At 34.4% G+C, this 59,980-nt stretch overlaps 3 protein-coding genes across 3 annotated transcripts; 1 reads left to right on the forward strand and 2 right to left on the reverse strand.

Moving 5' to 3' along the window:
- The first annotated feature begins 14,851 nt into the window (after positions 1-14,851).
- LOC120133545 lies at positions 14,852-18,620 on the forward strand. Its single transcript, XM_039150110.1, has 2 exons — positions 14,852-15,281; positions 16,681-18,620. Exons 1-2 carry the CDS (start codon positions 15,173-15,175, stop codon positions 18,267-18,269), a joined length of 1,698 nt encoding a protein of 565 aa, XP_039006041.1. The 5' UTR covers positions 14,852-15,172; the 3' UTR covers positions 18,270-18,620.
- Positions 18,621-19,799: 1,179 nt separating this feature from the next.
- On the reverse strand, positions 19,800-46,503 carry LOC120133544 (protein CHROMATIN REMODELING 20-like). The gene is made up of 19 exons (XM_039150109.1): positions 46,491-46,503; positions 36,581-36,664; positions 31,923-32,350; positions 31,349-31,423; positions 30,620-30,710; positions 30,332-30,541; positions 29,659-29,778; positions 29,283-29,449; positions 28,222-28,363; positions 27,164-27,313; positions 27,022-27,077; positions 26,633-26,933; positions 25,524-25,632; positions 21,949-22,010; positions 21,610-21,836; positions 21,108-21,311; positions 20,956-21,034; positions 20,629-20,876; positions 19,800-20,378 (listed from the first exon to the last, which is right to left on the reverse strand). The coding sequence occupies exons 3-19, from the start codon at positions 32,345-32,347 to the stop codon at positions 19,979-19,981; spliced, it is 3,066 nt and encodes a 1,021-aa protein (XP_039006040.1). The 5' UTR covers positions 32,348-32,350; positions 36,581-36,664; positions 46,491-46,503; the 3' UTR covers positions 19,800-19,978.
- A 538-nt stretch (positions 46,504-47,041) lies between these two features.
- On the reverse strand, positions 47,042-50,273 carry LOC120133663 (protein CHROMATIN REMODELING 20-like). The gene is made up of 7 exons (XM_039150207.1): positions 50,189-50,273; positions 49,186-49,368; positions 48,964-49,026; positions 48,791-48,886; positions 48,618-48,710; positions 47,896-48,086; positions 47,042-47,420 (listed from the first exon to the last, which is right to left on the reverse strand). The coding sequence occupies exons 2-7, from the start codon at positions 49,303-49,305 to the stop codon at positions 47,042-47,044; spliced, it is 942 nt and encodes a 313-aa protein (XP_039006138.1). The 5' UTR covers positions 49,306-49,368; positions 50,189-50,273.
- Positions 50,274-59,980: the final 9,707 nt, after the last annotated feature.

Consider the following 59,980-nt stretch of genomic DNA (forward strand, 5'->3'; position numbering starts at 1 on the left):
AAAATCCAATTTATGTTGATTAAACGGCCTCAAGAAGGGAAAACAAGCACACCCAAACACTCTCATTCCCGAGTAGTCAGGAGCTTTCTGATAAAGAACCTCAAACGGGGTCTTGCCTGAAATGATCTCAGATGGGAGCCTGTTTATGATGTACACTGCCATAGTAAAAGCATGACTCCAGAACTTTATCGGCAGTGATGCTTGAGCTAACATGGCTAGTCCCATCTCAACAATGTGGCGATGTTTTCGTTCAGCCTTCCCATTCTGTTCTGACGTGCTGGGACGGGAGATCCGATGTTGTACACCATTGGTAAAAAACCAACTCTTCAGTGCCTGATATTCACCTCCACCATCACTCTGCAATGCTTTGATTTTCTTCCCAAACTGAACCTCTGCTATTTTTACAAGATTAAGAAAACACTGGCTGACTTCGGATTTCTTTCTGATTAGATACACCCAGGTATGTCTGCTGAACACATCAATAAATGATACATAATATATGTAACCTTCAGTCGAAACTACAGGAGCAGGTCCCCACACATCTGACACAACCAGTTGAAAAATTTCTTTGTATTCAGTCAACGAATTACAAAGAGGTAGCTTGTGAGCCTTGCCTTGTAAACATGCAGAACAAACATTGTTCAATTTGTTTTCACTACTAGAAACATTACACATTTTCATAACATCATTGACAGTCTTCTCACAGGAGTGTCCTAAGCGCCTATGCCAAAGTTCCAAACTACTTGAGGCCTTGGACACATTATTCACCATGCAACATGATTTCTTCTCTTCATACGGCAGCAGCTGGTATAAACCTTCATGAGTGAGCTTCCCTCTCAGCAGAATGTTCCGAGTTTGTACATCCTTCACCAAGCACTCAAAAAGATGAAATTCAATAAACACATTGTTATCACGAGTGAATTGAGATACTGACAGCAATTTCTTCTTAATGTGTGGGGCATGTAGCATATTTTGCAATACTAGAGGTCTGAGGCTAGAGGACAGAGAGCCTTGACCAATATGATCAATTTTAATTCCTTGACCATTACCCATTAGAAGAGTGTTGTTACCTTTGTATGTCATACCTGAATTGAACGGTACAAGATCATTTGATACATGATGAGTGGCACCCGTGTCTGGATACCACAGAGCATTGGAGTGGTTTGGAGCATTGTGAACTGCTGCCATACTAGGCACAGTGGATACAAAGGCTGTAGGTGCAGTATGAACAAATGACTCTTGTCCTTCTGTTTTTGCAGGATGAGTTCCACAGTCCCCAGGGAAACGAGTCAAAGCATAGGGCATACCATGCATGGAGCTGGATGGATAGTGGTAGAAGACAGGAGATTGCAGCGTGTGACTATACGCATGTCCATTCACAGGAACTATCTGTTCAGCTGGTTTCTTCCACTTCTCAGCAGACTGATCTTCACTGCTAATTCCAGTGAAATCTCGATCAAAGCGACGATAACACCGCTGAACAATGTGCCCAAACTTTCCACACAACTGACATTGTGGTCTATTTGAGTTGTTAAATCTTCCTCTGCCTCTACCACGATAGCCTCCCTGTTGATTTCCCTGTTGTCCTTTCACCGAATAAGACTATTTTTCTGTTCCATCTGTTTCAGTGGCAGCCGGAGACCTTGTCCCATTCTCTTCTTTCGGCTGCACAGCCATATTTGCAGCAATACCGTCGCTTAAAAAAGCTTTCTGCCTAGCCTCACAATCCAAGAGCATTTCAGTGAGACTATCTAGTGACACTACATCACGAGATGCTATAGCAATAATGGACTCGAATTCCATTGACAATCCAGCAAGAATCACACTTACTTGTTCTTGTTCAGGTACAACACAACCTGCAGCATTCAACAAATCACAGATTGTCTTGATCTTGGCTAAATAATCACTCACAGTCAAGCCAGCTTTCCTCTGAGAGTGCAAACTGTGCCTGAGAGAAGAAATCTTGGCACTAGAACGAACTCCAAACAATCTTGAAACTGCATTCCAGATTGTGCGAGAGGACGTGAGCCCTGTAAGATGTGGCAAAACCTCCATGCTAACCGTTGTCAACAACCACGAAGCAAGCAACTTGTCTTGTTGCCTATGCACAAGATACACTGGATTTTCCTCAAGCTGCCCAGACTCATTTGTAACAAACTGAGATGGAGCAGAATTATCACCAGAGATGTAAGCCAACATTCCATAGCCATCAATTATAAGGGTCACCTGATGCTTCTAAAGAAGGTATGTTGCCTCGGTAAGCTTTATGACATCCTGTTTGGGTATATGTTGTACACTGGATCTGACAGAAGAACCATATGACGTTGAGGTAACTGTGGTATTCACCGGAGACTGAACATTAGCTTGTTGCAAGTCCACCATCTTCAAAGAAGGGCAAGAACCTCCAAGAACCTCCAAGAAAAGAGGCAAACAGAAACTGCAGGACCGTTTTGGCAACTGATACCATGTAAAGATTATAAATAATTGTCTAATCTATGTAAACAAGAAAGAAAACAAATGAGAGAAATGAATCTTCTGAAATTCATTATATCAAGCGTGAGTATTACAACTCTCAAGGGGAGTATTTATAGCTAGTACTATAGCTATAACTGATGTAACTAACTCCACAACAAACTAACTACTTGATCTGTTGCAGTGAACCAAAACTCAGCTGCACAACCATCATGCACTGCACGTGAACATATATGCCATGCATTTACATACACTAACATTCCCCTTGCAATCTTCAACTTCAAATCTTCTTCAAGCTCAAGAAGCACAAACATGATCAATGCTCATTCAAACCCAAAATGAAATGAAAGTTAATTTACACTAACAGGTGCATCATAATCCAGGATGTTTAGCCAAAGGCCATAAGAGACAGCGGTCGGAACAGCCTTGCGGAGGCTGAAGGGGTATCCATGGACAAAGTCCGCACCCTCCCGATACGGGTCGTAAAGGGTGTTGAAGAAGAAGGGAGTGGACGTGGATAACAGGTTCTTAATGTGCTGCTCGAGTGCATTGATCGCTTTGCCAGATGGGTCCTTAGCAACCTAACAACAATAAAAATAAGACCCAAATCTCAGATCTTGATTTGCAGATTGATGTTCATCATGCAACACGAATATATAACATCCAAGATTTTAAAATTCCATAGCTGTACATCACAATGCAAGCAGTCCCTTTAATAATTTGTAAGGTACATTTTCATGATTTAGGAACATGCAAAGCTGCCAAAAGTGCACTCCATGTGATGGGAACTTTGTAGACACCATAATGAAGGGCACAGAGAAGATTCAACAAATGACTTAATCCAAATCTCACATCAAAACAATAAAAGCATAGAACTTTTGTTTTGACCAAAATAACAGAAACCCACTACAAAAACACCACAAGAATTCAAATCAATGTAGAGATCCAAAAAAATCGACTAGAATAGAAGGGAACTTACAAAGCAGTCATCATCAATGGTGAAAATATACTTCTTCTTGGAGACCATGCAACCAAAGCAACGACATTCAGAATCCTCGAAGGAAATGCAGGAAGCCTTAGGACCGAGGATCCTATTGATGTCATTCCTGTTGTAAAGCTCGTAGTCAAATCCCTCGGGGACCTTGATGGTCTTGGAAGGATCACCATCTTGAACGATGATGAGATGGTAAGGCTGGAAGAAAGGCCTCCACATCTCAAGAAAGCCCAAGTTCCTTATGGTTGGTATAACGATGTCGAGCTCATCTTTCAGCAGAGCCACTGCTGGTGCTGCTGCTTGTGTTGCTGTTGCAGGCTCTGCCATTTTCACTGCAAAGAAGGAAAAACGAATAGAGAAACGGAGTTTTTATCCTTCTTGCAGTTTAATTGTTGGAGGATTACTGATCTGATTCGAGAGGAAAAGCTGCTATGCCAATATATCTCTTTCACCCTACTTGAATCCGACCCCATTTTTTGAGAAAATCCGAACCTAATCCAATCCGACCCAAAATAATATATTTACTAAAAATACTTTTATTAAATAAAAATAAGGATTTAATTGAAAGAAAATAATATATAGAGGGGTATTATTATAATTATCTCTAAATATATAAGGTAAAATTATAATTTTTTGATTCGGTCGGGTATTTTTCACCCTAAACATGACCCGACCCAGATTTTTTTAAATAAAATCCAACCCGATCGAATTAGTTTGAACCAGAGCCCGTCGCGAGTTCGAGTCTCATGCCTATCTCATCCTTAGATCAACCTGCCAAAATCTTTTTGGAAATTCAACCTTAAAATATAAAAAAAAATTAAATATTAGGGTAAAGTATAGTAATGGTCACTGAACTTTTCTAAAACTTTCATTTAGGTCTCCCAACTTTTAAAACTTGCAATACAGTCCTCCAACATTTAATTCGTTTGCAATATGGTCCCCGACATAACCGACCGTTTGACACCGTTACACTGTCGTTAGTACGTTTGCAATATGGTCACTGAACTTTTCAGACACTTGCATTTAGGTCCCCCAACTTTTAAAACTTGCAACACAATCCTCAATTTCCAAAACATGTAAAAAATTCATTTCGTTCACGATATATCAGCCCCATAATCAACATGAACTTATTAAAAATAATACAAGCTCACAAGATGCCGAAAACCATAGGTCGGATCAATACAATTCCCAATAAACTAGTACCAACAGTCTCTCGGATTGAGCATGGCGATTTCACTATATCGATACTCATAACCAATTCCCTGATTTAAAGAAGAACCAAACAAGAAAATAAAAAAAATTTAGACTAGGACTCTCTTTCACTTCTATTTTGATGGATTGAGTATCTTTTATAAGGAGTACTAAAAGTTTTTATTAAGAAGAGAGAAAGAAAATTAGATGGTTTTGGTTCAAAACTAACACCAAATATCCAGATCATTGACATAATACGAGCTGAAAATGGGAAAGTGCGAGAGAGGAAAAGCTTACTTCCGGATAGCCCAAATGAGAAAATAAATATCTTCTTGCAAGTGAGGGGAGAGGCTAAAAAATAAACGCAATCGGTGTTGCGTTCCATCAATTCTTCCTCCATTTTTCTTTGTAAATAAAAAGCTGAAAGACAGAGAACTGATTGGGTTTACAATTTTACATGGCGGATAATTGAAGAACAAAAACCAAACGAGAGTGCATGTGAGCGAAAGAGACCAAGAGGTGAATGTGTTGTATGGGATTTCATTATATTTGATCATCTGTTGGAAATTCTTTAACCACAATGATTAAACGAAGAAATTATTATATGCCATTTATACAAAATAATTCCAGTTTTGTTAGTGACTTTCAACAATGATATTTAGTTCATCTTAGTAGTATTTGTCAACTTTGCATTTCTAACCCCATTTTTTTCTCACAAGCATTTCATTGAACATATATGCTTCACCTCAGATGACATGTAACTAACATTACACCTTGAATCGTTGATGGTCCCGATAGTCCCTTGGTCGGGTTTTCTCTCAATGAACCCTTATTCAAGTCAACACCTCCACATAATTCAAAGTTAGATTAGAATTTTCCATACATCCCCGATTGAAAAGTTACGCTGAAAATGAGAAGAGAGAAGCAAAAAAAGAAATTCGAGATTGAAAAGGAGTTTGAGGTTTAGAATGAAATTGAGGACTGTGTTGTAAGTTTTAAAAGTTGGGGACCTAAATACAAGTGCTTGAAAAGTTCAGTGACTATATTGCAAATGTAATAATGGCAGTGTAACAGCGTCAAGCGGCCGGTTACGTCGGGGACTATATTGTAAACGAATTAAATGTTGGAGGACTGTATTACAAGTTTTAAAAGTTGGAGGACCTAAATGAAAGCTTTAAAAAAATCAAAGACCATTACTATACTTTACCCTAAATATTATTACATTCAAATAAACCAAAAAATCCTTAAAAATAAATAAATCTTTGTTTACCTCGACTAAAAATAATATTTATTATTGACATAATATATTTTATATTTTATATGTACAAAATATTAACATGGTATTGTCAAGTCTATAAAAGATTTTTTATTTTTATTTTTTAAATTAGTACTATTTATTTATTTTTATTACATTCATTTCATCACCATTTATGGAAAAGATGAGAAATTAGAAAATAAATAGTGGTGGAAAACTTGGGTCTTTAGTACAAAAATAATCATTACTTAATTATTAGATTAAGGTTCCATTTGACGTGAATTTTTAAATGCACTTTTAGTTAAAAAGTTTGTTTTGATCGTAAAATTAATGTAAAACAGGTAAAAATAGAGAGAGAAAATTGTTGTGAAAATGATGTTTTCAAGCTAACCTCAAAATCTAGGATCTGTAGCTTTTTAATTTTTAACTTTGTGTTTGGGTGCAAATTATAATTTTACCCTTATGTATTTACATTTTATTTTAATAATTTAATATTAACGTCTTTAAAAAATAATTTATTAATTAAAAATTTATTTTAATTATTTAAAAGTAAATAAAATTCATGATTTAAATATTGAAATATTGATAGTGAGTTATTATAAAATATATTTTTATTGTAATTATATATTTTTATTTATATTTTTATATTTTTATTATAAAAATATAAAAATATAAGATCAAATAATTCTAATTAAAAATAATAAATATAATACTCTTTAATTGCTTATCTTTAAAAATTGATACTATATTAAATTTGGATCACTTAAATAATTGCAGACAATCGTAGCAGAAGAGACTTAATTTTATTATGGAGCTGATAGTTTTTTTCACAATATGTATGTTGGAAATAAAAAAGACTTTATCCCATTTATATTGGTTTTGAAAAAATATAATCCTTTTACAACTACACTACAAATTTTTGACGACTCCTACTAGGGAAAGAAAAAATTAAAAATTACAGTTAGGGTCGGGGCCCTTTGGGCTCCAAGGACCCACCGTCTCTGAGCGTTGATGGTGTTTATCCTTCACTACTACAATGATATTTATTTATATTTATCATTTATTCAAATTATTAATTGGATTTTTAACTGTTATATTTATTTTGGTAAAGTATAGTAATGGTCATTGAACTTTTCTAAAGCTTTCATTTAGGTCCCCCAACTTTTAAAACTTGTAATGCAGTCCTCCAACATTTAGTTCGTTTGCAATATAGTCCCCGACGTAACCGGCCGTTTGACGTCGTTACACTGTCGTTAGTACGTTTGCAATATGGTCACTGGATTTTTTAGGCGTTTGCATTTAGGTCCCCCAACTTTTAAAACTTGCAACACAATCCCCAATTTCATTCTAAACCCCAAATTCCTTTTCTATCTCGAATTTCCTTTTTTGCTTATCTCTTCTCATTTCCAGCGTAACTTTTCAGTCAGGGATGTATGGGAAATTCTAATCTAACTTTGAATTATGTGGAGTTGTTGACTTGAATAAGGGTTCATTGAGAGGACTCGTCCAAGGGACTATCGGGACCATCAACTATTCAAGGTGTAATGTTAGATACATGTCATCTGAGGTGAAGCATAGATGTTCAATGAAATGCTTAGGAGAAAAAATGGGGTTAGAAATGCAGAGTTGACAAATACTACTAAGATGAACTAAATATCATTGCTGAAAGTCACCAACAAAACTGGAATTATTTTGTATAAATGGCAGATAATAATTTCTTCCTTTAATCCTTGTAGTTAAAGATTTTCCAACAGATGATCAAATATAATGAAATCACAAACAACGCATTCACCTCTTGGTCTCTTTCGCTCACATGCACTCTCGTTTGGTTTTTGTTCTTCAATTTTCCGCCATGTAAAATTGTAAACCCAAGCAGTTCTCTGTCTTTCAGCTTTTTATTTACAAAGAAAAATGGAGGAAGAATTGATGGAACGCAACACCGATTGCGTTTATTTTTTAGCCTCTCCCCTCACTTGCAAGAAGGTATTTATTTTCTCATTTGGGCTATCCGGAAGTAAGCTTTTCCTCTCTCGCACTTTCCCATTTTCAACTCGCATTGTGTGTTTTTGTTGAAATTTTTATGTTTCTGGAACAACATGTCAATGATCTGGATATTTGGTGTGAAATCAGGGAATTGGTTGTGAGTATCGACATAGTGAAATCACCATGCTCAATCCGAGAGACTGTTGGTACTAGTTTATTGGGAATTGTATTGATCCGACCTATGGTTTTCGGCATCTTGTGAGCTCGTATTATTTTTAATAAGTTCATGTTGATTATGGGGCTGATATATCGTGAACGAAATGGATTTTTTACATGTTTTAGAAATTGAGGACTGTGTTGCAAGTTTTAAAAGTTGGGGGACCTAAATGCAAGCGTCTGAAAAGTTTAGTGACCATATTGCAAACGTACTAACGATAGTGTAACGGTGTCAAACGGTCGGTTATGTAGGGGACCATATTGCAAACGGATTAAATGTTGGAGGACTGTATTGCAAGTTTTAAAAGTTGGGGGACCTAAATGAAAGTTTTAGAAAAATCCAGCGACCATTACTATACTTTGTCTTTTTTATTTTTAAGTGGTTTATTTTAACACTTTGATATCTTTAAGGAAAATGTTTGACTTAAATAATTAGTTTACGCTTGTTTATATAAAGCTTCTTAAGAGCATTTCACATTTATTTAATAAAACTAACGATTGATTCAAAAAAAAAAAACTTAATATTTAGTTTATATATATTGAATATGAATTTCAAGATAAAAGTCATAATTATTGTAAAATAATTAATATTTAATATAAATTTTTTTATTTAATTTATCGGTAGATTAATATAGATTCAAGTGGAAGTGAGTATGAAAAAGGTGATGGAATTCAAGAGATTGTCATGGTTAATCATACCTTTTATTTTAACTATTTTGAAGCTTTTCTTTATGTCCTTTTTGTAGTTTTTGTCATGGTTGTTTGCTACTTCCCTAACCTTAATGTTCATGTTGTGTGTGTTTATGTTTTTCTTTTTGTAATTTAAGGTATGATGTACTATTAGTGTGTATGGGTTTTGTCTGTTATTAATGAATAAACAATATTGGAATTTTATCATAAAATAAAATAAAAAATAGTGGATGACTTGTAATCACGAGGGAAAAAAAGATAAAAGTTAAATTTTATTATTTTTTAGGAGGTTGCATGCAATTTTTCACATTCTATTAGTTAAAACTTTTATAATTATTTTTAATTTTACTAAATCATAAAGTTATGTTTTATAAAATATGATTTTATACCTTTTTCCCCCTTAGAATGGCAATGAAGGCTAAGCCTTTACAGCTTAAAGAGTAGCAGTAGGAATACCCCTAATGTCACTTTGAAGAGCAAGGTAAAAGAAATCTGGTTGAGAATGAGTGGAAATAGAGGTTGAGACTAACTTATTGTTTAATTTTATTTGAATATTTCTTTTATTTTTTTATCGTTAATCTCAACCGTCTATTATCGTCGTATAATAATCATAACTTAGTGTAACATTTTTTTAATTTTACAATATATTAACTAGAGCCTATCTCTTCTCAAAATAAAAAATATATAATCACTCCCTTCCAAAACTGCATAATCCGTTCATACAAACTAATACAACTAGGGGTTGCATACATCGACTGTGAAGCCTATCGAAGTCTAAAGTTTAAAAGGAAAGGTAAGTAAAAAGCCTTTTCTAGACCCTAATGTACTTGGGCCCTTCAGAATTTGATCAGTCTACCAAAATCTTTTCTAGACCCTAATTAACTTGTGATTAAATAATTTCTCGTTAAAAGTATGTGTTGAACAGAAGCGAACGCATAATTTTATAATTAAGGGGTGAATTTATAAAATTTTAAGGAATTGAGAACAAAAACAGATCATCAATGAAAATATAAAGAAAAAAACTGAAATATAATAGAATTTGAAAATTTTAAAGAGGACCGTTCCCACCTGCTCCCCCTCGATCAATCTACATGCCTAATGTTTTTCTGTTACACTTTTAGATGCTTACTCTATGATAATCATTAATATTTAAATAAAATTATAAAAGTGACACGTATATAATTTAACCACTTTTACGATATAAACAACTAAAATAATAACGAGCCACCTATTTTGAGTCAAAAAAGTCTTTATACATTTAAAGTCAATCTCATATACAATTTAAACACTTAATTTTATATTAAACAAAAATAAATAACCGAAATAATTGGTTTTATTATTATAAATTCAATAATTATTTAAAAAAAGATGAAGGGTTTTTACACCGAGAGTTCAAATTCTAAATTGACGTCGACAAATTTAAATTTTTGACAAATCCTTTTATAACTCACGTTATTTTTTTTTATCATATTTAAGAAAAATTCAACTTAAATTTATTTTAAATTAGAATGTTCAAAATTTGACTCTTGAATAAAAAATCAAGGCAAAAAGACATATGAGGCTCATGAACTTCCAAACAAAATCAAAGTGGTCCCTATCGGGTTTTTTTTTATCAATTTAGCCCTTTAACTTGAAAAAAGAATTCAATATAGCCTTTTAACCAACGTTTTCCATTGTTGACCAACATCTCTGTTGCTTTATGCTGACATGACACATCAAGCAGCCCAACATCATATTTTTAGCGATCATTTTAGCCCTCCAACTCATAAAATAACTTAATGTGACCCTTTAACTCTGTTCAATGATGTTATAAATGGGAAAATTACACAATTCACCACTCAACTATTTTTTTCTCCCATTTTAATCACTAAGCTTTAAAAAATTTAATTTTATTCCCTCAAATTGCTCTTATTTTAATCATCATGACTTATTTTATTAATATTTGTGTATGATGTGACATTCATTATTCTTATTTTATTAATATATGATTAAAATATTGTTAATTAAATTAAAATTTCAAAATTGTGATTAAATTAATTACCATAAAAAATTTGAATCAAATGGGGTTTAAACTTTTCTATGAAAAGTTCATCTTATTCTTCATCATTTTTTGGAGAACCCAATTCCCGGTTAGACTCCGTCGCATCAACCGCCGCTCACCAACAACGGAGAAGAGAAAGTTAGTCTTTTCTGAGAGTTTATAATTTTGAAATTTTAATTTAATTATAATTTTGGGAATATTTATGATGATTTAAATATAATTTTAAAATTTTAATTTAATTAATTTTATTTTAATCATATATTAATAAAATACAAATAATGAATGCCACACCATACATAAATATTAATAAAATAAGTTGTGATGATTAAAATAGGAGAAATTTGAGGGATTAAAATTGAAAACTTTTAAAGTTAAGTGATTAAAATGGGAGAAAGAATATAGTTGAATGATGAATGGTGTAAGTTTCCCATTTAATAACAGCATTAAAACAGAGTCATAGTGTCACATTAAGTTATTTTGTGAGTTGGAGGGTCAAATTAATCGCTAAAAATATGATGTTGGGCTGTTTGACGTGCTACGTCAGCACAAAATAATGAAAACGTTGGTCAACGACGGAAAACGTTGGTCAAAGTATTACATTAAATTCTTTTTTTCAGTTGGAGGGCCACATTGATAAAAAAAAATAAGGGCCACGTTAATTTTTTTAAAAAAAGTTCAAAGGTCTCTGATGTTATTTTTCCAAAAATCAACTACTTGCCGTGTCGATATTATAAATATATATATATATATATATATATATTTGGTTACATGCGAGTGTTGTTTTGTTGATGCTTTGAAAATTCCTTTGCCAGCATTGTTAATATATATTAATAATATTCCTTTTCAGCCCATGGCAGGTATTTATTATGTGACGCTACGTATTGTCATGAGATTCATTCATTTGGAAAACATTTTATTTGAATAAAATAAAGGGTAAATTACACATTTAATATATAGTTTTGGTTATTTTAGTACTTAAACTTTTTTTTTCAAAATCATACATACAGTTTAGTTTTTATTTCATTTTAGTACCCAATTCAAAATTTAATGTTAAATTTTGAATTTTTTTAAAGTTTAAGTACTAAAACGGATCAAAATTGATAGGTTACGTACTAAATGCATTGAGTCTTTAATGATGAATACTAAAATAAAATAAAAATTAAACGTTGATATGATTTTAAACTTTTAATTGTTAGAACGGACTAAAACTGATAATTTATATATTTTTACTCTAAGGGACGTTTGGTTCGCGGAAAAGATCATTATCAAGGAAATAATCTTTTCTGGAATTGTATTCTCATGTTTGGTTTAAGGAAAAGATCATTATCATGTAATAACCTATTACCAATACTAGCACTTTTTGGTTAAAATGACGGGAATGTCATTACGTTCAAGTTCTTAGGTAACTAATAATTCCCACCACTTTGGACATAAATACCCTTAAAATAATAATATTTTCATAGAGGTCCTTCTTAATTCTTATTTTTCGTGTTTTACTCAAAATTATAATTTTAATAATAATAATAATAATAATATATACAAAGAGTTTATTTTAGTAAAATATTGAAAAACTTATGTAGTTAAAATTATTTTATATTTTTAATATTTAGTATATTAATTTTTTATAATTTTATGAGGTGAAAATATTATTATGGTAAAAGATATATAATTATTTAAAATAATATTTAATTTTGAGTTATTGAAAAATAGATCTTAAACATTAAAAAAAGTATTTATCCTCTAGATATCACAATATTATTTTTCATATTATATTATATTTTATATAAATAAATATGATACTTATAAATATTATTTAAAATTATAAGTTTAATATACTAATTATATTAATTATATGTTAAATGTATTTTTTTCTTTAAACTTAGATGGTGCAATAATTAAAATATTTTAATAATTTTTTGTTTAAATATTTATAATTTAATATTATATATTTACTTGTTAAAAAATATATATATCGCAAGCATAATTTGATAAAATATGTATCCAAGTAATATTATATTCCTCCAATCAAACATTGTAATCTTATATTCCTGGTAAGCAACCCAAATAAAATAACATAATATTCTCAGAATAATATTACATTCTAATAATCTTATTTCCAAAAATAACCTTAAATTATGTCAACCATAAGCATTCTAAATTTAATTAGCGGGGCAAGTTTTATGAAACATGTTGGTATTAGCAAGTTGCATTCGAGCTCAATTTGATTGGAAGGGCTTGACAATGATATTAGAAAAATATCTCCAACCATCTTTTATTAAATATTTTTTAAATTTGATTAATTAATTGGCTTCCCCCTTGATATTATCAAAATTTCAGCTCAAGCATATAACATTTTCCTTATCCAGTTTGGGGAAATTTGTATCACGCCCCCCTTAAATATTTTAAAAATATATATAATATAATATTTCATTAAATAATTATTTTGATTTTGATTTTTGACATTTAATGTTTTATTTTAAGATGATAATTCCTTAATATTTTATTTTAAGAAGAGAAAATTCCTAACATTTGACTAAATTGTCTTTGTATCTCTTAATCTTTTTTTGGAGTGTTTTGGCACCAATATTTTATTTTAGGATAAAATACCCCTATTTTATAACTTTAATCATTTATTGATTAACGATTTTTATCTATATATGAACTTTTTTGTCCCAAAATAAAATATTGAAGGACTAAAATACTTTAAAAAGAATAACAAAGACCAAAATGACTATTTAGTTAAACGTTAGGGGTAATTTGTAGTATTATGCCTTTTAAAATTTTGGGTAAATTATACATTTAATCATTATTTTATAATGTACGATGATTATTTATAATAATTCAATAAGTTTAATTATCATTTTATAAAATTTTAATTACCGAAAAATCATCTTAATAAAGTTTAATGATCATTTGTATATTTTACCTTTTATTTTTTTATAGGAATTTTACCTTTTATTTTCATTTATAAGAAAAGAGGGTCTAAGGCTAATTTGGGTAAATTATGGGTTTAGTATCTAAACCATTAGTTTTGATTCATTTTAGTACCTAAACTTTTAATTTTTTAAAATTATTCCTAAAATTTAGTTTTTATTTCATTTTAGTACCCATGTTCAAAATTTAACGTTAAATTTTGAAAAATAAATAAAAGTCTAGGTGCTAAAATAAACCAAAATTGAAATAAAATAAAATAAAAACTAAATGTTACGTATGATTATGGAAAACTTAAACTAAAATAAACTAAAACTGATAGTAGTATGCCCTACAAATTAAGGAATCATTGCAAAAAAGATCAATTATAGATAAAAAGTTTGAAATAAGAATGGAGAAAAAAGGAGAAAGATTCAATGAGAAGACGCAAGGAAAAAAAATCATTCACAAGGATTGAATAACAAGGAAAGAGAGAGAATCCAAAAAAGAAAGTGTGGGCCTCATGATGGATGAAACATCTAAAAGATAATAAATAGGGGAGAGACTGTGAAGAACGCTTTCCTTGAAAGAGTCGGAATATTTTTTATTTATAAATTATTAAAAAAAAGGATGAATTGTTCATCTACTCACCCACCTATTACTTTTTTCTATTTTGGTCATCATACTCAACATTATGTTTCACTTTTGTTTTCGATCACTTTATGTTAAAAAAATTAATGGTATTGATGATACATCATCATAAGGTAATATCACTTCAATATTAGAAACTAAAAAATATCATGTCAGTATCATCGTTCATTTTTAACAACGGATGACTAAAATAAAATCAAAACGTAACATTAAGTATGATTTAAAAAAAATAATAATTAAATGATCAAAATATAACTAAATAATAGGTGAGTGACCGAAGGATAATTTTTCCTAAAACATAATCAATACTTGAAGTTAACCCTCCCCCAGGGCCCCAACTAAACAAATTAGATAGATTATTAAAACATACATATGAAAGACATGATAATATAATGTAATGTAATATCATATGAATTTGTGATATATTAGAGTACAATTATTGAACAAAAACCCAGGCTTGAAATCATCACCTTCAACCAAACTTTTCCCTCAAAACCCAAACTCTCTCTCCTCTTTCCCAAGAACAAAAATTGACATTCTATTCAATCATTTGTCTTCCAAGAAAAAACCTTTCTTTTTTTGTTTGTTCCTTTGAGAGAGATAGAGAGAGGGAGAGGGGGGAATTGCTCAATACTTCTCCCTCCTTTTCTTCTCCATCATCTCTTCCTCTTGGGGTTTCTTTATCTACATATGGTTAAAAGAGGGCTTAGGTGATACTATTGAAGAAAAACTTGTGGGTTTTGAGTTTTATTTTTGAGGAGCTAATAAGATGCTTGGTTGTGAATGTCTTTGTTGGCATAAACATGCTGATTTTGAATTGCCTTTGCTTCAGCCTCAGCCTTTTTCTTTGCCTTCTCCTATTCCAGAATGGCCTGTAGGTATGTATGCCCTTTGCCTTTACTTTCTATTTACAATCCTTAAACTCAAATTCCTTTCTTTTCCCTCTTGGTGTTGCTTGCTTGATTTCTTCCTACTTTCCTGGAAAATTTGGTTGAAATTATGTGTCTTTTGCCCTTCAAAAATTGATTCTCACGATTACTTGAGATATGGGGTTTTTTTTTCGTTCTCTTTTCTTATTTCTTCTGTGAATTTTTTTAATGATTTGTTTTGGAGTATGGTGATTATGAAGACTTTTAGCTAATTGTTTGGATAATAATATATATTTCCATCTAATCCCAAGTAGGAAAAGAAAATAATTACTACAATATGATAATTTTTGTTTATAAAAATAAAACAAATTTAACTGCATAAAAAGAAAGCATTTATGGAGGTAGTGGTGCCCCCATTGTTTGCTTTGGATTTTGTAAATTAATGGATCATTGATGCATTGGACTTCGAACTTTGGAAAACTCATTTGCCTCTACACTCTCAGTCTTCTTTAATCTTTGTTTTCATTCATGCTTTTATTCTTCTTTCTTGAAGGAAATTTACCTCTTTTTCTCTAACAAAATAGCTTCTACCATATATATACATACACTTTTTTCTTCTTTCAACTATGAATATGATCCTAATTTCTATTCAAAAAAATTATGATCCTAAATATTAAATTTTAATTAATATTGATAAGTAAATTATTATGATCCTAAATACTATTTATATTGAATTAAAAAATAATTTTTTCCCATAAATATATACGCTTACCAACATTTTCCTTTATTAGTTGGGACTCCCACATTTAAAGAGAAAGCCCTTATGGACGTTGTGGTTTTTTTTCCTTTTTATTGATGATGATGATGATGATGGTGATGGTGGATAGACAATAGCTTAAGCAACTTGAACAAGAAGCTAGCCCATACATTTATTGTTAAACATATATAGGTTGCTTGAAAGTATTAAACTTGTACTGAATTTTGTTCTTCAAAACTTGGAAAGCAAGAAACTTTAATGCTTGACATGCATAGATTTTTCCTTTATAAAAAGTGATTAGCATCTAATTCTACTTACGTTTTAATTGAATTTGTAGGGTTTCTTTAATTTGTTTAGGGTTTCTTTTTTAGGTGTGGGGTATCCAATCCCCTTTACTTCAAAGAGAGTGACCATTCTATGGTAGTTGTGGTTTCAAACATCCATAGATGGACCTGGGTATTAGGGCGATCATATCTCTTGAAAATTTAAAATATTTATGTAGTTTAGATATGTTCTTTGTATTTTCTATTGATGATCTAATTTTGCACCCGCAAGAATTTTGTAATTTCGCATCTCTTTCCTAAGGGTACGCCCTGATCATGGCTAGATATGTCAACTCACTTTGATATGATTTGCTGCCATTTTTCTCAGGTCAAGGATTTGCTACTGGAAAAATTAACCTAGGAGAATTAGAAGTGGTTAAAACCACCGAGTTCGAGAGTGTATGGAGCTGCAGCTTATTGGATGGGAAAGGGAAAGGTGTCACATTTTATAGACCTGTGGGGATTCCAGATGGATTCTTCTGTCTTGGATATTATTGCCAGCCAAATGATCAGCCGTTGAGAGGGTATGTTCTTGCGGCTCGGGAGAGGGAACCTTTGAGTCCCGAAGTTTATTGTGATTACGAGTCCGATACGGACTTTCCTGCATTAAGGAAGCCTGTTAATTACTCCTTGATTTGGAGTACGGATTATGGTAATGATTGTGGTTTCTTCTGGCTGCCGAACCCACCTTTGGGATACAAAGCGATGGGAATTGTGGTTACCGACACCCCGGATGAACCTAATGTGGAGGAAGTTAGATGTGTCCGAGAAGATCTTACCAAGACTTGTGAGATTATGGACACCTTGCTTGCCACCGATGCCAACACATTTCAGGTTTGGACCACGAGACCTTGCAAAAGGGGTATGTTCTGCAAAGGTGTTTCCGTAGGTACATTCTTCTGCTGCACGTACTTCGTTTCCGAAGATCAAGAGTTGGAGATTGCATGCTTGAAGAATCTCGATCCTTCATTACATGCGATGCCGAATCTGGACCAAATCCACGCCCTCATCAAGCAATATGGTGCAACGGTTTTCTTTCATCCCACTGAAGATTGTATGCCGTCATCGGTGGAATGGTTTTTTAAAAACGGGGCACTTTTGTTCAAAGATGGAAAGCTTAAAGGTGAACCTATTGATTATTTGGGCTCTAACTTGCCTAGTGGAGGGACAAATGATGGTGCATTTTGGATAGATTTACCTAAGGATGATAATGCAAGACAAAATGTTAAAAATGGAAACTTGGAAAGTGCAGAGCTCTATGTTCATGTAAAACCAGCATTGGGCGGAACATTTACTGATATCGTCATGTGGGTATTTTGTCCCTTCAATGGACCAGCCAACCTTAAGATCGGGTTAATGAGTATACAGATGAACAAAATCGGGGAACATGTAGGCGACTGGGAGCACTTCACCCTTCGGATAAGTAACTTCACAGGAGAACTATGGAAAGTGTATTTTTCACAGCATAGTGGCGGTGAGTGGGTTGATGCTTTCAACTTGGAATACATTGAAGGTAATAAGCCAATTGTTTACTCGTCGAAACACGGGCATGCAAGTTTTCCGCATCCGGGTACTTACCTTCAAGGGGCGGCTAAACTCGGAATAGGAATTACGAATGATGCTGCTCGAAGCAAATATTTTGTGGATTCGAGCACTAGGTACCAGATTGTTGCAGCAGAGTACCTCGGAGATGGGGTAGTTACAGAACCGTGTTGGTTGCAGTACATGAGAGAATGGGGTCCAACCATAGTATACGATTCAAGATCCGAACTGGATAAGATCATTAGCCTCCTTCCATTGTTGGTTCGATTTTCGGTGGAGAACATCTTTGACCTGTTTCCAACGGCACTGTACGGCGAGGAGGGGCCAACCGGACCAAAGGAGAAGGATAATTGGCTAGGAGATGAAAGAAGTTAGCTTCTGAACTCGATACCTTGCATTCGAGTATACAAATCATACTGGTTAATCGTTGTGTTGTATTCTTAGACCTGCGAAAGACTTATTATTTCACTGTGTTAGATTGGTAGAACCGGTGACCGGATTCCTTCTTCCAGAACAAAGGATGCACTCATGCTACTGGCACAATTTGGTATGCATCTAAGCATGCATTTCTTGTGCTATAGTATACAAATTCTTTTGAGGTGAATAGAAAAGTAACTTCTGATGCAACCGGAGCTTGAGCTGCATGTTGATAAAGAATTGGAGTTGTATAAAATTCTTGTGTTTGGCATTCATTCTTAAATATAGTTATGATTAAAGCTTCTGTACTGTTTTGCTTATGCTTGTGTCTGATCTGCTAAATCCCACACCTGTTTCGCTTGTTCAATGATTTGAAAATGAAATACATAATCTTAACTGCTTATGAGGTCTGATAACCCCATAAAATATTGGTAAGTACCATTTAAGCCTCAAGGATGTACCCAAAATTGACATAACTGCCAAAATTAGCTCCAACCATTTATTTATCTTTGTTTTTTTTATCAATATTTGACCTTAACGTTTTATTTTAGGGTAAAATTATCCTTAATGTTTGATTGAATGATCACTTTCACTTTGTTCTTTTCTCCCTAAAATATTTTGATTCTCAACATTTCATTTTTAAGTACAAATGCCTATTTTGAAGTGTTAAGTGTTGTTAATTAAGAGTTCCTTCTAGAGGTTTTGTTTATCACAAAATAAAACGTTATGAGTCAAAATATTCCAAAAATAAATAAAGATCAAAGTGTTTATTTAACAAGTCTTTTTTAATATTATGCCTCCAAAATTTGAGATGAAAGAGTTAAATTTGGAGCATGGTACAAAATTGTGAAACTTTGAAGCACAAAAATATTCAATATTTATAAAGTATATATTTTAAGTTCAAACATGTTAAGAATTAAGACCCAATTATATTTTTAATTAAGTTAGACTCAATAAATTTTTTATACAATCTAAATTTAACCCAAATGAAAAATACATATATTAGATCCAAACTGATCAAATTAAAAAAACCTACATTCAATAAATTCAATGACAGAAGAACCAATCAAACTTTGTTCAGTTCAATTAATAAATTTCAAAAAAAAAAAAATTAATTTGGCTAAGGGCTAAAAAATCAATCAATTTAATTTAGTTAACTCATTTCGATCGGTAACCAAATTAACCATACAATCACCCTAATTAGGAGGACTAATAATAACCCCATAAGATCTTGATAAGAATATTTAAGCCTCAAGGATTGACCCGAAAACTAAAATGAAAGAGTTGCAATTTGGGGCACAGTAGAAAATCATGTAACTTTGCACTATTTTAGACTTGGACCACTTTTGCATAAATAAAAATGGTAAAAGATTTATATAAATAATATGGCAGAGATTGATTGCATATAAAAGTATGAAGTTACTCATTTCATTAAAAGAGAGCAAATTCCAGTCAGTTCTGCCTTCTACCTCATTGCCATCCATTCCCCAAAGGAACTAAATAAAAGCAACATATGACTGTAAATGGGCAACAATAAAGGGGATTGAACGTAGTGTGTTCAAAAGGGGATTGAACTGACATCATACAACTAATCATCTATAATCACAACAAATTACATTGGAAGAGTTCAATATTATGGAGAAAATTTTTGGTCATTCTCTCTTTTGCTACCTTGAGATTTTGCTGTCCCTGTTTAAGTTCTCCCAGCTTATCTCCTGGGCACACTCCCCGCATACGGTGCTGCAACCGGATTTAGTGCCCTGGCTTCTGAGAGTGAGCAGGTGGGCAAGATTAGTACATTTCCGTTGCACGATCCTACTCCTGAAAATGCCCTGGGGTTTTGTTAGGTGATCCATCACAGGCTCTGGTTTCGGAGGCGATGCTTCAGGAACAACAGGCCTGCGCTCTGCAGCTGCCACAGATTCATCGAGGGATACTCGCTGCACCTCCTCCCACTCTAAGGTTTTCCGGAAAACTTCCCAAGCCATATCTTGCTCTTCTTTCGAGAGTTTTTCGTCTTCGTTCTCTTGCAAAAGGGTCTCATGTTCATGGAAATTGGCAATCCACCTAAAAATACCAAAAATAGGGAAGTTACTCCAATTATAAAAGGGATTACTATCAATCGTATATGATCGATGCAAAGAAATTTCTTTATGTTGTATAACATAGCACTCAAACAGCAGAATCAGATAAATAAGTTTCTGATTTATTTATTTTTTTCAAAAGGAAAAAGAACATAACTGCAACTGAGAATGGAGAATACCTATTCGTGGTAAATAAAAGCGGAAACCGATAGACCAAAACAGATTGATAGTACCTTGGATGATGCTTGCCAAGTAAACTTTCCATTACTTTGTCAGAGGAACAGCTTCCATGAGAGAGAGGAATCTTCTGCTTCAGTGACTCTCCACCTTCATTAGTTGTACTCTGGTTTCCATTCTCTTCACCAAGTTCCATCAACTCTTCCTCACTAAATTCAAACAGATGTAACATCTCCTCCTTAGAGATAGTCCTATGTACTTGTTGTCTATCTACCACCCTTGCAGCTAGACCTTCTTTTGTCACCTATTTGCACCATCATTTTCGAGTTCAAAGGTTATTCAAGAAACAAATGCCAAATAAGGGGGAAAATAGTCTCCCTTACCTGACGCTTATAAATTTTTTCTTCCATAGTCCCATGTGCCATCAATCGATAAGCAAACACGGGCTTTTTCTGTCCATACCTATAGTAACAAACAGATGATGCAGCTAAAACGTGCGAGTGAAAATTAACAGAAACAATGGAACTAAACCCACCTCCAGGCCCGGAATATAGCTTGAAGATCATATGTAGGGTTCCAAGAACCATCGACAATGACAACACGATTAGCAGCATATAGATTAATCCCAAGAGATCCAGCTCTTGTAGAGATCAAAGTACACTTGACTCTTCGGTTCGTTGGTTCGTTAAACCTCTCAACCAACTTTTGCCTTTCAGAACTTTCCGTTTTTCCATCCAGTCTGTATAGCACATGGCAAACGAAAAAGAGCTTCACACATCTTTATGGAACTTAGATCACAAGGTGATGTTAGATATTAAAAATAAACCAGCTTCCCAGCAAAATCAGGTACATTTCTGTAGAAGCTTACAACATAATACAAAAATGTTAACACAGAAATAACCATTGGCTAAAAAAACACTGACATAATCAAACACACTTCACAAAACTAAGTGAATTAACAGAAAGATACGGAGTTAAAAGGCGATAATTAAATAATTTTAACGACTTCCTAACAATTTCCAGTGATATACACGCACCTATACCAGTCTTTCCCCTTTTTCCAGAACTTCCCTTTTTTTCCACGTCTAGGCAATCTTGAAAGATATAGTTCTATCAGATCTAAAGTTGGAATGCTCTGACTAAAAACCAGTGCCTTGTCACCCACATCTGAACACATGGTTATGATGTCAAACAGCAAAACCATTTTGCCACTGTAATCCAATTCCTTATAAATATTTTTGTGAAGAAGATCTCTCCACCAACCCTAGTAAAAAGAAACATTCAAGCATCAGCATGATAAGAAAAATCAATAAAAACATAAGCTATTGTATAACGAAGTTTCAAAAAAGGCACATAAATAAATATATTTCACATACCTTTTGAATAAATGCATAATCATTTTTCTTGTGCAGAGAATCATTCATGCTACCCGTTTTAACTGAAATAGAAGAAGCAAAGACCATTTTAACACAACTTAAATATATGAAACCATTTTTTTTTTTTGATAGAAGTTGGAGGTCTCATTAAAAACTCCCTTCGTATTCGTCCACATACTAAGAAGTATGTTAACGAACATAGGAAGGAAGAAAAGAGTACCTCATATTTCATTGAATAAAACGCCTCATTACATATGAAAACACGAAATACCCTCAAACGAGGATAAACACCATTACAAAAAGCATAATCACCTAAAGCTCTCACCTTCTCGACCACAAAAATCAAAAGGCAATCACCCTATACCTAAGATAAACCTCCGTCAATAGGAAAACAAACCAACATTTAATGACATAACATACATAAAAACAACACCTAAAACCATTAAACCAAAAACATCCGCCTTTGAAGGGAACTCCACAAAAATACCATGTATCAAAATCACCAAAAAAATCAGCTCGATAATTATCTTTAATGAACCAAAACCACACTTCCTTCCCTTCAATCAATGTTTCCTTGCCAATAAATTCAGAACTCTTTTCTTTGTCTTGCATTTCTTCGCCACACGATTAGTTCTTAATTTCGCAGGGATAGGGGGCACCACTGGGATATCTTCCTTTAATTGAAATGTGTCAGTAGATGAACCATGAGAAGTAATGAGACCCATCATAAGAGCATCTTCCGAGGCCCTGAGGCTAACACCATCAGAATGATCAACTGATTTATTAGCTAGATGCTCCACGATATTTAATTTTGAATGATCCACAGCCTCCATTGTGTGCAACCCCAATTTGTTACTCGGTTTCTCATCGCTTATGACACTCTTTATGAGTGAAACCTTTTCTAAGTGGGGACCTTCAATTGCAACATCTTCGACGGGGCAATTTAAACCTGGGGATGACACTGACGATCCTGACAGAGAATTCTCCAACGTTGCCCCGAGAAAACAATTCAGATCTGGAGAATCATCGACTTCCTCAGGGATCCAAGAGTTTGGTTTGAAAGAAGGCTCAACTTCATGCACCATGATTTCAAAAGAATTAGAACCGACCTTCAAACTCAAGGACTCATCAATCCTTACTTTAGTCTCTGTAAGGATTTGAAGTTTTGCACGATCAAAAGATGAAGGAAACTGAGAGCTTTCATCAATTGATACTAATTTGCCCCACCTAGCCACAATGTTCTTGAAAGTACCCCAATTCCACGCGTGAAAAGGAATCCCTTCGCAAACTACCCATACTCGACGGCATTCTACCACTAGATTCTCCGACCAAACTTCAACTCTAGAAAACCACCCTGCAAGAGTCTCTGATTGTTCATTCTTAACCCTTCTCAACGTATCAGAATCCTCGAATATCATGAGAACTACATTCCCAGCAGCTCTCATTAACGAGAAACCGTTGAGTCCTTTGTCTTGCATTTGGCTAGCAAGATCACAGATTTTGGTATAATTCTTGCACCACCCTATTAGGCAGTTATCCAAAACTTGAAGTTTAGCTTCGTCAACAACACCATTTACTGTATATAGATTATTTCTTGTAACATTTTCTCTCTCGGGCTTTAGGTGGACAACTGGCGAAGACTTTCTCCAAAAAGAATGTCTTGTGTTGTATTTAGAAAAAGAGACTCCAATTTTACTACCATCAATGCGAGCGCCATTCATCTTTGAGATCGCTCTCCGTGCTTCTCCAATTGTAGCAAAGCGAATGAAACCGAAACGTACCCCCTTTGAATTTCTTTTAGTTGGAATGAAGGCGTCAATAACCTGACCGTATGAGCAAAATAACGATCCAAACCGCTTCCAATGGATATTCTCTGGTAAATTATCAATGTATAACGTAAAGCAGCTAGTTCTAAACCCATTGTTGATTCTTGGATAATCTTTCTTCCTCCAGTAGTTAAAAACGTGAGAATCCTGAGGAAGGATTTCCGTCTCAGAAATCTGCGCAATGGCCCCTTCCACACTCCTTGCTTCAACCAACGAATCATTCCTATTCTTGTTTGTCACCAACACCATCCTCTCATATTCTTCCGCTGCCACTGTACTACTCAGCTTCTTCCTCGCCTCCTCTGATTTATGCACAGTCTTTGTCTGTTGCCCATCTCTCTGATTTTGATGCTCCGCTTCAGTCACCTTCGACAGTATAAAATCCACCCGTTTCGTCTTAACATCTGGTTTTTTCAAAGGATTTACGTTCTCCTTTTCCTCTATCTCGGACTGACGACTATTCTTAGTCTGACGAGCTGAGGTTTCAGCCCGTTTCTCTCTTGCTTCATCGCGATTCTTGAACGTCATTTTGAATGCAAAGGCTTCCAAACTATTTAATTTTGAACCAAAAAAACCAGAGATGAAAAGGTTTATGACATCATGCGTGAAAACCCAGAACCAGCAACAGCGTTCTGAATAGAGCTCCTGAACAGTGACGGTAAAATTCCGGTGAACGGCAGTGGGTGTTCACAGTTTAATACTTGGGTTTTTGTCACGAGCTTCCGGCGTGCACAGCTGGAACGAACTTTGAAGACTGCTGATGGAAAAATCGGCGAAGAAAGGCGTTTAGGTTTGCTCCGATTGAAGGGGAATCAATCGAAATAAACCAGGAAAAAGGAAACTCTATGGATAGACGATGATCCTTAAGAAATAAAAGGCGTCAAAAGGAGGTCGATGTGCGGCGGCGGACGGTGGTCGGAGTACGGAGGACGGCGGACGGCAAGCGACGGACGGTGGATGGCAAGCGACGGATGACGATGGAGAAGGCTGTTAAACATCACTCATATTCTCTCTCTCCCTCTGCCCCTGGAATTTTGAAATTTGAAATCTCCTAGGTTAGAGAGAAGCTGGAGCTTCTCTCACTTACTTTTTTCTGCCTTTTTAAATATATATATATATATATATATATATGAAACCATAATGATTGAACAGAGAACTACCAATGATTCTATAAACTATAAATGTGTCCCAATGACTTGAAATGGAAGAAACCGCAAAATTTCAATACTCATCGACTTGCAAATTACTCAAAATTTGTTGTCAACATCGTTTACCGACATAATAAGTAAAATCAATTGCCTGGATAGTGAAAGCAGTAAGTAGATCAGACCCAGAAACGAACCAGATTGCACACTACAGGTAACACTGATAAGCAATTTCAAGCCCTAAAAGGGCACAGACGATGTTTCGGATTCATCCCACCCCCAACATCTTATTTTTCATATGTGCTAATAATTTGAGATTTACTACAGATTTATCAAGCTAATAATGTGTGTATATATTATTATTACTAGGAGTTCCATACATATCTCATACCCTCCAAATTTCATAGATCAAGAGAACAAACGAGCATTCGCATCTAAACAAGCAGCATCAGTTCACTGCTTTCAGGGAAAAGGGAGAAAATATCAACTTTATCTAGTGGAACCAAAAATTTAAACTAAAATGTTTAGAATGTAAATTGACAGGTCCACAGTCCACATGTAAATAATGCTTGGTACCAGAAGTAAAAAGAGAAACAGTTAATACCTCCAACATCCACATTATAATCTATATTTTCATCACTTGAGCTCTCATCTGCAAGGAAGTTTTCAACAGCATCTTTGTTCAATTGCAGAATCCCAGGATGGTTCCATATCTACTAAGGGGGAAAAATACTTGTCAAAACAACATGCATTTAAAATAATTTCTTTTAAGGTGAAATAAAGTAGAAAGGTAAAACAATAGAAAAATTAGCATGAATCTTCCTACCCTTCAACCCAAAGATCATAGGAAAGCTCAAACATTTAATTGCAAGTAAAAAGAATGTTAAAAACATCATGGAACCTAGAACTTAGAAAAATACCTAGCTTTATTCATGATTCTCATCTCTCAAAATGCAAGTATTTGTTAGTTGACAATTTACTAAAACCAATCAATGAGCTTCTTTACATGCGTTCCTCGTATAATATCCCAAAAGTAATGAAGTAGATGACATTTTGTATCATTTCAAAAATAAGGCACTGAATAATTTTAAAAAGGTCAAAGATATAAGCATCTTGAAAACAAGATTGCCTATGAAATGGCCAAAAAAATGAGCATATTATTTTCTAAAGTGGAAGGGCACCTACTTTTAGCTTAAGAAAGATTTCTCCAGTCCTATAAGATATCATGGATCTACTTAGGTAACCCTATAGATCTCAAGTGCGCACATATTGAACTTACGTAATTTCATAAAAAATAATTAACAAATTTTATCTGAGTAATTCAATAAGAGCATTAGGCTTGAAGATCCTCTGAGGAAATGTACGGGCTGTGGCTTTTAATTGCATTCATCGACACTGAAGGATGGTACATGTGAAGCCTCGGACAACTATTGGTCAGACTAGTAGGATAGTGTGGAACCTCATTGGTTTGAACTCAAGTTTTAAGTTTTCCATGTATGTCTATATATTTTAATTGATTAGTTGAATCTACATATCCCTTTTTTATTCTTTGTGATTGGTTCATTAACAGACAAACATACGAATACAAAATTCAGGACATGCTGATTTCCATCATAATCTTAACACCAGCAGGAGTTGTTTGGCCATGCACGCATGAATCATGAGATAAAGCAGCTTTTATAAATTTAAAGACCAGGCTGTATAAGATTGTACCTGAGCCAAGGCCTGGTACCCAGCAAAAAAACTCTTCCTAATTTTTTCATTAGAAGGTCTATCATTTGCAAAACCATGTACATCAAGGAATCTCTTGTAAAGCTTCCTCTGTAGCGGAGAAAGCTTTACAGTAATAACAAAGACAGTTTTAGGAGGCAAGTCGTTTTTCACCACACTCATATCCATTCTCTGGACGAATCCTTTTAACTGTTCATAAAGGATGTGAGATCTTTGATTCATAATTTTTACATCTTCATGTGTCGAATTTGTGTGCTGACCGTTTTCTATTGGATTTTGGAAGCTGCATATGCAGAAAACCAAGATTACATCAAAATGACCAGAAAAAGAGACATGGACGAATGAGGATGATACAAGAGTTAGCAGCTTGCCGGTTCCTAAACTCGTGGCTGCTTCCAAGAAAACCTTCTCTTACAAAATCGACCATCTGCTCCAATGAAACCCAATAAGAACTGTGTTTACTGCATAACACGTAGGAAAAAAGGATTTCTAGCTAAAAAAATAATAGCTCACACAGTAGTACTCCATGAGATTGTTTTGAAGTGGTGATCCAGTTAAGGCAATCCTCCTCTGACACTTCACTTGTTTCAAGGCCTGAGTTGTATCAGCCCTGGTGTTCTTAATAGTATGGGCTTCATCACAAACTAGTATATCAGGTCCATCCTGGAATTAGAAACAAAGCTTGAGTCAAAGGAAGAAAAACCATAAAAACGGATAGAGAAGATCTGTCCATAAATGATGCAAAATAAGGTATACATATAAGTATGCAGCAAATCATTAATCACTGACCTATACTATAGTTAAATCACCTCAAAACATTTTTTTTTTCAATTTGAAACAAGGAAATGATTCAATAACCACACAAGTGTAGGATTGCAGCACAGAGCAAACAAGCCTAGTTTATATCTAAGAATGCTCATTGGCAAATGGTTTTGATAAAATGCAATCTAAATCTATTTTACCAAATGATTGATCAACAAAAATCATTGGCAAGTGGTTTTCTGAAGCAGTAGGGGGTGGTCCTCCTATTTTGGCTGAGCTGTTGGCTATCAAAAGAGGGATTTGTCTTATGGAGGAGTTGGATTTTGTCGCAAATCAAAGAGTTATCTTGGAATCAGACTCTTCTAACGCTCTGAAGTGGATTCAGAATCCGGGTTTAACCCCTCCTTTGCATCTATCCTTGGTGAAGGATATAATTTCACTTTTGATTGGAAAGGATATTATTTTTAGGCATACTTCAAGGGCGGCAAACTGGGAAGCTGATAAACTTGCTAAAGATGGGATAGGGTGATTTTGGTTATAGTTGTGTTGTTTAACAGGAATTGTTCCTCCCTGTTTTGTTGGATGTTTGTGTTAAGTTTTATGTTCTTCCGTTGGAAGTGTAGGAGTTTGTTCAAGCTTGTAATCTGGTTCTTGTGAATAAAAGTTTTCTTGGCTCTCTTTTCCTCCTTCGTTGTTCCATCATGTTACTCTCATAACATGGAGGGATTGAAGGAGGATTTTAATGGGGCCTTTCTATCAAAAAAAAAATAAAAATTTACTGGCATGCTGCTGAAGATAATAACAATCACCTGCAAAGCATAACAAATATCTCTAGCAACATTCCGATCCTTCACATGTTTTCCAAAAGACAAGTTCCGAAAAGCGGTATAGCCTATCAAAAAAATTCCACCTTTCCTTATCCATTTGGAAAGCAATTCTGCACGTCTCTCCCTGAAAAAAATAATGATTACAGCAAGCACATTAGATAGTTGATATTTTCCCTTAATCTTTCTTCACCTTTCAATATGTAGAAATTACCACAAAATAGAAGAGAGAACAGATAAGGGAGTGTAGATTGGAGTCGCGTAAATATCTACTGTTAATTATTGTATTTAGGAGTCAGTAGTTTAGATGTAGTCTAAGTCTTATCTCATTTAAAGTATATAGGCTTATCTGTAAAGTAGAGATAAGGATGTGTTTTAGTCCTAGTAAATCTCTATGTACTTAGCCTATGTACTCGGCCTATAAATAGGCTGCTTTCTATACGATTTATAATCAGAAAATTAAGAGAATAAAAACTCAATTCTCTTTACCTAAGTTCTACAGGGAGTATAAAAATTAATCAAAATCTTTCTAGGAAAGCCATTGTTATTTTCTTTCCTTTTTCACTTAAAAGGCTAGATTGCACAAGTTCACGATCATTTCTAAGATTATGCAAATTTATTACTCCCGCACTTATGCTTCCAATGATAAATTCTATCTTCCCCGAGTTTTATCTTAGTATTCATCCAGCAGAACTTCCACTTTATTCTACCCTGACACTGATACAGCTAATATTTTCCACATAGTTGCTTCCTCTAGGACACGTTATAAAACTTTACGTCTAGCACCGGAAAACAAATCCTATTTAATGTTAATAAGTTTAAATTTTCCAAGGGCAACTGCAAGGCAGGATTTTTCCACACTATACTGATGAAATGTGCTTTTGTCAAAGAAAAGAAATCTTTGTTTCACACTGACACCTGAAGGGGCAATTTGGGTACACCATGGTTTACGTGCATAATAATATTCTAATAAGGTTATAGCTACGGTAACTAATGGCAAAATAGGGTAAAGTTCTAGTTAAACACGCAAAAAACATCAACTGAACCTTGGCACATCCTCTAACATGAAGACACGGAGGGGTTTTAATTCTGAAGGTCTCCACTTCATGAACTCCTGCCGCCAGTTGTGCAGCACATTTACAGGAGTGACAATAAGTGCTGTTTTTAATCCCAAATCAACAATTCTCATTGCTGTGTATAAGAAAGCTATAACCTGCAATTAAAACTAGACATGTCAGGCAAGCTAACCACCAAAAAACTTGGACCACAAGGAACACTAAATAGATCTTTCGCAATGGGAGTAGCACAAGGTCAGCAATGGCACCAAAACATATACTAGCACAAGCATGCCAGCATAGTAATACCAAAAAAAAGGGGGCCGAAAAAGGGGAATAGAAAGAGAAGAAGAGGGGATAAATATACCTGAAACGTTTTACCAAGGCCCATTGTGTGAGCTAGAATGCAACCAAGACCTTTATCCCCGGACTTCACTTTTGTGATCGACTGTATAATGTTTTCCCACATAAATCGGATCCCAGCTATCTGCAGCAATAAATCAACCAGCATTCAGCAGTCAATGAGCAATGCGCTTACTAGCAGTAGCATCAATAAAGATCTTCAGCCAAATTCTATAATAATAGTCGGAAGAAAAAGGGGCAGGGAAAAAAAAGAACCATATTTATGCACCCTCCCCAACCCCACTTCCATATTTTCATATAAAGGTTTGTATTATCAGTCAGTGGGTGAAAATATTGCAATGAGAATGGTTTGATGTATCTAGATTCAATCATGAGCAATGAAATATTTCAATAAGAAATCACAAGAAATCCAAGTTTACTATGTCAGTAGTCAAACTTGAAAGCTACAGCAGTAAATAAAAAGGTAACCAGAACCAGATGACAGTTTTCAGTACAATAGTACATAAATTTTTTTTATAAGAAGTGGAGGCAGAGTACAGTTTTCAGTACAATAGTACATAATATAATCAAGAAAATTAAATTAAATGATAGCATGCTCTAAGCAAATGATGAATAGCCCAGGCACAACATCAACTGCAAGTTTATATCGACAACTTATACAATTATGCAAGAGAAACCTGATGGATTTTCAATTTTGCTGATATGCTTGAAGGAATCCTCACAGCATCTTCACCATTCTCCCTCCTAACATTCACTATATAACCAGTATTGGCATCACCAAGCACCTCTAAACTAGCTTCATCTAATAAGTTCCTACTGCAGCTTGAAGAATTCATCATGTTATACTTGGCTGAAAACTGCATTGACTTTAAGCGCTCTTGACGTTCCTACAAAATTGGGTGCAGTAGCACAATGCAAAAGTCAGTACCAGAAGCCAGGTCAATTGAAAAAGAAGGAACTCATACCTTTTCTATAGCAATTTTCCTCTTTGTCTCTTCTCCTAATTCAGCATCATCAAGGATCCTTCGAATTTTCTTTTTTGGCTCTCTCTTAGAACTGGTTCAGAAACACACAACTGGTTATTGACTAGGAGAAACACCCCTTACTGTATTTGGTAATGTTAATGCAAATTGTTAAAATTTGAAATCAACCATAATATACACCATGAAACCCCACCACATTCATATCAATAGCTAATAGGAGGAAATGGCTACAGAACAATGGTTTAGACCTACTGAATGAGTTAACCTCATAGTTAAATTGATTGTAAATGAAATGATGCAGAGTATCCATAAAAAGAAATGACATTAGACAGACTACCAAAAATCGCCAAATTGCCAAAAGAAAAGGGACATAAATAGCACAAACTACATCTATAAAAGCAAAACCTGAACAGTAATTTACAAAACAAGAGGCAATAACATTCATGTGTCATATCAATGCTGCATGCATGAGGGGCATGGTTTAGAAAAAGGAATACATTGAAGCATTAATTATAACGTCTTAGGCCTGCCTTGACCCCAGAGAAAATAACCATGAGAACCAAAAACAAACTTCTACTTTATAACAAAGAAAAATTATGTTAAATGCATCGTTAACATCCTACAACTAACACATGCTAAAGATTATTCTTGACCCCAATAAGATGTTGCACAGTAACATTAATACAAAACTCAGACAAGAAAAGCATGTACCTGACGGAAGTATTGATATCATCAGTATCGGAATTCTCTGAATCACTATCAGAGCTAGAAACGGTTGCATCTTGAAATGCTATGGCTCTCTCTAATTCTGATGTTAACTTTTGCAGAAGGGTTGGCAAGCAGCTACAACATTGCCAACCAGAGGCCTGGACCTCAAGCAAGCATTCTTCACCAATATTCTTCCTTATACACTTCATACAAAATAATGTTTTACATGACTTGCAACTTAATAAGTCCTTGCTTTGCCCGCACCATTCACAATAACATTCCGAGCAGTCCGGGCCCTGTCGCAACAGGGGAGAGTCATACCTTGCGTATGCACTAATAGTTAACAGAAAAACCTTATGAAACGAATTATGCAATGGTAAATTTCATGGGACTCTTTAATAGTATTACTAAAGCATTGTCGATAATGCAATTAGCCTGCAAAATTAGTACCTTCCTACGCATTTTCTCTTCCAGGAAGCATTTGCATTCCCCACAAATAATTACTTTAAGAAGTCGATGTTGCTGCACTTCAACAGCCAGTTTATGACAAGCAGTACAAATAAACTTCTCAGTAATAGATTCAACCCCCACAGAAGCACCACTTTTTTCAGGCATAGTAAACTGATCCTCCAATTTGGATGAAATCAATTCATCCTTCACTGTACCATCAACCTCATCGTCACTATCTATGATATCAGTCCGGGCCTTCTTATTATTTTCATTAGCCTCCATATCTTCATTTGAACGCTTGGACCCAACAAGTTCTCCAGAGCCAGACTTATCTGACTCAAAATGCTCAGAGGACATGCTGTTTGGACTAGACCATGTCCTGTCCGGCTTACATGATTCAAAACTTTCAAGCGTGTCATTCTTTAAAGTCTGACGAGCAAGCCCGTTCTCATTATTAGGCACAACACAGTCCCTTTCTTCTTGATGTTCCTTGTTTGAAACTGAGTTAGGATCATCTTCTAAAGGCTGGGACTGCTCTAACTTGCTGTCCATCACCTGATCAAAAGGGCAAAATTCTCTGAGGGACAAGTTTAATAACATAAAAAATTGAAGAATATTGAAGTTTTTGCATGCATAAATTTTTTTTTGATAGAAATGAGAGACCTCATTAAAAACCCCCTTCATACTCAACGAAATGTGAAAGTTTCGTCGAGCATTGGACGGAGGAAAAGAGTGTCTCATATTTTATTGCAACCTGGAACATTACAACTTAGGAATCATCAGAACATTACATCCACTATGAACAAAAAAAATACAAAACCCCCCAAATGTATGACATAAGTCTAATACATAACCCCACTCATCCAATGCCCTCTTTTGCCTACTTATCCGCCTCCCAATTAGCCGCTCTGGAGATATGTCTGATCACCACATCTCTATCCCTATAAATCTCTATGATTTCATTCAACAATGAACACAATTGATTCGGGCAACCCCCAAATTCTTAATCCAATTAATCACAACAAGACAATCACACTCAAGAATAAGTCTTCCGAGGCCCTAATGAATGTTAGATCCTTCGATGAGCTAAATTGTTTCCATTTCATCAACAGGCAGAGATAATTATACTAAGAAGATTTCTTTTCTGTAATTGGATTTTATTGTTAAGAAGTTCCTACAGTATTATGTGATGGGTACAGACCACAGAGTTGAATGTTTGTTACTCATTTTTCCCCTTGAGAAAGGAGGGGGCCTTAGGGTACTCTCCAGTGCAGGAGACGGTCTCTGAAGTACTAGTCCAAAAGTCTGCAAATACCATCATCACACTTTCAATATTCTAGTACATTGCTGACAATGGAACTGGTGGTTTTTCTACGCAAGTAACTATTGACAACACAACAGCTGCACCCCTAAACTAATTCCTTAGTCCCAATGCAATCAAAACCACTGCTTTTACCATTTTTTTTATAAGAATTGAAGGCCTCGTTAAAAACCTCCTTCTTGATTAATGGAGCTTGTAAGAAAGCTCCTTAATCAGAAGAAGGAGGAAAAGAGTGCCTTAGGATCTCATTAAATATCTGGAATTACATAAGATACATCCAGAGAAACACCCCCATCAAAAACAGAAAACCACAAAACACCCGTAAACAACCATATACAACAACACTAACTTAGGCTAAACCAACTAAGCTAAGGCAACAGTCTCTGATTGGGTGACCTGTTTACCAAACTAGCAACACCATTACAGACTTTTAGCCTATACATAGCCCGAAGAAAAACACAAAACATTAAGACAATAAGCTTACTACAATCAACCAATACCCTGCTTAGCTAACTTGTCGGCCTCCATAATACAACTCCTAGGAATCCATCTAAGAACAGTGGCCGTAGAAGTAATTAAAGCCCTAATTTCCTCCACCAGAGAACTGAAAAATGTAGGGGCAGAGAGCTGCTTAGAAAACCATTCCACTGCATTTTTACAATCACTCTCTATAATAAGTCTTCCCTTCGTAGCCCATTCAGAGGAATAGAAAAAATCAATTCCTTCCTTAATAGCTTTCAATTATGCCAAAGTAGGAAGACCAAGCCCAACTGTTGTAGAGAAAGTGGCTAAGGTATAGCTGTTTGAATCTCTTAAAATACCTCCAATTCCACCTTGCAACCCATCTCCTCTAACTGCCCCATCCACATTGAGTTTAAACACATCCGTTGGAGGAGGAGTCCAACCAATAACCTTCATAGAGATAGAAGAGTTATGAACCTTATCAGCCCGCGAGGGATCCCTTACTAGTAGACCTGTCTGAATACGAACACTAGGGTGTTTAGCTAAAAACCATTTAGCCAGCCTAAATCTAGTGATGAAGTATAGAGCAGAGCTGTCAAAATTCCCGTTTTCAAACACGAGCAAATTCCTAGCCTTCCAAATTGACCAAAAAACAACAGCCGGGATAAACCTCCAAATAGGAGAATTCTGCCTTAGATTCGACAAAGAACAAAGAAGGGAAATGGGGTCTTGAGGCAAAACAGTAGCAATATCCCAAAGCCTTAGAAATTTGTTCCAAATCTCCCTTGCAACATAACACGATAAGAACAGGTGTTCTATTGTTTCTTCATGGATATATCATAAAGGACAAAGCACATCATCCAAAGGAATCCCTCTTTTCTTCAACTCCACTCTAACGGCCAATTTACGATGACAAATCTACCACAGAAAAGTTTGAACTCTAGGAGGAGCCAATCCAGACCAAACCCACTTATTCCACTCAAAACTACCTTCAGAACTGCAAGATAACGTCAATCTACAGGACTTGACCGAGAACAATCCATCCCCCTTCCTCGACCAAGCAAGAAAATCATCCACTGAACCGGACAACACTATATTATCAATCAAGGACATTAAAGCAATCCACTGGTCCAATTCACAGTCACATAAATTTCTTCTTAGTTGAATATTCCAAACTCATACATTATTTTCAAAACCACCAAACTCAGATACTTTCCCCCATTTATTAGTCGGCAGAGCAAAAATTCTGGGGAATTAAGTTTTTAATGTCAAATTATTAACCCAAACATCAGTCCAGAAAGCTATCGACCTACCATTCCTCACTTGGAACTTTGAATTAGCTCTCAAACAGTCTCTAATCTGATCCTTTTTCACATAATTATTCAGAATACCTCTCCATACCCAAAAATCTAGTGGTGAAACAACCTTTGTTATTGAAAGAGACAAGTTCCTAATGTTATTTTTACAGCAGATCATCTTTTTCCACTGACTGTTTTTTTCATTTGCGAATTTTCAAACCCATTTTCCAAGCAAGACTCTATTCATCAAACTCAGGTCTAGGATTCCCAACCCTCCCTCTTCATAAGGTTGACAAACTGATTTCCAATTCACCCAGTGAATTCGTTTCTTAGCTTGGTCTTCTCCCCAAAGAAATTTATCCATCAAAGAATTCAACTTCTGAGTCACCTTGAAAGGAACTTTAAAAATACAGAGGTAAAAAATCTGCAAGGAGGACAACACAGATTTAACCAACCCAAGTCTTCCAGCCATCGACAAAGAATTAGCTTTCCATCCTGCTAATCTCTTGTTAAAATTATGGATTACTGGTTCCCACATACCCTCTGAATTCCTCCTTGAACCAATCGGTAAACCAAGATATGTCATTGGAAAAGACCCCGCTCCACAGGCCGCTTCCTTTGCCCAATCTTTTAGCTTGTCATCTTCCAAATTAACGCCATACAAAGTGCTCTTAGATAGATTTAAATGCAGCCCTGACATTACACTGAAAACCCTCAAAACTCTCCTAATAATTAAGATCTGCATTGGAGAATCTCTGCAGAATAGGATAAGATTATCTGCAAACTGTAAATGTGTCAAATGGAAGTGATTTTCAACCCTACCAATGATGAACCCTTGGAAAAGGCCTAGATCAGCAGCCTTGATCAACATTAAGTTTAAAAGTTCCCCAACTATATTAAACAGGAGAGGGTACATACTGCAACCTTGTCTCAACCCTTTACTAATGTGGAATTCCTCAGTTGGAGATCCATTTACCAACACCGAGATTGAGGCTAAAGAAATACAATATTCAATCCATGAAATCCATATTTCCCCAAAACCCATAACCTTCATTAATCTCAGTAAGATTGGCCATTCAACCGAATCATAAGCCCTACGGAAATCAACTTTGAATACAACTCCATACCTCCCTTGTTTCCTCCAATAGTCTATGCCTTCATTTGCCGAAAGAGAACAGTCAAGCAATTGTCTACCCGGAATAAAAGCAAACTGCGAAGGGCTTACTATGCCTTTAATAACTGAAACAAGCCTTTTCGAAAGCACTTTACAAACTGATCTGACAAGCAAAACTGAAAATCCATGTTTTCTTGACACCAGGAAAAGGCAACTTGGTAGTCTCATTCAAACCACTATCACTACTTCAAGAATAACAAGATCTAACCCCAATGGACTTCAGCTTTTTCAAGTATAACTGTAACAGCAACACCTGAAAATTTCTTGAGCCCGGCTCACTAGATTTGTCCTATGTATGGGTAAGTCAATTCACTAAACACTCTTATATGTTGCTACGACATTACGCTCGATTGCTTTTAAACTTATTAAAAGCTATTTCAAAGGGAACTTAAATTTCAGCCTTAATGCAGGAAAGTTACATTATGTTAAGTCAACAAGATGTCCTCATATACACAATATATATACAGTAATATTCTTCAATTAATCTAGGGTAACACAAAAAGAAAATAAAATGTAATTAACTGTAAAACCTGTTTTGATCTCCTTCGATGTCTCTTCTGTTTCAAATGCAGCTGAAACTTCCTGTCAATATTTACATCATCTTCCTCTTTGACCTGTCAATACATATTAGAAGTTAATGCAAGGATAGATGAGCTGTAGGAGTTAAAATATTGACAAGCAGAATATCGTACAAGATAGCAAATGGTTATATATTACACTATGGACCATATAAGATAACATATGGTCATATATTACACTATATTCGCCTGTCGGATTATGCTTAGAGTCCTATTGTTTACAGTTTACTGTTTTCAGGAAGTCTCTTAGGAATCCTAATTATCTTTAGATAAGGGATCTACAGTAAGTTTTCTTTTAAGAGTTAATAACTAAGTGTATAAAATAAAGGGTTATGAACCCTATTTCAATAGAGTAGAAAAAAGAGAATAGGTCCATCTTTTCTTTTGCTGAACTTTTTTCCAAGTTTTTCTCTGTTCTCTGACATGGTATCAGATTTGGTTCTTTCCTGATCAAACTCTGATTTTTTTTTTATTTCCCTTCATAATGACGGAAACACCCACCAGTTCCGCTGAAATTATGGTTACTCGAGGGGTCTCCACCAACACATTCAGCCGAGATTCTTCTGTTCTACACGTACTGCACGAAGCATTGTCACACCAGGGAGAAGTGCCGGAAACTTCATGGCAGGCCTACTGACAAATCCAATCCAAGTCTGCATGATTGCAGCCAGGCACTTAAGATGACCAGTACAGAAACGAATTCTGCTCCTGCATTTACCATCGAGGAGATTAAAAAACTGAAAACTTCGCTGGGAACATTTGAGAAGCCCACTTCGACAGGTAACTGTGCATTGATGTTTTCAGGTATTTCTTCTGATATCTCAGAAAGATTTCTCCATCCGTGAGGGTGATAGATTCCGGAGCTACTGACCATATGACTTGTTAATCCAAACATTTTCTCTCTTATTCTCCAAACCGGAGCCATAATATGATCACAATAACTGACAGATCCATCATCACAGTAGTTTGCCAAAGAGACATTTACATAAAAAAAAGATAACTGATGGGATGTTCTCCATGTTCCCGAATTACTGGCAAACCCAACTTCCGTTCACAAATTAACCACATATTCAAATTATAATTCAACCTATTTCCCTTCCACAATATGTTTTTCAGGCACTAGACACGAAGATGACGATTGGATGTACAAGTTAGAGAGATGATCTTTACTTCCTGGACCAAAAGAACAATCGAACAGGAGGTGAAATTCCCATATCTATATCATTGTTTTCCGAGTCAATCAATTCAAACGAAAAATAAAATTAAGCTTTATCATCATCGTTTAGGTCATCCATCCTTTAGAGTTCTCAAGTTGATATTTCCTTCCTTCTTTAAAGGCCTTTCCCTTGAATCTTTTCATTGTAATGATTGTGAACTCGCCAAACATAAACGTTCTTCCTTTCCAATAAGCAATAAGAAAATTTTGTTCCTTTTTACCGCATACATAGTGATATTTCGGGGCCCTCTACCATTTCCAATGTTTCTGTTCTTGGTGGATTGTTTCCTTTATAGATGATTGTACCCGGGTGACATGGATTTACCTCCTTAAAAATAAATCTGATTTTAGCATTATTTTTTCTATCTTTTTTTTTTTTTTGATAAATAGCGAGACCTCATTAAAAACCCTCTTCATAACCATTGATGTACAAAAGTACATCAACGGACATTGGAAGGAGGAAAAGAGTGCCTCAAATGTCATTCCAGAAAAGAGTACATTACACACAACAGTCGGCTATTACAACCACCACCCCCACACTCAAAACTCACCTCTGTAACTCCCCACTGTCCTGAAAAACTACCCTATCCCTGCCTTAGCCAAGCTGTCAGCCTCCCAATTCACGGACCTTTTGACAAACCTTAAGATGACACTATTCTTAATAACAACAATAACAATATCCTTTACTAGATGTGAACACTGAAGGACACAATAATGGGTTCTTAATCGAATTAACTGCATTCGCCGAATCGGACTCAACAATTAGCATGCCCTTGCCACGCCACTCTGAAGCCTCAAACAAAGCTAAACAAGCTTGGATGGCCTTCAATTCAGCTAAAACCAGGGGGCCAAAACCAACTGAAGCCGAGAAGGAGCCCAAAACTTTGCCCTCTACATCTCGTAGTAAACCCCCAATACCACTGCTTTCCTAATCTCTTTGAACTGCCCCATCCATATTAACTTTGAAGAAACCCATGGGAGGGGGACTCCACAAGGCTGGTGATGGATTAGTTTTCATGGACGGGTTAAAAGAATCAGCCAGCTTTGAGTCACCAACTAGGCAATCAAAGAGGATTGGACAATTAGGATATTTCGCCGAAAACCACTCTGCCACTTTGTATCTCGATAAAAAGAACAAATGATTAAATTCACATATTCCCCTCTCGAAAATCAACTTGTTCCTGCACTTCCAAACAGACCATAAAACGGCTCCCGGAATAAAATTCCAGATTATAGACTTTGAAGCAAGACTTTCCCAAGACGATAAAAAGACGTTGGGATGCTCTGAAAGGACCGAAGATAAATTCCACAATCTTAAGAAACACCCCCAATGACCCCATGCAATCGAGCAAGAAAAGAATAGATGAGATACCGTCTCTTGATGCACACCACATAATGGGCATATCGTTCTCTATCCCACTAACACCACGCTTTATAAGTTTCGATTTGACCGCCACTTTTTGATGCACGACCTGCCACATAAACGCCTCCACTCTTGGAGTAACAAAATTAGTCCAAACCAGTTTCGACCATATCGGATCTTCAGCAACCCCTTCTGTCAGTAACATAACACATGAATTAACCGAATAGATGCCTTCCCCATTTCCCGTCCAAACACATTGATCATCTGCATCAACCCGAATACTAGCATTACCTAGTACCGATGTTAGTTCCATCCACTGCTCTACCTACCAATCCAATAAATTTCTTCGAAATTGTATGTTCCAACACCAAACCCCGTTATTATAAAAACCAAACTCGGATATTTTCCCTTCCTTATTCACGGATTGAGAGAACAATCTCGGAAATTTCATTCTAAGCGAAACATTGCAAATCCACCTATCAGACCAAAATAACAAAGCATTCCCTTTTCCATCTCTTAAAAGAACATGATTCCTGAAACATTGGCCAAATGCATCATTTGTCCCACAATTATAAACCACTCCTCTCCAAATCCAAGATGACTTATAGGAGACCCCATTATCCATCAAATTAAATGTGTTATCCAAATTATATTTTCAACAAACCACTTTCTTCCACCAGGACTCTTTTTCCGTTGCAAATTTCCATGCCCATTTCCTCAAGAGAGCCCTATTCATAGAATTTAGATCAATAATACCCAGACCCCCTTGACCTTTGGATTTACACACAGTCTGCCAGTTCACCAAATGAATCCTGTTCTTTTGAGAAGAGCCACCCATAAAAAGTTTGCCATAATGGAATTTAGTTTCTTCAGGATCTTATTAGGCATTCTGAACGACGACATAAAATAAATTGCCAATGCGCTTACGACCGACTTTACCAACACAACCCTCCCTGCCAAAGAAAGAGCATTCACTTTCCAACCCATCAATTTCTTTTGACATCTCTGAATTATTGGTTCCCAAAACGAAACCGAGTTTTTCGGTGCACCTAGAGGAAGACCAAGGTACTCTGTTGGGAAGTTTCCAACCGAGCACCCAATCCAATCTGCCCACACTTTGATACAAGAATCCTCCACATTAATCCCAAAATTTATGCTCTTTGACAAATTTAGTTTAAGCCCCGGACACAATTCAAATATAGCCAAAACTCTCTTCACATTCTTCAATTGCCCTTCTGATGCACCACAAAAAATTAACAGATCATCGGCGAACTGCAAATGAGACAACGAAAAAGCCGTATCTGTGCTTCCTATCTGAACCCCACTGAAAAGACTCATCTTCACCCCCTTGGACAGCATCAAACTTAGCATTTCACCCACAAGGTTAAACAACAAAGGTGATAACGAACACCCTTGTCGTAACCCCCTTGACATCTTAAATTTTTCAGTCAAGGAGCCATTAATCAAGACGGACATTGAAGCTGAAGATAAACACTTATGGATCCAAGAACGCCACCGCTGCCCAAACCCCATATATTCCATAAACCGCATCAAGATCGACCAATCTGTTTAGTCATAAGCTCTCATAAAGTCCACTTTAAAGGCTACACCTCTCAAACCTTTTCTTCTCCAAAAATCGATCCCTTCATTTTGCTACAAATGAGCAGTCCAGAATCTGCCTCCCTGGTACAAATGGAAATTGAGCCGGGCCGATATCAGAGTCTATGCAAGACCTGAGTCTTCTCGAAAGGACCTTCGACAGAATTTTGTAGAGACCACCTACTAAACTAATGGGTTGATAGTCATCTAAACACTCTGGGTTCAATTTTTTGGGAATCAACGTTATAAAGGAATGATCGACCTTTTCTCCAATCTCTTCCCTGAATAAAAATCCGAGAAAAACTTTAGTATTTCATCCTTCAAAACCGGCCAGAACCTTTTAAAAAAACCCAAATTTAACCCATCTGGTCCCGGTGCCTTGTTGTTATCCGAGGAAGCAATTGCTTCCAAAATTTCCTCCTCCTAAAAGGACCTTTCCAACATCAAGCTATGCGCTTCCGATAATCTTGCAATCCACTATTTCCACTTCAACAGTAGGATTTCTGTTATATGCATCCTTTTTTTTATAAAGGGAGACCTCATTAAAAAACCCCTTCATGGCTATTTCGTATGGCATTGGAAGGAGGAAAAAAGTACCTCAAAATATTATTGAACAACTATACTAATACAACATAGGAAACAGAAAACACCTAACTACAACGAAACACAACATTACAAAACCTCTTGAAACTAACACAACTTGCCTACACACAGCCCCACTCAGCCAATTCCCTCTTTTGCCAACTTATTAGCCTCCCAATTAGCCCCTCTGGAAATATGCCTAATCTTCACATCCTTAGTAATCTCATTCAACAACGAACACTCAGAATTAATACAACCACCCAAGTTCTTTATTCACTTAACCACAACTAGGCAATCACACTCTACAATTAATCTCCCTTTACAACCCCATTGAGAATCAATAAAAAGGTTCAAGCCCCTTTTAATTGCCAACATTTCAGCAACTGTAAGGGGCCCCTGTCCAATTGCCTCTGAGAAAGAACCCAACAGAAAACCCCCTGAATCTTTAATAGTGCCTCCAATGCCCCCTTTCAAACAATCACCAGTGACAGCACCATCCACGTTCAATTTAAAGAAACCTGAAGGAGGCAGAACCCAAACAGTCCGAGATAACACCTTACTCCCCTGTCTGCCCCGCATATCCGCAATAGATGGATTCCCCATTAAACAATCGAAAAGCATTGAGAAACCTGTGTGTTTAGCAGAGAACCAGGCCACCAATCTGTATCTATTTTCGAAAAAAAGATTAATATGGTCCTTAGACCCCCTTAAACACTAACTTGTTCCTGTATTTCCAAATAGACCACATAACAGCACCAGGAATAAATTTCCAGATTTCTGATTTCGCAACCAACCCCCACCAAGCGTGCAGAAAAAAATCTGGAGCAAAATGCAAAGGGGAATGAACATTCCAAAGGCGCAAAAACCTGCACCACAACTCCCATGATACAGAACAGGTGAAGAACAAATGCTACGTTGATTCCTGAAAACCCTGTTCTTCCATAAGATAATTAAAAAAATCTAAACGGTTTCGGACCCCAATTTGCCACACCCTTTTCAAGTAGAATTGCATTATGATCCGATAATGATTTTGGGAGAATAGTCTGGACCACATCCGGATAAATACTCAAAAACCTATAATCCACTAGGAACCGATCAAGTCTGACAAAGGCGGGGGACTCCCTGTTACTGCACCACGTAAAGTTCCCACCAGAAGCTGGCAAATCTGTAAGCTTAGCTTGAAAAACAAAATTTTCCAACACTCTCATTGAATGAACATTCTGAGCTTTCCCAAGGTTCTCCTTCGGGGACAAATATGCATTGAAATCCCCCCACACATAATGGACAATCCATTTGATCTAAGAAAGTTGGCAGTTCCTCGAAAAAAATTATCCTTTTCTAATTCAACTATCGGGCCATATATGTTGACTAAACAACATACCTCACCATTATCCTTTATTTTACCCTTAATTGCTATGAACCAACTGAAAATAAAGTGATGTTCGATTTCGAACCAATTTTCATCACAAATGCTAATTAATCCCCTCGCTACCCTTTTCGAAGGGGATGAAACCAACCCTTTCAACTTCCTCCCACCAAGCTTCCTTAATAAAGCCTGATTTACTACCTCTAATTTTGTCTCCTGCAGGAACACAATAACTGGTTTCTTCCTTAAAATCAAGCTCCTTACCGCCCTCACCTTCTCTTTCCTTCCCAAACCACTAATATTCCAAGAAATGCATGAAAATTTAACATATAAAAAAGATTCGACTACCTCCTACAGCGATGTGGCTCAATTCACACCTCCCCCCACCTCGCTAATACCCGCCTCTTCAAATTTCCTTGCAAAGGCATTCTTCCCACCACGAAAAGTTATACCGAACATATTACTCACCTTCCATGTGGCATTTAATTCCTCATTCACTTTTTGACACCTCGCCCAAATGACTCCCGATTCTGACCTGCACCTGTTTTTTCCCCTCTGACCTGCTGTAAACTCTTTCAAAGACTCTCCTCTTACCCCTTTCGACCTCTTCATTTCTTGTCGAAGTTTTACAGGTTGCCGAAAAATTACACCTGTTATTTACTTTTAGGCCATCTACTTCTCCACTTCTAGGAGTAAATCAATCTCCTCAATTCTGCCAGGCCCATCCCCCACAACTGCCGCTGGGATTTGTTCCAAAACTCCAACCACGTTTCTAGACTCTCTAAAAGTTAATTGAATTGTTGGCCCTACAAGAATAATTCTGGAATCATGCGACCTTGGTTCACTCATTTCTTCTAATTGATCCTTCTTATTACCAGCTAGGCCCACATTTTCCCTTAACCCAAGGCCCGCATACTCACTTATTACACCTTGCGTATGTTCAATACAGTCTAACCCCCACCATTAATACCCTCGTAATCCTTGTCCGACAATAATGAATTGTCTCCTGCAATCCACCAAGACGCCAGCTGTCCTCCCATCTTCCAGCCACGTTACAACCCTATCTCGGGACTCATCAATCGAATCACCATCTCCCTCAGCCATCACTGTTTGTCTTCCATCTTCAAGGTTCTCCGACAACGACTCCTCTGACCAGCGATCCTCTGAAAAACCAAACTGTTCTTTTTCCCGAAGATAGACCTGTTTCTGAAAAACCGACCCAATTCTGGTTCTGACTTTGAAGGATCTTCCATAAGCTCCTAATGTGATCACCTTTGGAACATCAAATGGGCTTGCCACTCTAATCAACAGTTTTGCTATCAACAGATCCTCCATGTTCCTTGTTGCCTCCGGGATATCAACCAGCGTACCCCATCTTTCAGCTAACCTCTGCAAGAAGGATTCCTGCCAACATAGAAAATGAATTCCATACAAATCAACCCAGCAATACGCCATTGGAATCCCATTATCATCAAGGAGCGGTGCCACCCAATCAAACCAGAAGGACAGTTATTCCTTCTTGCTGCTCCATATCTCTGATAAAGCTTCAACCGACAGGAAGATTACAACGCAAGAATTCCAAGCATAACCCCAACTTACCAACTTCACTTCAATACCATCACTACGCAAGGTCTTTTGAGCCAGTTCCAACTCAAACGAATCCTTAATGTTTCCCGTCAATGAACACTTCACTCCGTCTCTTTCGTAGGAAAATGTATCTCAAATAAGTTCTTCCTTCTTGTTCCTACTTTTGAAGCCCCCCTCTGTTCTCCCTCGACTTCTAATCTTCCCTTAAGCTCTTGTTCTAAATCAGTACATCTTTGTAAGACCTATCATCCCTTACACTGCTCAACGTCTCAACTCCTACCCTGTTCTTCCCTCTTCCCTTATCTAAAGATTGTTCCATTCATGTCCGAACCCTGCCTGTTGCTATTGATCCTCTACGCGAATTCTGATACTTCGCTACCCCACTATTACTTTCCTCCCATCTATTACCGAACCATTAACTTTCTCGATTGCATTCACCATGCTCTTCTCATTAACGAACTGAACAAATGCAAACGTATGGGCTCTGTATTTTGGTTTATTCAGAACGTTCAGGATGAATACTCTGTTGACCGACCCATGATACTGAAACAACTCCCTCAATGCCCACCTTGACACTCTCCGACTCGGGTTATCCACGAACATTGTCCAAACCTCAATGGAGGGGGACTGACTTTTTGATTTCTCTGACGCTCTCGCTCTCTCTCTCTCCCCCATTTTTCATATTTTTTCTATCTTTTACAACAGGGTCAATACTCAATTTGGTGTCAAAATTAACAGATTTCAATCACACAATGCCAAAGATAATTTCAATCATATCCTTTCGATCACAATGTCAAATTTTTGTTTAAACGTCAAGCAAACACATATTTAACATTAGAAGCTTAAACCGATGCATATTATGCAGGAATGGATCTCAAGTCGGCCGAAAGTCAATATCTAGATATTTTACGCTTCTAGGAGGAAATCTTATAACATGGAGAAGTTAATAGCAGAAAGTGGTGGCAAGATCAAGTGTTGAGAAGAATTCAAATTAATGGCATTGGAAGGATGCGAGTTACTCTGGGTGAAGATAATACTAGATGACTCGAGAATTAAGAGAGAAGGGCTCATGAACCTCTCCTGTGACAATAAATCAGCTATCAATATTGCTCATAATTTTTTTTTTATATGAATTGAAGGCCTCGTTAAAAAACCCCTTCTTGATTAAAGGAGTTTTAAAGACAAACTCCTTAATCATTGGAAGGAGGAAAAGAGTGACTTGGGATTTCATTGAACATAAGAAATTAACAGGTACAACCAGAAATCCACCCCCAACATAAACAGAACACCAGAAACATTCGAAAATAAACCTAAAAAACAGCAAAAACTCTGCCTAATCCACCTTAGCTAGAACAACAGCCTCAAATAGGACTAACCACACTTAAAACCTAAGCTTGGCCCAATATTGCTCATAATCATGTTCAACATTATCAAACAAAGCATATTGAAGTTGATAAGCATTTAATTAAGGATAAATCAGATAGTGGACGAATTTGCACTGCATTCGTTTCAATGGAAGACCAGTTAGCAGATATACTCACAAAAGGACTATCAAGTAAAACGTTTTATGATATTCTTAGCAAGCTGGGAATAGTGGATATTCATTCACCACCTTAAGGGGGAGTGTCAAATTATGTTTAGAGTTAAGAGTACTATTGTTTAAACTTCATTGTTTTTAATTAACGTATCTACTATTTTTTGGAAGTCTTTTATTCGTAAGAGTCCTAGTTATTTTTAGATAAGGGTTTTATCTACAGTAAGTCTTCTATTAAGAGTTGATAACTAAGCGTATAAAATAAAGGGTTATGAACCCTATTTCGATAGATTGGAAATAAGAAAACAATTCAATCTTTTCTTTCCCTTTATTTTTTTTCCAAGTTTTCCTTTGTTCTCTGACATCACCCATGACATTGAACAAATTCTATCAGTAGTCACTACTAAGATGAACAAAAAGATCAATGAATGTATCAACTGTAAAACATGACAGAATATTGTTGGAAAGATTGATTCCGGTGATGGTGATAAATGCAAGGAACTGCTATTAAAAACATCAATAGATGGATATATAAGAAACTAAATATACATTAACATGAGTAAAAGTCTGGGAAGTGGGAACGAAGAATAATTGCATCAAACAACACTGACAAACCTTTCTAAAATTTTTTCTTGTTCTATCATAAAAAGGGAAATTTTAAGCACTGAAAAGGTAAATCATCATAACATATTTTCTTTAAGAAGAAATATAACTTTTGACAAAAATTATATCAATGAATGAAAAACAAGACAAGATAAAATAAAATTGATTGCCAAATTCATTGGTAACCCAAGAAGAAGAATGTCCTAGAGCAGGTATAATAGATAAGGAGTCAAGACATGTCATTAGATTATTTTTGGTACAAAGGATAAAGGAGGTAAACAGGTTGTTTAGGGCTTGATAAATTAATCCCATTTTTCTCTCCATTAACAGGCCCCATAAAGATTTTGTTCTTTTATACATTGGGGAATGAAAGGGTTTAAATCCAGCTCTAGGTCAAAAGGCAGATTCAACAACTATGGAGCCAAATGTTCAATTAAATCCAAAATGCTTTTCAGCATCAATCTCAGCATGAAATGAATAAAAAACAAATTGCTTGTGGTAACTTTAGGAAAGAAATTATTCAAGGTTGTGGTCCAAGGTCCAATTCCCTTCTTCAATACTCCCTAGTTCTTCAACCGTACCCGAGGAAACAAAAGGAATTTCAAGAACTTGAAAAACCATTTTGATAATAGGAAAATGAAATTTCTAAAAGGATTTAGTCCTAGCTTATGCAAAAAAAAAAAGGAATTCCTCACCTCATCAAATCCAGGAAATTTAAGTCCCATTAGTGCAGCTTGTTGCGGGGTGCTAGCCAAGTAGACAGAAGCCCAGTTCTTGCTGCCAAAGCCATTGTCATCCTCAGTTAAACCATTAGAACATATTTTCATGAATGAGTTCCATTCTATGTCCGATTTTCCTGTTGGTGCCTCTTGGCTAGCATCATTGGAAAGCTTCTTTTGCAGAAATCCACTAGCACCCTCCTCCAATAGTCTACCATGTTTCCTGAATCAAAAACATAGATCCACATATCAACTGAAGCTAAGGAGACCAAATTTATTGCTAAAACCTGGTTGTGTGGATGAACTTTTAAAGCACAAACACTTGGTTTTAGTTCTAGAATTAGACATGTCAAGATACCACCCAAACTTGTAACTAAGCCCTTGGATTCATGTCAAGGCCTTAGGCTGAGCAGTAGTTACTTGTGGCTAATTAACTACATATACAAAGGTAATGTTTCACAAAATGGTGGCCTATTAACTATTACTATCATATTTTTCTCCTCTTTTTCGGTATGATTCAACAATTAAGATGAAAAAAAATAAAGGCCAAGGATTCAAATGTTAAAATGTTTCACATGGACAAGGGTAATATTCATCTACATTGTATGATACATTTAGCAACACTCGAAAACAGTATGGTCAAATTCAACTGGTCTATTTCTACTCGAAATTCAGAATCCTAAGGGCGTATGCCATACCTCCTTACAGGCCTCTGGGTTTGAAGATGCTTTTCAGCATCAGCTAAAGACTCAGCAGCTTCACTAGTCACCTGAGATCCTACCCAATGCGCTCTACTTTTCCAAGCTTCAGTGCAGCAACCATTTGGAGCTTGACTCTCAATCCACTTATAAAGGCTGGGTAACTCAATACCAGCCCCGTCAAGTTGTTCCTGTTCAGAATAGAGATGTCAAGAATAATCATACTTTCTAGAAGGTGAAAAAGGGGAAGAGGGGCAGCGGCATAAGACACTGCAATTGACACTAAACAAATTTTGGTAGATGATCATATGATTCAAAAAGTTAAAATGACATATCGAAATACAATTATTAATTAAATTAGGTACTGATGTTTGGTTGGGAATAAAGCATGGTCAGAAAAACAAATTGAAACAGAATATTGCAGCCAAATGAAATCAAGGCTTCTAGGGTAGCCAACAACATTTTCTTCTCTTTTCACCTCAGCCAGGAAGGGGGGAGGCAAAGAGTAAGAATAAACAAATTAAAAATACATTCATGACCCAAACATCCCTCAAGGTTGGCCAATAGAGCACAACACAAATTTTAAAGGATAAAGTCAGATTATGTTCAAATGTTAGTTTGCTACAGAAAATTAATTTTATGAATGCTAATAGTACTCATTCATGCAACAATATATGTATTAGGAAGCAAAGGTTTAATAAAGACATGAGAAAAAAGCTGACCAACAATTGTGCACTCTCTGTCTCAAGCTCATCTAGCACACCTTCCCATTGCTCTATAAAAGTAGCCATTTCATCTGCAACAGCTGTCTCCAACTATGAACAAAGTAAAAAGAATCAGAGGTAGGAAAGGACAACAGAATTTTGATGAGATAGAAACAAGAGAGTTTACAAACATCATCCCCTTGAAGACTTTGTGTCAGCTCCTCTCTCACTTCACTCTCCACTTTAGCAAGAGATTCCTTCTCAAGTGTTTCTTGCGCCTCTGCAGCCTGAGATGAGTGTGAGAAAACATTCCAACATAATAAAGAAAAAGAAAGCATCAAAATTGTCTGAATAAACATAGTACCCTGCTCTCAACCTCCAAAAACTCAGATACCAGCTCTTCTATTTCCTTCTCAGTCAAAGGCTCCTACAAATTCAATAGGAAAAGTGTGCATAAGTGCAAACAAATGCAAGCATTAGAAACACAGAAGGTATAAAAAGCAACAATAAGGAAGATGGAAAGTTCTTAGAATCCATAAAAAAGATAGCAATAATATAATGATAAGAAACATCAATATTGACTGACCTCAAAGCGTAGCCTATCATCTTGTCCAGATGTTGACGGTTCATCATCATTTGAATCAACAAAAAAAGAATCACTAGAAGCTCTGTCAACATCTTCAACTTCGTTGAGCTTTTCCTCCATCTTTATTCAAGTTGCATCAAGAAAGAGAATAACCCTCCAAAGCAGCAGCCACGAATATGTAAACTAAACATATAAGCAAGCCAAGCAAGGGACAGATCAATGAACCAAGAAAATCACACACTCTCGGCATACAACAAGAAGGAAGCAGAGATAGCAAGCATTCGTGATTACTTGCAAGTAGTTTCCATAATTTTCCTAGACTAACCTCAAAATTACTAGAAAGTGGTTTCGGCCTAAGGTGTCCATGTCAAAGAACACATTAAAAACAACAAATTCTGTGAGAACGAAAGGATGACCCAAGAAACCAGAACTAAAAACTTCTACATTTATGTTTGGAATTTTTTTAATCAAATCCTAATATTTTTTCTAACTAAAAATTTGCTTCATACTAATACAGCTTAGCGATAACAAATTCCTAACTAAGAATAAATCACAGAGAGCATATCAACCAACCAAAAAACAAACGATAATATAAACACAAACAGGTGGCTGCAACTAACTGATACTAGGTTAATTATCATTTTGAACTAGAAATTCCCTGATAAAAAAAGTAATCAAATTTGTAACAATTTCCACTTCTAAAAGCAGTAAAAGAAAAAAAAACTCGTAAAAACCCCCATATTTTCAAAAATTCCCCATTTTCATATATGAACTCCTTCAAACCCCTAAAACAAAAACGCCATTAACATAATGCTAAATCACTTGAAAACCCTAAAATAATAAAATTTATGGAAAAGAATAACTAAGAGTAAAAATAATCGAAAACGAAGACGCGATTTTAAGTTCAAGCTCTATCTAACTACTACCCGCAGCGACTCGGCAGAGACACTGCCTAAAGTACTAGTGAATTGGAATCAGGGATGAAGAGAACGAGTTGACTCACCGGAGGGAAAGAAGATTCGCGATTGAAGCGGAAATCCAACTCGGACTGCTCGAACGAAACGTTTAGTATACTCTTATGAAAATAAAAATGAAAAATTAGAACCGGAAATACAAAAAGCAAAGTTTATAATATACTTTTAAACTAAATTTTTAGGGATTTTTTTTGTGATTGTGACACTTAAGGGTGACTTTTGCAAAATATCAAATTATGATTTTTAGGATTGTTTAGGGGTGTGTAAATTCGGATATTGAATTTAATTAGATCTAAAAATTAGATATTCGAAAATTTAGATATCCTATTCGAATCAGATATTCGATTTTTTAGATATTCGAATTCGAATATAAAATTTAATTTGACAAAAAATTAATTTTAAATTTCAAATTTTGTGATTTAATCTAACTTATTTGATACATTTATATATATATATATAAATAATTACTCACACAATATAAATTATTAAATATCTTAATTTTTATTGGGTTAGAGTTTTAATGGGTTAATGGGTTACTAATTTATTGGACTAAAAAGTATCTAAAATCTAGAAGCCCAATTTTTTCGGTTTTTCGGATAATCCGAAATTGAAATTTATCCGATCCGATTATCCAAAAAATTCGAATATCCTATCTGAATTATCCGAAAATTAAAAAATGAATTAGATATTCGAATTTTCGGATCGAATTACCGGATAAACATATCAGATCAGATCTTTTTACTAACTTCTACTTTTGTTATGACTAAATTTGAAATGGGTAAATTACAAAAATGGTCCCCCAAATATAGGATATTTCTTTATTAAGTCCATCAACTATTAAAAGTTACAAAATGATCCTTTTAACTACAGGGTATTGCTTTAATGAGTCCCTTAACTATTAAATATTACAAAATGACGATTGTCTAAGTTGGACGCCAACATAATGACTGAGATATGATAGTCGTTTGAGATTATAACATCATATTTTATTATATCACAGTAGAGGTGGCAAACGAGTCATTTGGATGGAGTTCGGTTCGGATCATTTTGCTTCGGGTCATTTCAGTTTATACTTAATTTGGGTCGGGTCATTTCGGGTTTCTCGGGTCTATAGTAAGTCATGTTGGTCAGGTATCAGATCAGGTCAATATCAGATTGGTTGATTTTGAGTCGAATCAAATCAGATCGGTTGATTTTCGGATCGGATCAATATTCGATCAATTATTTTCGGTTTGGGTCAACTTTAGATCTTCAGGTCAATTCAAGTTAAGTTGGATATAAGTCAAATCAAGTATATATAGAATTATTAATATATTTTTGTAAAAAAATATTTTTTTTTTAAATCTTATCATTTGTGTTCAGTTTTATTCAAATTCATTTATCATTTACGGATTATAATTTAATTCAAACTCGACCTATAAGATATGTTAGAGTTTGTGATATTTTTTTATTGATCTGGACCGAAAAGTTTATGATATGATCTATTTGACTAAAAGAATAAAATTTTTAATTATAAATTTTATTATCTATTAAAATTTAAAATTATATACTTAACGTTTAATTATAAATATCGTGTTTGAATAAATATTATTCTAAATATATTTATAAATGATATTATATTATTATTATTATATCATCGATATTATTTAAATTTTAAATTATAAAAGAATAGATATCTTTATATTATAAAAATAAGTTATTTTTATATTAAATTTAAATAACTATATTTTTTAATATACTAAAGATGAAATTCGTTGTAGTGAGTTTTGGAAAGTTATTTTAGTAGTTCCAAAGTAAAATATAATAATCCATTTCAATCATAGTTTAACCTAATATTTTTCAAACATATAATAGTTTAACTTGCCTAATGATTTTATTAACAAGAGATGATTAGTATATACGAATAATTTAGGATAAAATTGAAATATTCAAAAAGTTTGGGGACCAATTTAGGATGAAGATCATAGCTTGGGGATGAAAATGAAATGTTTAAAAGTTTGTGGACTAATTTAGAATAATAGTCATAGTTATGGATGAAATTGAAATGCTTAAAAGCTTAGGGACTAATTTTAAATAAGGGTGATAGATTGAGGATACGATGCAATTAACTCTTTAATATTCATAATTTGATTTAAATAAATTGAAAACCTTATTTTAGTATTTTTTATACATTTTAACTTAATTATCAAGTTAAAATCGAGTCAATGTTTGATTCATATCGAGTTTAGATTAATTAAATTCATGTTACTTTCGATTCAGGTTATTTTCAGTTCGGTTGCTTTCGGTTTGGGTTACTTTCAGTTTGGCTAAAATTTGTGTCGGTTTCAATTCGATTCAGTTTGTTTAGGTTTCGAATCAAATTTGGGTCATCATGTTCGGGTCTATTTTGAGTCTCGGTTTGGTTAAATCGGTTTGAGTAATCGGGTATGTGTTAAATTTGCCAGGTATATCACACAGCATGTTAACATTCAGTTCAAACTACCGTCAATTTTTTAACGAAAAATGACGAGTTTAGAAGTCAAGTGACCATTTTGTAACTTTTAATAGCTCAGTTACTCAACAAAGCAACATATTATCACAGAGAGACTATTTTATAACTTTTAAAAGTCGAAAGACTTAACAAAACATCATCCTATAGTCGGGATCATTTTTGAGCTTTACCCGTTTGAAATTTAATTTCCTTTGGGTAAAATATAATCAACGGTCACTAAGTTTGAATAAATTTATATTTTACCGTTGAAATTTGAAAACTTACATTACAGTATCAAACTTAAGCTGTTGGGAAGAAGACGTCAATTCCTTGCAATGGCACCCAGCTAAGTTATTATTTTGTTGATAAAAATAATATTTACATTATATTATAATTAAAATTAATTATATTTATTTTATAAAAATATATTAATATAATAAAAAATAAAAAAATATTTTAAAAATATTTATAATATTAATTAAAATAGCTGGTTTTATAAAAATATATAATTTATATTACAAAATTAAAATATTTATGAAGAAAGAAAATAATAAAAAATGAAAAAAATATGTTTTTAGCATAAATTATTATAAAATTAATTTAATTGAATTAATATTATAATTGATATATGTTATAATTTATATATTTTTATTATTTAATTTTAATTATAATTTAACTTAAATATTAATATAACATCTGTATTGTTAACTATAGTAATCGTCGAATTATCCGACATCGAATTCAACACTTATGTTAATCATGAGTAAAACAATGTCTCTTACACATGTGTCATTGACTAATTTAGAGAAAGATTTATAATAATAATAATAATAATAATAACTGCTATTTTCATTAGATAAATAAAGACGAAATATTTAAAAAAATCATAATATTAAGAAAGAAAAGAAATTATTAAAAAGTCTATAAAAATTCAAAGGGTAAAGTACACAAATGGTCCCCGACTATAGGGTGTTGCTTTGTTGAGTCTTTAGACTATCAAAAGTTACAAAATAGTCTCTCAATTATAGGATGTTGCTTTGTTGACTCACCAATTATTAAAAGTTACAAAATGGTCACCCTACTATTCATTATGTTTCAAAAAATTTTATTTTACGTTAAAAAATTAACGACAGTTTGAGTTGAACGTTAATCTATTGTCTGAGATATGGTAAAATATGATCCCAAAATCTCAAACAACTATCATATTTCAGACAATAGATTAACATCTAGGTCGAATTGTCGTCAATTTTTTAATGAAAAATGACGAATTTGGAACATAATAAATAGTTGGGTGACCATTTTGTAACTTTTAATCATCGAGGGACAACAAAGCAATACCCTATAGTCGAAGGATTGTTTTATAACTTTTAATAGTTGGAGGACCATTTGTGTAATTTACCCAATTTTAAATAGACTAAATAATAATAATAATAATAATAATAATATATAGAAGAGCTAATTAACTCTTGTTATCTTCCAGAGATTACCAAGGCAAGAAATGGTCTACGTATGCAAATCAAATACAGTTGTCAAATTCAAACTAAATTTCATGGTTTGTAGTTGATCCAAAACCTTCCTACAAAATTTTAAATTTTATTTCATGGTTTGCAGAATCTACCTAAACAAAAAGCACTTTTTGACAAAAGCTCCATTAAAGTAAGGCTGAAATATTGCTTTCATTTCATGTATTAAAAAATTAATGTGACAACAAACAATCAATTGGTCTAGTGAGATGATGCACTAGGTCCCTTAAGCAAGGTCAGTGGTTCAAATCATAACGTTTGCGAATGGAGCAAAATGGGTTGGGAGGGTCGCCCTCACCTCTGTAATATCCGATCTGAATTAGTCGGTCAATAAATCGGATACCAATGATTAATTAAAAAAAACAAATGTGACAGCAACACAATCCACCATTGTACCAAAAAAAAAAAAAAACAATCCACCAAAGAATTAAGAATCAAATACTTCATAATGGATATTTCATATCATTATTTCTTTTGCCAGTATCCACTTTCATACTATGTACTACTTATAATTGTGGATTAAGCTTATTATAAAAATAGAAATTAAAATGTAGCATATACCTTTAAAAAATTTATTGAAAAGGTTTCAATCCAAATCCCACCTTGCAATGTTGCTTCTTAGTAGAGCTCATAGATCTATCCTCAATTTTGATGAACTAATCCACTAAATATCTAGGGGGAAAAAAGAAAAAAAGTTTAATTTTAAAGTAAATTTATCATAATTATTACTTTTTATTTTATTTTAGTCACTCAATTATTTATTGTTCTAAAATCATACTTAACATTTAGTTTTGATTTTATTTTAGTCACTCACATTAAAAAATTAAAAGAACTGTTGATATGATATTTTTTAATTTTCAACGATGATGTTATATTATTTTATGGTGACATGTTAGCATCACTGTTAATTTTAATGGCAGATAACCAAAATGAAATCAAAACTAAATATTAGATATAATCTTGAAATAAAAAATAGTTAAATGATAAAAACACAAAAATAATTATTGAAGTATTGAACTTGTAGTTTACTCTTACTTTTACAGGATTTTGAACTTTTTAAAATGATAATAATTTTTTAAAATTAATTATTTGTTTATTGTACCTAATATTATTGCGTTACATATGACTCATTGGCAAAACTTTCACGTTAATGCAAATGGAAATGTTTAATTCCCAAAATAATGTTGTAATGCGATTATTTCCTCAAATGGGGTGTTTGCTACAGTTAAGTGTAATCTTCCGGCGTCTTCAACAGATTGCTCGGTCTTTGCATGGAAGCTTGGAGATCTCGGCGTCTTCAACTTAGTCTTCATTTCTTGGATATCTAGGCGTCTTCATTTGCTATGTTGGATATCTAGGCGTCTTCAATGCAAACTTGGATTCCATGCAACTTGAACGTGTTTTGGCAGCATGGAATTTGCATCAGGAAATCATGGGAAGATAAAACAAACAAAGAAAAGTTAAAGCAACACTTATTTAATTTAAAACAAAGCAAAAGCAAAAGAAAGTGGAGGATTTAAAACAAACAAAATTTTATTATTAATATCTAATGATTTGGTAATGATTTGAAATAATGAAATTATAATAATTACAAACAATGATTTAATAATTATTACTAATAATTATTTAGTAGTAAAAAACTCAATTTAATAGTAATAATATTTGATTCAATTACTTTAATTGATACAAATAATTCGAATATGATTACAACTCTTGACGGTGTCGGGGTGTTGTTGAGTAATAATGTCGAGGTGCACATCGGTTTCGTTGTGGTCGTTGCACTTGTTCAGGAGTTTGTTCATCATAACCAACATGCTCATTCATCGAGAGCATAGGTTCCGGTGTTGTAAATATATATCCACCACCACTATGCTCTCCCATCTGAGGAGTGTAGGGCGTAACACCAGAATCACCAACCACTTGACTAAATGATATTGTGTGATCAAAAGATTCTTGTGTGATCACCGTACGGCCTCCAAATAACTATAAAACAAATTATATTGTGTGATCCAAAGGATTGAGCTTAAACTCATTTGCCAACCAGGATAATCTCAGTCGTGACCCTTTTGTTAAATTTGTGTATGGTACCTTCCCAAGGTAACGCTCACATATTGCAAACACGTTAAGATCAGTATTCCCCTCCACTGCAATTCCATTTGTAGGTTTAGTGTCTTTCAAAATTGAACCAATTAAGTATACTAATACTAAATTCCAGCATAGTATACCAAATTTAATAATTACATCTTAATCCTTAATTACTCAAAGTTTGCAAAAAAGGTCCCTATAACTTTACAATGTTCCAAAGCTTATTTCAAATATGTAACAACATATAAATCAAAATTTCACAGCATGACAAAATCATAAAATTACATGAATTTTTTAACCATAAACTAACAAATGAATGAATGAACCGGTAGATGAAACACTAAACCTTTAAAAGAAGAAAAATATGAGATCTAGAGCTATAGGTTCACGGCTATATGTGAGCGTGTTTGCAATATGTGAGCGTTACCTTGGGAAGGTAACACACACAGATTTAACAAAAGGGTCACGACTGAGATTATCCTGGTTGGCAAATGAGTTTAAGCTCGATCCTCATTGTAAGCAAGACATTATATGCAACTTGAGCATATATATTCGGTTGATCGACGGAATCTTGATGTGAGCGTTACCTTGGGAAGGTAACACACACAGATTTAACAAAAGGGTCACGACTGAGATTATCCTGGTTGGCAAATGAGTTTAAGCTCGATCCTCATTGTAATGAGCAAGACATTATATATGCAACTTGAGCATATATATTACGGTTGATCGACGGAATCTTGATGCTGGATAAATCCAGTAATCTTGTCCATATACAATATCTTCCGTTTATGGATAACTTCTTTATGACACGTCAGTATAGTTGGGGATCGACAATATTAGCGTTCTTATATCGCGAGATGTGCAAGGCGTCATTACTTGTAAATGATGTGTATACGACTGAAATCGGTGGATGCACGATGTTATTACAATCGTGGGCATGGTACAGAATTCCATGGTTAACATCGATTAGCCGAACTGTAGTTGAATTTCCTCTTGCTGGAAGGTAATTTTTTTATTTAAAATATTTTATCTTAAATTAAATAAAAAATATTTTGTAAAGGAAAAATAATTACATAATTTTATCTTGATTGGTTTATAGATGGAGGCATAAAATAGAAAGAACGGGGTTTGCGCACAATAACGTGAAAGAGTTTAGGTTTAAGATGGACATCAAATGCAAAGTTGATGTATATATAAAATTAATTAGTGAATTTATTTTTTATTATTGTTATATTATAATATTGTTATTTATTTATTTTGTTGATTTTTATAATTATTTAATTAAATAATAACTATATAATTTTGTTTTATAGTTTATTTGGAGGTCGTATGGTGATCGCACAAGAATCTTTTGATCACACAATATCATTTAGTCAAGTGGTTGGTGATTCTGGTGTTACGCCCTACACTCCTCAGATGGGAGAGCATAGTGGTGGTGGACATATATTTACAACACCGGAACCTATGCCATTGAATGAGCATGTTGGTTATGATGAACAAACTCCTGAACAAGTGCAACGACCACAACGAAACCGACGTGCACCTCGACATTATTACTCAACAACACCCCGACACCGTCAAGAGTTGTAATCATTATTCGAATTATTTGTATCAAATTAAAGTAATTGAATCAAATATTATCACAATTAAATTGAGTTTTTTACTACTAAATAATTATTAGTAATAATTATTAAATCATTGTTTGTAATTATTATAATTTCATTATTTCAAATCATTACCAAATCATTTGTATCAAATTATTAAATATTAATAATAAAACTTTGATTTATTTTAAATCCTCCACTTTCTTTTGTTTTTGCTTTGTTTTAAATTAAATAAGTGTTGCTTTAACTTTTCTTTGTTTGTTTTATCTTCCCATGGTTTCCTGATGCAAATTCCATGCTGCCAAAACACGTTCAAGTTGTATGGAATCCAAGTTTGCATTGAAGACGCCTAGATATCCAACATAGCAAATGAAGACATCTAGATATCCAAGAAATGAAGACTAAGTTGAAGACGCCGAGATCTCCAAGCTTCCATACAAAGACCGAACAATCTGCTGAAGACGCGGGAGATCACACTTAACTGTAGCAAACACTCCATTTAAAGAAATAATCGCATTACAACATTATTTTAGAAATTAAACATTTTCATTTGCATTAACGTGGAAGTTTTGCCGTGACTCATTGATGAGTCACTTAGCCAATAGAAAATTGTTAATTGAATGATTAATAATTATTTTTCCAACTAACCTTTTTATTTATTTATTTATTTGACCTTTATGCTTTGGATGTTTGCTGTAAAGACACTTGGCAGACGGCTAAACTTTTAATATTATTTTTTATTCTATATTTAACTTTACATATAATAAATAAATAAATAAATAATTGCTGAAGAAAGCTACAAAAGTTTGCAAATTAGTATTGGTAAGTTTAGTTTTGGATTTACATAATTTTTTTTATTGATTTGGGATAATACAAGATAATATTTTTTTAAAGATAATTCTTAACCATTTAATATTAAACGCTAATACATTTGATATTTTTTGTGTTTGAACTTAGAACGCCAAAAAATAATAACAATTTCTTTTTTATCGAAGTAATTTGATTCGTCTATATATTGATTATATACGGTATCAAACAAATATTAATAATATATCATTTTTTTATATTATCAAATGATGTTTGATGTATATGCGTGATACATTGATTATGTGGAAAATTACATACAGTCCAAAAATCAAATAATGATATATAATAAAATACTAAAAATTAAATTATTTTAAATAATATATCATTTTCTATATTATTAATAACGCATAATTATTAATATATTAAATATTTATATTTGTATTGCAGTATAAACATAAAAATAAATCATAATACATATGTAATAAACTCATAAATTTATTTTAAAGTTTGTATTTTTTATTAAACACAATTATAAAATATTTATTAAAATTAAGGAAAAAGAATCTTAAAGATCAAATAATAATATATTAGAATATATAACAAACAAATAGCACCTGCTTGAGTCGAACTATGTATAAAATAAAATTAATTTTACGTATTCTTATAAAGACTATTGTGTACAAATAAAAATAAATAAAAAATATTATGTACATATAATTGAGGACAAAACGTTCTTTTAAAAGACTGAAACCCCCAGAATCTAGGACTCCCCCTTCAACCTTATTAAAGGTTATATATATATATATATATATTAAATAGTTTAAATTCATATTTTTTTAAGGTTAAGACAATGAATATATTAATCAAATTAAAAATTAATCAACTACTTAAAATATTGGAATGGGTTGTTCTCGCTCTCAATTTTTTTTATTATAATAGTGTGCTAGTTTTTTATGTAAATATTAATCAAATAAAATATTTGTTTCTCTTCATATTTATATTTAAATTTAAATAATTAATAAATTTTAATATTTTGACATAAAATAATTTCATCTCTCAAATAATATTTGATCGTCCAAATTCATCTTTAGCTTAGTTATCCCAGATCTCAAAACCAGTCATGATTAGGGATGGCATGGGATCCGAATATGACGGGTTCTGACCCGACCCGATCGGACTTTTAAAAAAAATTGGGTTCGGGTCGGGTCAGGCCGGGTTTTTAAATGTGATATTCGGATCGGATTCGGGTTTAAGGTGAAAAATAGCCGACCCGAAAAATATATAATTTTACCTTATATGTTTAGGAATAATTACAATAATACCTCTTTATAT

This window comes from Hibiscus syriacus, unplaced genomic scaffold (assembly GCF_006381635.1).
Source record: "Hibiscus syriacus cultivar Baekdansim isolate YM2019G1 unplaced genomic scaffold, ASM638163v2 tig00110584_pilon, whole genome shotgun sequence".
In the NCBI taxonomy this organism is placed as follows: Eukaryota; Viridiplantae; Streptophyta; class Magnoliopsida; order Malvales; family Malvaceae; genus Hibiscus; species Hibiscus syriacus.

Coding starts and splice junctions, on each gene's coding strand:
- LOC120133545 (XM_039150110.1), top strand. CDS start 15,173: ATGCTTGGTTGTGAATGTCTTTGTTGGCATAAACATGCTGATTTTGAA. Junction 15,282..16,680: donor TATTCCAGAATGGCCTGTAG/GTATGTATGCCC, acceptor CATTTTTCTCAG/GTCAAGGATTTGCTACTGGA.
- LOC120133544 (XM_039150109.1), bottom strand. CDS start 32,347: ATGGACAGCAAGTTAGAGCAGTCCCAGCCTTTAGAAGATGATCCTAAC. Junction 27,314..28,221: donor ATATTTGTTATGCTTTGCAG/GTGATTGTTATT, acceptor TTCTAATTCCAG/GATGGACCTGATATACTAGT. Junction 21,837..21,948: donor ATTATGCATTTATTCAAAAG/GTATGTGAAATA, acceptor TCTTTTTACTAG/GGTTGGTGGAGAGATCTTCT.
- LOC120133663 (XM_039150207.1), bottom strand. CDS start 49,305: ATGGAGGAAAAGCTCAACGAAGTTGAAGATGTTGACAGAGCTTCTAGT. Junction 49,027..49,185: donor ATGATAGGCTACGCTTTGAG/GTCAGTCAATAT, acceptor TTGAATTTGTAG/GAGCCTTTGACTGAGAAGGA. Junction 47,421..47,895: donor ACCCAGAGGCCTGTAAGGAG/GTATGGCATACG, acceptor TTTTTGATTCAG/GAAACATGGTAGACTATTGG.